At 47.9% G+C, this 71,437-nt stretch overlaps 1 protein-coding gene and 2 long non-coding RNA genes across 3 annotated transcripts in view; all 3 read left to right on the forward strand.

Moving 5' to 3' along the window:
- The window catches only part of LRRC74A (leucine rich repeat containing 74A), a gene marked incomplete at its 5' end in the record, with an annotated part of 17,031 nt that extends 10,467 nt beyond the window's left edge, over positions 1–6,564 (forward strand). Inside the window, 4 exons of the mRNA XM_083837463.1 lie at positions 1,363–1,506; positions 2,894–3,001; positions 3,637–3,722; positions 5,033–6,564. Coding sequence (XP_083693589.1) covers positions 1,363–1,506; positions 2,894–3,001; positions 3,637–3,722; positions 5,033–5,108 — 414 coding nt within the window. The 3' untranslated portion in view covers positions 5,109–6,564. The remainder of the gene's footprint in view (positions 1–1,362; positions 1,507–2,893; positions 3,002–3,636; positions 3,723–5,032) is intronic.
- Positions 6,565–40,303: 33,739 nt separating this feature from the next.
- On the forward strand, positions 40,304–57,728 carry LOC310900092. Its single transcript, XR_014584832.1, has 3 exons — positions 40,304–48,121; positions 48,215–56,678; positions 57,594–57,728. It is a non-coding gene; the product is annotated as an uncharacterized lncRNA (long non-coding RNA).
- Positions 57,729–58,346: 618 nt separating this feature from the next.
- The window catches only part of LOC310900093, a 17,042-nt gene continuing 3,951 nt past the window's right edge, over positions 58,347–71,437 (forward strand). The window contains exons 1-2 of the long non-coding RNA XR_014584833.1: positions 58,347–62,211; positions 63,212–71,437. The exon at positions 63,212–71,437 is cut by the window's right edge and continues 3,951 nt beyond it. This is a non-coding gene — a long non-coding RNA (uncharacterized lncRNA). The remainder of the gene's footprint in view (positions 62,212–63,211) is intronic.

A 71,437-nucleotide genomic window follows, 5' to 3' on the forward strand; every position in this document is an offset into this window, starting at 1 on the left:
CATGAATCAAAGCAGCTAACATTCCCGTCTTCACCATCATGGTACAAAAGAAAATGCCGTTACTTAGCAGCTGCCCATGTGTTGTTTTTTCCGAGCTGTTGGCTGACTGTGTCAAAGACGCAGAAATACACCACCCGGCTCCCTCCAGGTGACCCCAGCAAGGTTTGCCAGGCCAGGCATGCTGCTGTGATGTGCAGCTTCTGAGGTCACACTGGCGGTCTGCTGGCTTTCTGCTGGGGACGAGGCCAGGCTGGCAAGCCTCGGAGAGAGCCGGCTGCAGGCAGAGCCAGCTCGGGCTCTCCTGTGCTGGGCTCCCAGGACTGAGACGCTCTGCTAGCCTGCATTCTGCAGGGAGCTCATCAATGAGCCACTCTGCACCCATAAAAGAGTTGATTCTGAATGAAAGCTAGTAAGCCCAGCCAGACCCAGACTAGTCCAAGACTGTCCTCAAGCAATTGCAGTCAAGACCTCACTGCAGTGTAGAAATCTTCAGCTAAAAAGAAGCTGTAAGAATTCATTAGGATACTTTATAGACACGCTTTAGGGAAAAAAAATACTATGCTTGATGCCATGGGAACTTCCCACAACGACATAAAAGAGAAGCTTTCATGACTTTCCTGATACAGAACTGCCTGGAAATTTCCCACAATTAAATACGTAGCTAACATAATATATGAACATATATTTCCCTACCATCACGGATATGAACAAAATCAAAGCTACGTTTTCAAAATATCAGTAAAGATGAAAGTAAATTTGTTATAACTTAAATTTGGAAGAATCAATTATAGCGACAAGAATATTTTCATTGATAGTTTACTTTCTAACATCACAAAACCCTACAACAAGACACTGTGCTGCTGCCCATTCTATAAGTACTAAAACAGAAAACTGTGTCTGAGGTCTTATAGGCCTTGGCTGATTTTTTTTTCCTTTTTTACAGAACTCTAAGACACATTTTGGCCATTAACTAACAGTTAATGCCTTGCAGTCTGCATCTTAACTGAATGGAGAGGAGACCCATGTAGAACTGTCTCAGGGGTGAACAAGAATCACCCAACATAAGAGGTCTTCAGTGGAGATATTTATCTAATGTACATCTACCTTGCATCAAATTAATTTCTACGTAAATTAATAGATCCTTTTCTAACTCAAACATGAGAAAAGAGAAGGGAGAATAACACCCATTTAGGGTCAGGCTTCTGTGGGATTCCTCAAAGTGAAGAGTAGAGATGGGAAATGGCAGCACCCTTAGGAGAGAATGCTTACTGTTGACTGCAGATGGATTTGTTAATGAAAGCAAGTCTTTGTCACTCTCTGGGCATGCACGCTGACTGCAGTCTCCTTCCTCCTATGAACCAGAATGTGTTGGTGAATGAAAATTTCATCAAGTTGCTGGATTTTGTATGTCAAACACGTCCTGAACTAGATGTCATCTATGGTGAAGTTGAAGGCCGTATCTCCAAGATCCCCAAGCAGCATCCAAATCCTATGAAACTGATTCAGGTGAGCTACTGAACTTCGTCCACAGCTGCCCTGTACATGGTACACAAGCCCCAAGCACCTGGAGGGAGGGAGGTTGGAAGGGGTAAGCTTTCTTCCAAGTGAGAAATTCAGTCAAATTCCTTCAGAAAAGTATATTCATAATCACTACTGCGCATTCACTTCTCTTATTACATGCAGATTGACAAAGCAAATCCTTTGATTTTCAGAAGATGAATGCCTTGGGATCTGAGGGAACTGGTCTAAAAAAAAAGTGTTTTTTGATTTGCATAGTTGTGATTTAGTAATATTAATCGCATACCTTTGTATGACATCATTCATCCACATAGTTCCCTTTAAAATGCGCATCCAAATTATTTCTTGTACAGCTGAGAATACTGACAAAGAGAAGCTGTACAGTTTGACAGTTTTGAAAAAGCAATGGCAGAGATGACAATATAAGCAAACCCTAAGTGCTGTAATCACTGAACAGTGTTGTCTGCCATTTCCATCTGAATAGATGTTTGCTAGCTGCGGAAAACAAACTGATGGATTTCAGGTTTGATCCAAAGGAGCGTACATCCTGCTCACCCAGCCCACCACAACAGCTGACTCTCACAGAGCCCTTTCCTGACAGTTGTGATTTAGCATCAGAATGAATGCGCTTCATAAAAACAGGCTACGGTAATACAAACAAAAACTGTTCTAAATAGAAATGACATAGCTTTTTAAGGCCTGTAATTTTTACGGAGAGCAGCAGATGGTGCTGTCCTCCTTGCTGGAAGGCACTGGAGCACCGCTGAGTTAGGAACACTTCTGCTTTACCAGCTTCATTGTGCTTTTCTAGCTGCTGTGCAGATTTTTAACTAATTGGGTGAGATGTTGCTGTAGACATGGCTTCGGATGAAATTAAGTAAAAGTTTGGGCTGTTAGTTCACATCAAACAGTGCCTCTGTCATTCACAGCTAGCAACACACTAGTATGCTTTGCAGTTTTTAACAATAGTCATGGCACTCAGATGTGTTCTCCTTCGGGCAGACAGGAATTCAGAGAAGAGCACTAAAGTGATCAGGAAAGGACTGTCCGCAGGCTGGACAGCCTAGCCAAGCGGTGCTGGTGGGATGAGTACCAAATAAGTATGCAAAATTATCAAAAGAAACGGCTTGGATATAGGTTTACTACTGTGACCTGTTTCGAGGGAGAGGGTATAACTGAGAAGAATGGGACTAGCCTGAGTAAAAGTATTTTCTTCTGACAGTGGCTGCATAAGGAGTTAAGGACTCACATATATCAGAGATGGGCTGAGTAAAGGCAGGGTGACAGCTGGAGGAATAAGGGGAGAGCCCGTGGCAGCCATTGGCGGCTGTTTCAGCTCACGGTTGTGCCTGTGTTTTCTCTCTGCTTCTCTTAGAAATATTTGAATGAGCACAACCTGCGACTCTGGGACTTTTTTCAGAAAATTGACAAGGATGGAAACATGAAGATCCCCGTGACAGCCTTCCGGAGAGCCATGCTGCAGGTGTGCCCCAGAAACCATGGCCAGGAGGCTCTCCTGACAGGGTACTGCTCTGGGAAAACCCCTCTGCTGTACCATAGCCACCGTCAGCCCTGCTGGTGATGTTGTTGCAATTAGAAGGCTAAATTCACTCACTGCAAAAGTAGAGCCCTCAGCAAGACCCAACAGAAATCCTGTGACATCCAGTAAATACTGCAGAGGGCATCAGTGATTATGGATCAACTCTAGAATATCACAAAAGCCTTGTAAATTAGAGGCCAGTTGTTTGTATAGGATATGCCTACAGGATCTTGAAAGATAATTATGTCTTACTGCTATGGGAAAGTGAACAAGAGACACTTAAATCCTTGCCCCTACACACTGAGTAGACAATTCTCTTCCTGCCAAAACCACCATGGTGCTTGGATCAGTATTACTGGTCAGCTTTCCATGATGCTATTTTACACCCTTACCAAAAAAAAAAAAAAAAGAGGTATTTTTATTGTCTCCAACATCACTCCGGATTTTTACATCCCATTTTTTTCTATGGAGGAATCTATCTCCTCACCTATTAAAAGATGACCAGGCCCCAGTCCGATATGGAGGATTTTTCTGCTTTAAAATACCCAGGTTTGCTAGCATTTCTCTTCTTCTCTTAGCAATCAAGCATCCCACTGGATCGAGTCCAAATTAGGGAACTAGTGCACAAGCTAGACCGGAATCGGACAGGGATTGTGGACTACAGGTGAGTGAGTGACTCCACTTACTGTCCTGTCCTATGTTTCCTTTTTAATTTGGCACAATGCCAAGTAAACACATCCTTATTCACTTTAGGAGGTGAAGGGACATGTGTTTTTGGCCAGTCCTGCAACATGACCACACATCACTTACCTAAGAGGAAGGCAGATCACACAATACCTTGTACGCTTAGAAGCCCTACTGAGTCAAACTAGAAGTCAGTATTACTTTTCTGTTTTATAAACCTGCTGTGCAAGCGCACGGATCTCAGAGCTGAATGGCATTTTCATTCACGCTCATAAGCCTGTGTGAGAATCATCAGTTCAACATTGTTCTCCCCCTGAAGCTAGAGTACGATTTGCAAAGACAGCATATCTGTGCCTTCAGACCTTTTCCTCCATCCTCAGGGACTCTAATTTTTTTCTTCTCTCTGATCCTTCTTCTTAGGAGACCTAGTTTTCCCTGGAAACCCACCTTCAAACTACAGAACTTTTCAATCTCTTGAAAGTGCATCTTTCTTAGTGCCTGGAGCAATCATGTCCAAGTTCTGAGAGTCTGAGCAGTCAGCAGCAAACTCCTTGGAGGTTGTCAGTCGCTGCAGGCTAAGCCATTTGTCATTGGACCACAAATTTCCCCCTAGATTTGCAGTCAGCTCTGACATGTGACTCATCATCTGAAAGCCCTGTTAACCATGGCCAAATTTTCCCATCCCTCACTACATACTGATGGGTTTAAATGTGTGCTGCAGTCTAGTTCTAAGGCTAGAAGCAATGGGTCAGCTTTGCAAATCTTTTCACCTCTTAGCCTCCTAACGTCTTCAAAGAAGAGCTGAGAAGTGAATGACTTTGTTAGATCCAGTCTTTATTCCTTTGCGTCTGCTGGTGCTGTGCTAAAAGCATCTGTTCTCAGGCACTACATGGGCCTTAGCCTGGTTAAACTTGAAACGGAGGTTACATGGGGTTCCCAGCTACTTTAGGCACAAATTCCAGAACTGTGGCTGAGCAGCAAGCAAATCAGGAACTGTTGAAACCCAGTAGACAACAAAGACTTCATTTGGTGTCATTAATGCTGCTGAGTTGATATGTAGGGGAAAAAAAATAGATATCTACTCCTTATGTGCATTTTAGCACTGTAGCATGTGTGTTAGTGGTAATATTCACAGTGCAGACAAGAGTCAGAAGAGTTGTGACCTTTGCTGTCCTTACTGTGCCCACTTCAGACTGGTTCCTCAGGGTCCTATCAGCAGCTTAAAGACATCTGACAGGCAAGATTCACTTTACTAGATTAATACTTTTTCATCTCTTTCTTTTGAATTAGTCACCTAAAAGAGCAGAAGCCAGCACAGAAGCCTGTGGAAGGGGAAATGAAGGAAGAAGAGAAGGAAGATATGTAAAAATGAAGCAAGGAGGTATCAGACAGTGAAAGGTAGTAGGAGAAACGCTGGAAGAAAGCTAAGAGTGGCCCTGGGCTTGGGGAGGTCTGATGCTGGAGAGCTCTGATAGTGTAAGTTATTGAATGTGGAAATAAAGTTGATGTTCCAGCGCACAGCAGGTCTGGTCCTTTTGGGTAAGGGCAGAACAGACTGGCTGGTTAGCAAATCTATCTCATTCTGCATGCTGACAATGCTGAACTTATTTTCAGAAACAGAGCCCAAAAGCTGGAATGGGAAAACCTAGAAAATTCATATATTGTTATTATCCCCTTTAGAGGGAAAGCACGTGGACAAAGACTGGAGCAAGTGCCCTGCAGACAGTCCCTACCAGACGTAGCTGCTTTGATGCAGGGACCTTTGCAAGAAGAATTAAATTAACGTGAAACTACAGCTAATGCTGCTTTAAAAAGTTACGGGTAATAGGAATTTTATTAAATAGCTCCATGGGAAAAGATATGCTAGAAGGGTGGAATTCATTACTGATTTTAAATGGCTCAGATACTGAACTGCTTTTTTTAAATCAACATAAAAAACAAAGAAAGATTTCACCAATCCTTAAGAAGTAATGAAAGCCTTGCATATACAACATTTATAAATAAACGATAAAAAATATCATCAGAGAATCATGGAATGTCTTGGATTGGAAGGGACCTTAAAGTTCCTCTAACTCCAACCCCCCTGCCATAGTCAGGGATGCCACCCACCAGATCAGGTTAGCCAATATTTACATGTGCAGATGAGCAGATCCACAGGAAGTACATTTTGCCATGTGAGCAACTTCCAACATAGGCTATACCACAAAGAAACTAGGAGAATTGAGACATGTTGACCAGCGAGAGGAGTGGGGAGAAAAAAGAAGGATTCCTTTCACTACCCATTCATTACGGCCTTTTCACTCTCCATCCATTCACTAGATGATCTTTAAGGTCCCTTCCAACCATTCTATGATTCATTTTATCAATTCCCAACTGGAAAAAAATCTTCCAGTTAGAGTTCAGGTGGCTCCAGTGTCTCCTGAGAAGTCAGCCTGACTGTTGACGTGAGGGTGCTGCTATGGCTGCTCAGTAGTCATCTTCAATACACGACTGAGTGCTAGGCTTTAACTCATTACCCCAGCAAGTCTCTTGTCCTCTGACGTCTGTGACAATCCCCTAGCTACTCACAAGTCTATGGACATTTCTTGTACACACACACACACACACACACACATTTGTCTTTCTTCCAAGCTGAAGAATGCCACCCACTCTATCATTCCTCATAGGACAGACTCTGATGGTCCTTGTTTCCCTTCTCTGAATGACTCCCAGATGGAATATATGGGAATCAGAATCAGAAATGCAAAAAGCATTCAAGACACTGGGGAGTCTGCACGGACATAGCACTGTGGGGTTTATTGTTGTTGTTCTCTTTTCCTTTCCCAATCCTCAGCTGTTACTAGGCACTGAGGCGTGTTTTCACAGAACCATACACCAGACCTGCAGGATCTTACTCCTGAATACCAAGGCCCACCGTGGAGCCCACCCTTTTCTACGTGAAAAGCACGGAGAGGGGCGGCACGCCTGCCATTTTACAATCGAGAGCACTTACTTATTCCTAAGGAAGAGCTGCGAGGACACCACTCCTGCGGCAGGCACGGCCACTCCTGCTGCAGGGCTTTGCGCCTGCCCGCGCTGGCCACCAGATGTCCCCTCAGCACCAGCGCTGGAGCGGGGAGCGCGGCCCGGGGCCTCCCCTCCCTGCAGGCACCGGGCCCCGACACCCAGCGGCCGTGCCCGGAGTCCATTTTCAGCCCCCCTCCTTAAAACGGCTCCCTGGCTTCTTTCCTAAAAAAAACAATGCTAAATATCATGCCCTGGCATCTCTTGGTGCCCACATTTGGGGCGTGCACGGGGAGGCGTCCCTGCTGCAGGACGGTTTGGGGCCCTCTCGGCCCCACTGAGGTGCTGCAGGTGTCCACAGGCCCGAGGGCACTTGCCCATCGTTTCTGGAAGGGCTGCTCTTTAAAACTCACAGGTCATTTTTGAGCCCTTGTCCAGCGGCACCAAGCTTGTTCACCAGGTAGTCACAATTCACTGTCAGCGTGAAATATCTATGTGGTTCTTTCCCCCCCCAGCCCCAAGAACTCCCATTTTGAGTCTCTTTTTCAGCCTCAGAGGCATGCATTGCAAACATCAAAATGTGCAGGCTGAGAATTAAGGCTGGGGGCTATCAGCATGTTTGGGACCAGCCAACGATTTTGTATTTGTACAAAAATTAGTGGTTTTCTGGTTTTGTTTTTGTTTTTCATGACCGGCAACCACTGTTACCTCACAGAGAAGATGATTTACAAGATCCCAGATCTTCTTCCAAAATGAACCTCTTGGCTTATCAGCACGCAGATGCTGTATGAGTCAGTTAAGCTGGATCAGAGGTGAGAAGTTTCTCACCGTTTCTAGACTTGTGTGGAAAAAAAAAAGACTAAGATTGGCTTTCTGGGTACCTGACAGCAGAGAGAGAGGGCAGTGCTCCACTGTCCAGAGAGCACCGTGTTTGTTCTGCAGCTCAAGGGTGCACTTTTGATGGGGGGGGGGGGGGGGGGGGAGCACGTATACACTAGGAAATATCTTCATCTTTTATTCCTACAGCATCTTGGGTTTGTCTTGCATATGTTACACATGAATCTTTATCTCATGCACAGTGCTGTTGTGTATTAGTCATGCATTACTATTCTGCTTAGGTTTGCACAGAACTGGCTGCCCAACTAAACTGATTTGTCCAATTATCACCCTTAAGATTCTAGATTAGCTACAGCCATCAAAAACACGCTCTTCTGTAAGAAAACAGCATAATCAAATATAGATGGGTACTGGCCTGCGGCAGATGTCACTTTTATTTATTCAAGTGTCCACTTAAACTCCAGATTCAACAATGATGTGGCAGCTAGGTTGTACCTTTACACCACAGAAAACCTACACGGAGATTGGATGGTTTCTTTCATGCAGAGAGAGATGAAGAATTTGTGCCGAAATTTCTAGCTCCAGAAGGGTTTGATAAGTTAAAATTATCTACTTCACCAAATGCACAAAATCAAAAGAGAGTGAATCTCTGTGGAGGATCTAGGTGAAACCTTATGTCCTTTTGTGTGGCTTGATGCAACTAAAATAGCAAAAAAATGGAAGTGCCAGTGAAAATTTTAATTCTCCAAATTCACATGCAAGCAAGCAGTGCAGGGGAGGGATGTGGTTGCAGTTCATATTGTTGTAGAGTCTCTCTGAACACTCTCGGATCAATAAAGCTTTTTAAAGCTTGGTGGAAGCATTTGTCCCCATGCTGGCATTTCAGGGATGAACTGAGGTAGGTGCTGAGCAGGGATGGTCCAAGAGTGGAACATGAATTGCTCAGTTGATCCCACACCTGTGAAATGGTGCAGAAGGAAATGTTTTGGCTGCCATAAATTAAGGCAGCTTTGAGACTCATCTAACATACTTCAGGAATTCAGCCTGCCAGCACAAAATTGGGCAGTGTGGAAAGCTGGCAAAACAAAATCTCTGCATATTACATGGGCTGAGAGAGTGACACAGCTGAGTAACATTTTCAGATCTCTTTGATATTAGAAAGCAAATAACTACCATTAAGTAACATTTTGAAAACACAGCATGCACACCACAGTATTTAATGTGCTAGCTAGTTTAGATGAACCTCTGGATCTCACAGGGAAAATCATATTTCTGTTACAGATCTCACCTAGCAGAATGAGGCCCAATTCGGATTGATTTCCTAGTGCCGCTGAAACACCTATGACAACACAGCATTGCATTAAAAAAGACACTGCTAATAAGAATCTCTAGAAATCTCAGAGTAACTATAAAATCTAATGCTATATGCAGTTATCTCAGCTTGTTCATGTTGAAGATCTTTGATCTGTCTAGCTGAACTGGCCAAAAGGGTTTTGGCTTTACTTTCAAAGAAGAAATCTCACAGGCTGCAGAAGTGTGTACACTGATACCAGTCTTCATCTTTAAGCTTGCATCAATAGTTCTTTGTTCCAAAGGCCTCCCATCCATATAATATCAAAAGATGTTCTGCATTTATCAGTGGACATAAGCCTTGTGCAAAGGTGTGTCCTGCAGCTGTGCACAAAATCCAGCATCACGGGACTGGAAGTATGCAGTGTACACTGCAATGGGCAGTGTGGCTGAGATGCTTAAGTTCCCTGTCTACTCAAAGAGTAAATCCTCACCTGGATATATCAGCAACTTTACAAATCTGAAGAGATGATGGAGGTGGTTACATCAGGTACACATGTGCCGAGAAATACAAGCAGGGTACTGGGATCAGCTGTTTAACATCTTTGTCAGTGACACGGACAGTGGGATTGAGTGCACCCTCAGCAAGTTTGCCGATGACCCCAAGCTGTGTGGTGCAGTCGGCACGCTGGAGGGAAGGGATGCCATCCAGATGGACCTGGACAGGCTTGAGAAGTGGGCCTGTGCGAACCTCCTGAGGTTCAACAAGACAAGTGCAAGGTCCTGCTCTGAGTTGGGGCAATTCCAAGCACAAATACAAGCTGGGCAGAGAATGGATTGGGAGCAGCCCTGAGGAGAAGGACCTGGGGCTGTTGGTTGCCGAGAAGCTCGACATTAGCCGGCAACGTGCACTTGCAGCCCAGAAAGTCAACCGTATCCTGGGCTGCATGAAAAGCATGGCCTGCTGGGCAAGGGAAGTGATTCTCCCCCTCTGCTCTGCTCTTGTGAGACACCACCTGGAGCACTGCCTTCAGCTCTGGGGCCCTCAGAATAAGAAAGACATGGACCTATTAGAATGGGATCAGAGGAGGGCCATGAGGATGATCAAGGGGCTAGAGCACCTCTCCTGTGAAGACAGGCCGAGAGAGATGGAGTTGTTCAGCCTGGAGAAGCAAAGGCTTTGGGGGGACCTCATTGTGGCCTTCCAGAACGTAAAGGTGGCCTACAGGAAAGCTGTGGAGGGACTCTTTGTCAGGGAATGGAGCGATAGGACAAGGAGTGAGGGTTTTGAACTAAAAAAGGGTAGATTTAGATTGGATGTTAGGAAGAAATTCTTCACTCAGAGGGTGGTGAGGCACTGGCACAGGCTGCCCATAGAAGCTGTGGCTGTCCCATCCCTGGAGGTGCTCAAGCCCAGGCTGGATGGGGCCCTGGGCAACCTGGTCTGGTGGGAGGTGGCGGCTGGAACTGGATGATCTTTAAGGTCCCTTCCAACCCAGACCACTCCACGACTTTACGATCAGAGCCTTACCGCTGCTGTGCAGCACACGGTGTAGCCCCCAGGCCTCCCCAGGCCTCCCCAGGCCTCGGGGCTCGGCCCCGGCGGTGCCGATGCTGTGGCAGTGCAGGCGCAGGCTGCGGCCCCGCGCCGCGGGCACCTCGCCGGCTCTTCCCCCGCTTCCACCGAGCAGAGGGCGCTGCGCCCTCAGCAGTGGCTGCCCAGCACGTTCCCGGGATGGAGCCCAGCCGCTGGAAGGAAAAAAGTCCCGCACACACACCCTGAGACAAAAATAAATAAATAAATAAAACGACGAAAACAAACTGTGCGCTGAGGAAAGCTGCTCTGAACCCCTCGGAAATGCCGCCAGGCAGCAGGCTGCTGAGGGTGCCTCAGGCCCGGGGGCGGCGGCCAGGCATGGCGCAGGCTTCGAAGGCCGCTGTCCCGACTGGGCCCCTGTCCCGACAGGGCCCCCGCCCCGCCGTGGGGCCGCTGCCCGCCGCAGGCCCCCGCCGCCCCCGGCCCCCGCAGCGCGGCCCCAGCGGGGCGCAGCGCGGTGGAAAAGCCACAAGGCGAGCTGCTCTCTGGGGGGGTGGAGACAGACACAGGCGGAGTCAGATCGCAAATTCTTGAACCTTTAACATCCTTTCTGTAATTTGAAACATACTTGTTCCCATTCCAGAACCCTTTTTTTTTTTTTTAAATTCCTTCCTTGAGGCTGTGGAAATACGTTCAGGAAAAAAAAAAAAAAGAGAGAGAGAGAGAGGGAGGGTGAGGGAGAGAAAGAAAAGAAAGGAAAAAAAAAGAAAGAAAGCAAGCCCACTACTTATCGGAGGCTCCAAAACAAAACAGAAACGTGAGAGCTCAGCCCTCCCCAGCACAACTGCTGGCGGGCTCAGGTTTCCGTGGCAGGGTCACGGCTGCGGCAGCTGGTCCTGCCCGAAACAGGGCGACCAAATCCTGTCTGCTCTGCAAATGGCAGCTACCTCCTCCTGCTTCAGCAGATCTCGGTGCTGTGAGGAGAAGGAGCCATGAACTGGTGCCTGCTCACCTTCAGGGGGTGATCGCCTCCCCTGGCTTTCCTGCCCAGGCCAGCCCCTTCCAGCCACCCTCTGGTTTGCCCCAGGGAGAGGGCTCAGCACCCCTCTGCTGTGGGCTTCAAGGCCCCCAGCTACTGCGGCAGGGAGACGGTTCCCATGTTTAGGGTGGGGTGTGCACATATGGGAGAGGAAAGCTGGGCTGACGCACGCTGTGAAAGACTTTGGATGTCACTAATCTCCCCAAATGGCACGGAGCAGCGTGCGGCGCTCTTCTTGCATCAGCCGGGCCGTGGGACCCACTCCTTTCCCCCTGGGTAAACCACAGCAGGTGATCGTGCTGGTGCAGCAGGGCTTTGTGTTTGCTTTGTGTAAGGAAGCAACGATTACCAGGGACACCAAACACCACCCCAGGTCAGAAGTGTCCTGAAGCTGCTGCTGGCACGCCAGCAGTTGCAGTGCAGCTGCCGTGCCAGCGCTGGGCCGGGCGGTGCTGGAGCAGGGCTGCTAGGTGGGCAGCAGCAGCGCCTACCCTGCTCCCGTCCCACAGAAGGACCTGCATCCCTCCCTTTCAAACTAGAAAAACAAAGCAGAGGGGAGAAGCTTTCATGTTTCTTTGCCATTATCATAGGTCTTGACTGTGTTAATGCGGTATCATGTTGTTTACATGTGTATGTATATGGATGGGTGTGAGCAACCCTTAAAGAAGGCGTGAGGTTTTCCAGGAGAGAGTCAAGCGGGCACATGTGCATCACCGGAGGCAGCTGGATGGCTGCCGAGCCGGGAGTCACCTCTGTGCGTGGGGGAGAAGTCATCCAGAGGGAAGGGCAGGGACCCAGCGCAGGACACAGCCCCAACCTGCTGTACTCCTCCCTGTCACAGCCACTGCTCTGCACAGCCCAGACATTTCTGTTTCCTCAGGTGTACAGCTGGAGGAGAAGGACCAGGACTCAGTGGAAGGTGGGGATGGGGCAGATACTTTTATCTTTTTGGAAGGGACAGAGAGACACTTCAGGGTTTCCCCGTAGCCAAATTGGGCCTTTTAGCCACATGCCCCTTGTAGGACGGCTGTAGGTTATGCAAGGAAGTCGTCTCCTTAACCCAGCTCCTTGCAGTACAAGTCACTGATGCTCTGCAGATTGGCAGGAGACACCACAAAGCCCATGTGTGCTTAAATATTTCACGTCACACAGCACATGTTATTCTGGCTGCCTGCAACACTGCAGCATTTGGACTCCCTCCCTCTGAGGAGATAAAGCATCTTGATAGCTTAGCTGTGTTTATCCAGACACCCTCAGGACAGTCTTTGTCTCTGAAGCTGGAGAGTTGGAGCTCACTGCATCATCCCGTTTTTTGAACGTTGTCCCCAGAAAGGAGCCATCCTGCTCAGGGCACCCCCATTGTCTCTGTGTCCATCCTTTGCCCTCAGCCTGGATTGCTGCTTTTTTTAGCCAATACAATGTAACATGGTGTCCCCTTTATCACATCTCTATCACTTTTTGGAATATAAGCCCTTGATACAAATACAAAGGCTCTGACTTTTTCCTAGACATCTTGGATACAAACGGGGTTATTAGTGCTCTGTTCTCAGGCACCTGTTGGCAATTGCCCCCTTCTCTTTACTGTCATGCAAGCCTAGTTGGAGTTGCTGTTAATGTGAAACAAAACTTCAGTTAAACATGTATTATGCTAAGTTAATTACTTTGGGGTGACATTCTAGAGATACAGCATGTGACTCACTGAACTAGATGACAGACTAAGTAACGAGTTCTTTTTCCTGGTCAAGTTTTTAACAGCAGGTTTCTCCTGCCCTCTTTACAGTGAACCCTGTCTCACAGGTGGCACACGAGCCAAATGAAATCTGTCCCTATAAGGATTGCTCTCTCCTGCTAGTTTTTGCTCTATCCCAATCCCACACAGTTCATTCATGACCAAATAGCTGAAACAAAACTGTTCAGTCCCCCCAGCTGAAAGATTTTGGAGGACGACACCTGGACTTCTTGTGGACATTGTTAATGGACGAACTCTGTAGACAGGGCTCCTATCCCAAGCCAGATAGTGTGTTAAGAGGTGATGGCGAAATATCAGCACTTGTCAGCTCACCAGAAAAGAAAATGTCCCAGCCCATGCCCTTCCTCCCCTGCTGCTTCCCTGTACTCGTCACAACTCCTGGGCACCATCTGTGGACCTCTGCAGGGCTCATGATCTAAAGCACGCGGCATGCCAAAGGTATGTGGGCCAGAGCCAGCCTGCAGCTTGTCGCCTTCGCAATGATAGGCATCTCTAAAGGGATATTAAGTGCTTCACAAAGGTAGCTGAAAATTCCCCTTACATAGGGAAATCTCTGTAAGATGCTAAGCTAAGGGAGGCATCCTACCCATCTGGCCATGCTGCAGGGACAGGTGGCATTTGGGCCACAGGCCAAGAGCTCCTTAGCTGTTCAAACCAGGGACCTTCATGTCTTCAAGAGTAAAGGAAAGTAAGAGAAGCGTTTACCCATCTTTACCCCTGTATCAGGCCCCAGTCTCAGGGGATGTGGCTGGGAATATCAGCAGGCAGACAGAAACCTTCTGTTTTATAAATACCAGCTTGAATCCAGTTGCCCATTCCCTATTGGGCTGGTTATTCATTGCTGAGGTGAGTCTGAGGATGGGACAAAGACAGCAAGAGAAAACAGCCCACACACAGGGGCAGCAAAGAAGAAAGAACTAACAGGACTTGGAAGAAGAGAGCTGTGGCTGTCTCTGTTGACAGAATTTTGTAGGGGCTGAGAGGAGACTCTTTAAAACAGGCTGAATGGAGTCATCGCAGTGCTGGGAGATGGAGGGGTGCAAACGTGCAAACATATGCTCTCCATGACTTCACTCTCTGTGAAAAGCAGTATGAGCTGCTTCACATGAGGTGAGCACGGAGGACTGCTTTAGTAGCCTCATCTTCTCTGCTAACCTCTAGCAACTGGATCCTGTTGAAGAGATAAGAGCACATAAGCAGACCTGAAATGAGGATGAGACTCCTGAACTCAGTATGACTTCTAACTGCTTGTCCCAAACACAGCCTGTGACTCTGTTCCAGGCTCTGGAAAGCCCAGAAATGAAGATTCAGCTGTACAGGAGGTATCTTCCTGTATCCCTGCACAAAATGGAAGCAGGGTGGTCTCTGGATGACGGCAGGGTGCAGGGAGGCAGGGATTTCTGAACAGCAGCCTCCTTCTTGACACTGATTCGCAAGGAAACGTTTTGTCTAGCAAGTCTGTTTCTCCCTCTTATTCTTTCCTTGCCTTCAGAAAACGGTGCAAATAAAGCTGAGCTGCCTCGTAGCTTGCGAATGCCTGTACTATACTGTACAGCACTCCCAGGAGAGGAGTAAAAAAGGGTAAAGGACTAATATGCGTCTTTGCAAGGACTCGTGTCCATGCCAGAAAAGGGTGTGATGCAGAGTCCTGCTCCAGGTCCATTCCCCAGCCTGTTCCCATAAGCTGTGACTTTTGCTAATTCCAGTCCTGGGGCTAGAAGAAAGTAAGACCAACAGTTCAGTTCACTCTGACAGGCCTGAGCCCTGCTTAAAAATACGAGGAAACCTCCTGAGTCAGCAGCTCACTTGCTCCTACTCTTGGAATAGCTGAGATTCCCGGACACAGTAACTTGACTCTGCTCCTGGCTCAGGGCAGCCACTAGCTGAAAGGCAAAATAAAATCCCCTCCTGGCCCATTAACGAGGCCTATTCTGGGTTCAGGAGAAACCAGTCTGACTGATGAACTCCCCTGGCTCAGGGGCTCTGGCTGGGGCTGGGAGAGTTCTTCTTTCCTTATTCAGCAGACAGGAGGATGTTAATGGAGAGCATATGGGAGGGGAGGGAGCACTGTGGATATTGCTGGAGAGCAGCCAGGCTGAATCAAAGCCCCAAGCAGCCTATTCTCCATCCGGGCAATGCTAAAACAGGCCATGGAGAGACAAGAAGTCCAGCTGTGATATGGGGGAGTTGGGAAAAAAGCTCTCTGCCTTCCCCAGCCTTTTTACTCCCACTCCAAACGGGACAATGGCGTGGCATTGTCACAGTCCCATAGGCACAGTATTCACAGTGGAAGCCTTTCTGGGGAAGAGCGTGCCTCAGCCAGGCACCCCATCCTGAGAGTCCTGCTATAGATTTCGGGGAAGCAAGAATTGCCTCTGTGTTTGCAAAGTGCCACCTAATTTATGGTGCTATAGAAATGATGAATTACAGCAGTGCTACGGGCTGGAGATGGAAAAGCCCTGTTAACTCCTCCAGTCCATCTCCCGGAGCTGATGCAGGACTGCTGCCTCTCACACATTTCCTCAGTTTCTGTCTGGACATGTTTTGAACAAGCAAGCAACTGAGGTTCCCAATTTTTCCACTTCTTAATTCTGCTTTAAAAATAACGCCCGATGTGATTAATGTAGTATGGATTATCCAGCTGCTTGGATATGTCAAGCAGGATGGAACAGAGAGCATCAAAGGCAGCCCACATCTGCCTTACCTTAAAGACAAAATGGAGGACTAGCCAGTGAGGACTTGATCGCAGCTTGAACTAAGAAGCCTCGCATTAAGTAGGAGGGCAGTTAGAATCAGCTCCTGTAAAATTAGGCGTGTCCTTTTTGGCTCCTGCCGATCTGTTAACACAGCCCTGACTGAGGCAGATTTTGGGCATCCATGATGCTTGGCCTTGCATCATTCACCAGAGCTTAATTAACGAAGGAGCCTGGCTTGTTTAGCCTAGCAAAGGGGGATATAATTGCCATCTATAAATAAATACTTCAGGGGGTGAACACATGGGGAGGAGGAAAGAGCTATTTAAAGATAAAGGACAATGCTGGCATAAGAACAAATGGGTGTAAACTAGCCATGCATACATTTAGGCTGAGGATTGTCAGGTTTCTAGTGCTCAGAGCACTGAAGCTCTGTGAAGGCCTCCCAATGGGTTTAGGGAGGCCAAAAACCATGCTGACTTTAAGAAATATACACATTTACTGCAATGATTGTATGATATGGCTGCCTGGGCAAGCAAGGAGCTGGACCAGAAGCCCAGAAGGAATGCCCTGAGGTTCTGCGGGCTGCTCCAAGTACGGGAGGAGTTTTGGCTAACCAGCTGCACGGCCTGGTAGGAGCAAGGTGGGGAAGAACTGGAAGACTAATAAACCTGAGAAATTTAAACTGAATCTTCATCGTATTTTGGGCAGATTATCAATCCAGGTCAAGCTGGAACCTGAAACTAACCCCTCTCCAATGGCCGTGCTGGCTGGCTTCGCTTAGGGAGGGTTGTGGGGGCAGGAGGAGAGAGAGTATCAACAACAGTCAGGAAAAGAGTCTGTGATTAGTTTGCGTGAAGACATACACAAGGGAAAAGAAGAAAATAATTGATGATTGGTTTTGCTGCAAGCAGGTTGAGGCTGGGAAGCCCACAGTTCTCTTCTGCCATTCTCAGAGGCAAAAAGATTTCATGAGCCAGGGAAAGCAGCCATGGGAATGCCTTGTTGCATTCTCTGGTGGAATAACAGCTCAGTCTGACCTCAGGCTGAGACCAATATGTGGTGCCCTGCACACAGGAATCCTTCCCTATAAAGCCAGTGTCACACAGACAGTGGGTGTTTTCCCTGTGGCTGTCCTGCAAAACAGCCAGAATAGGAGACCCTGACCCTTGACTAAGGCATGCCAGAGAGGCGGATGTCCAAATCCTACCTGCCTTCTCCAACTGGAAACTATAACAATAAATCACATACTCCAGTTTACACCAGCAGCATAAACAAGGTAATGGACCTTATACCAGAGAAAGATGTGTTGTAATATAGCGCTTTGTTTCATCCTATTCCTGCTGGGAGACGAGGGATGAGGGACAGCCTGCAGAGACGACAGCTATACAAGTGGCGCATATCTCCCTTGTACTGGGGGAGTTTTCCTGTGGGAATCTCCTGCCTGTTTGAGTTCTCTCTATGCTCCATAAGCACTGCAAAGCAAATTTAGCAGAGACCAGAGAATCTATCTCAAAATGCCTTAGGGGGGACAGAGAATAGGGTATAAATGGAACCGCAGCGATGTCTCTTCTAATTCTTGTAATCTGTCACCCAGCTACGACAGTGATAGGTGCTTTAGAAATCCACAGACAGACTGAATATGATTTGATCACATTAGTGATGGCCCATGCATCAAGAGATTCAGAGGTTTTATTCAGAAAAGCATTAAAATAAAGGTGGTTGTACTTCCAAATCTCTTTTGTCTGGGAAGAGGATATCTCCTAAGGCTGGCTTTACTCCTGACATTTCTCATTCTTTGCTTTCCCTCACATATCAGAAATACAACACGAAATGCCATGTCTTGCTGTTTTCATAATACTGCAGTCAGCCTCAGCAGGAATCCGAGACAAAGAGGGTGGGAAGTGATGAGCTGAGTCAGGCCTGAAATATGGTTCTTTGCACTGGACGGACGTAGTCGTGGCTTCTATTTAAGTCATTGGTTCAGGTCTTCGTGACACACCGTGGCTCTTGACATCAGCTGCAGGGTTTCCATCCAGCTGCTAGCTAACTCCGGGTAGTAGCCTAGGAAGCTGAGAACTGCATGAATGAAAGCAACAACACACGGGCTGGGGAGCAGCGCACATGGGAAGCCTGTCCTGCCGCTACTTGCATTTTCCTGGCTGTGTGAAGCTTAGGCATTTTTCATCCTCCAGGTCTCAACTTCTTGGCCTGGTAAACTTCATCAAGTGAATCAACTTTAAAAAATAGGAGAGAAGATGAGGGGAAAAATGATTTTCCTTTGAGGGGGGCTTTTATTCTTTCTTCCTTCCTTCCTTCCTTCCTTCCTTCCTTCCTTCCTTCCTTCCTTCCTTCCTTCCTTCCTTCCTATCTTTTCTTTCTTTCTTCCTTTCTTTCTTTGAGATATAAACCAACAGGTTTTTTCCTTCGACCTCCCAAAACCAAAGAGAATTTATGGGTCATTTTCACATTTTTAACTGACATTCTAATTTTCTTCACAAAAGCACTTCAAACATTGAGAACCTCAATAAATCTCAAAAGCACATGGCTAAAAGTGTTCACACAGGCTGTAAAATTGTAACTCTGGATTTGTACAATTCATGCTTATGGTCAGTCATGTCAAGCTTTAAAGAATCTACCACTTCAGCCATCTCAAAAAGGCAGTAAATCTAGATTATGTATTGAAAGTGCTTAGGGAGTCTGGGTATTTGTACCAATGAAATGCCAAAATATTTTACTGACATGCTCCATTTTTTATATTCTTTTACTAGCGGTTATTTTTTTTTTATGTGTATATATATATATATTAATGCTGACAGTTAAATTTTGGCAATTTTTAGTTTTCAGCTGGCTAAGCCTCCTCCAGTCAAAACAAGAGGCTGACCAGTTTCACAGACATGGCACCCTGGGCAGAAGACAGTGGAAAACGCAGATCTGTGCATGCCCAATATAGTTCAGGATACATCTTTTGAAGCTCTGCAAATGTCACACAAAATTTCTGGCTTTTTCCACAGGAATGATTCACTGGGGGGCTGTTGCTAAAGAGTCTGTGCTAGTCCCCAGTGTCCCCACGCAGGGCTCGAGGTTGTGGCACTCTGGAAGTGAAAGGGGTGACTCAGAAGGGAATATTTCTTCTGTGTCAGAAGCACTTTAAAGCACCCTGGGGGGGTATGCAGCTAGGAGAGTAAACTGAAGCCTCTGAGGGATGTCCACCATATCGTGCAGTTAAGAGACATCTAAATCTGCCTTAGTACCCAAAGCAATATAGCTGCATCCATGTAGCTCTCTCACTGGACTACTTACACTGTCTTTTAAGCGCACGCATCTAGCATTGGTACTTTTCTTTCCTGACCCAAATCAGCTCTCCTGTCTAATTTGAATATCTCTGGATGATATTGCTTGGTGCTACCCAGGTATCACCAGTGGATCTCTCCACTGGAAGGGTGCCAGGAGTATGTTTTATGGATGGATGGCAATCACTTAGAAGAGGCTAAATTCCTTCTGGATTTACACAGAAGTTACACAAAGCTGGTGCATAAAAGATTTAAATGTAATTAACTAACTCAGACCAAACTCACTCAGCATAAAGGAAGAGTGGGAGCATTCTCAGTGAACCCAGCTCCAGTCCCAGGCACTTGACATCCCCACACCAGGCAAGGGATCCTGATGCGGTTATAAACGGCTCGTGGTGCTTTAGTCCAAACAGTCGGGGCCCTGATCCCTCACCTGGGGCTCCCCCCACCCTGCGCATGGCCCAGGACCCCATTTCGTCCCCCGGGGCCATCAGTGACTACCCCAGCAATGCCATAGGATGCTGGTCTCCAGCTCCCACGGCCTTGCCCTGCCTGCCCACCCTCAACTCGTCACCGTCCCTATCCCCGTGGAGGTGCCCAGTGCCTGGGGTTGGGCTGCTCTGGCTGACCCCAGCTGCCCTCCTCCTGGTGGGGGTGCTGGGATGGGCTCTGGCTCTTTCCTCCCCATTTGCTCACTTCAGTCCAAGTTGCTGAAATGAATCATCAGATCGAACGGTAGGTCACAACTGAGGTGCTTTCACCAAACAAAGTTGGTCCATGGCCAAGACTGCTAACCAGAGGCTGCGCTGGGCTGCAGGGGGGCTTCAGATTTGCCCTGTAGATCCTTCCATCCCATGCTGGGCTGAGGAAGATGATTTTAGCTTTGCCAGCCACATCTAGAGGGACATGCTGCTCACCTAATGTTACATATCAAAGCAGTGACACAGACAGAAGACAGTCAACCATATTCAAGGCCTCCAGTATCACAGAAATGGTTGAACAGCATCATGTGCTAGTGACCCTGAGAAATCTGCTCCAGGAGCAGGAGGAGTCTGCTCCAGGTCTCTCAGGTGCTGCAGTAACATCAACAGCAACAGACTTGGCCCGTGTAGAGGCAGCCTTTTGTGCTTCTCATGGCACTTCTGGGTACCATTAAAAATAAATCCCCAGTGTAACAGTGGTACAGAATGTAGGGTGCTTGTAAGGGATCTGTTTTTACTTTCTGGCCACAGCCATACAATCTGGGTCAGTATGGATGGCACTTATAGCCATGTGGAAGATTTCATTCCTTCCAGCTGCTCCTCATTACCATTTGCTTTCAGTAATTTCAAGGAATACTGCAGCTACCCTGTCCAAGTCTCTGTCAGGCTTTCTTCCAGACAGAGGGATTCAGGTGGCTTTAGTTGTTCCATTTTTTTTTTTCAAAGAAATCTGAGTTCTTCTAACACAGTGTAATAAGGGCACTGTGTCCCCAGGAGGGACTAATTCTCATTTCCTGGCCCAGTGCTTGAAGTAGGTAAGTTACCAAAACAATTCTGCAATCCGTGGCTACCGTTGCACACTGGAAATGGCATTCTTAGGAGCAGCTAAGCAATGAACCTCTGTTTACAAAGGAAGTTCAGTGAAGTCAGGACTGGTCTGCCCCACGTGAAGTACAGCGGGGCTCCAGCAGTCCCACTAACACAGCAGGAGTGGTGCCACGGGCTGCTACAGGAACCAGCCGCGGACATCCAGAAAAAGTGAGAGAGGCACCGGTGGTGTTGGATGCCCGGGAAGGCCAGGTGCCATCTCCTCCTGCTGACCGCTCGGGCCGCCGGCTGGGAGCGGTGCCCGGCCAGCCATCTTGCTCCAAGTCAGGCTCAGAACGCTACGTTTGCCAAGCAAGAAGGAACAAAAATGTGTTGAGCAAAAGATTTAATTTCCCAGTGTCTACAGGGAAATCAACAGACAATGGGAAGCAACATAAAAAACATATACATGAAAGACTGTTATTTAAAACCAGTTGACATAGTCATTTTCAATGGAATCTGGCCGGCTCTAGCCAGTATTTAATTCAAAAATTCCTCAGGAATGAAGGTCTTTTGCAGGCCAGCTTTATTTGGCTGAGGTTGGGCTTTGCTTTTTCCCACATCCCGCCTGCTGAAGTTAGAGGTTGATGGCATGCAGCCTGATCCCTCTGCCTCTTCCTGCGACGGACGCAGGCAGCCAGTATCACCTCTTTTTTAAATTGTCTGCTGAAATGGCTGTATGCAACAGCTGGAATGGGGCAGAGAGGAACAGCATAATCTGCTCTGCTTTCCGAGAACAGAGCCAAAAATTACCTGACAGAAGATGCCGTAAGGAAGCAAATAAGCTAAAGTAACCAAGTACAGCCCAGAATGTGTTATGTACAGCCCCATGGCAGAAACAGCTCTCCTACACGATACCTCATAAGCCCGAAGTGCTGCAACGAGAGGCTTTAGTGCTTAGTGCGCAACAGCAGCAAGGCACTTGCTGCTAGCACTAGACATTGAAAAATAAAACAGTGACGTACGTAAAGAACCTCTTCAAAGCACTGACCAGAAAAGATGAGGTGATCGCTCTGTACCCTCTCAGATGTGCAGTTGAGCTAGGGGCACACAGAAACTCTGGCTTTACAAATGAGGGATAGAAAAATTCGTCATTCAAATGTTCGCCAACGCATATAGCAGGCAGAGAAGATAGCAGGCTGATGAGGTTTAGGTATTCCCATTGTAAAACCCTTCATATGACAGTAGTAGGGCAGCCCACAGGTAAATAGCACACCCCGCAGCACTGCTCCTCTCTCCTGTCTCCTGGCCCTCAGCCTGCTGAAGCCAAGGCAGTGCCTCTTGCTGGCTCCAGCAGGCTGGGGGGGCAGTCGGATACCGCAGCTCCAGATGTGCTCTGCCTATTCTCTGCGACTGTTCACCAGAAAAACAAAAACCCTGTGTCGCTATGGAGACCGTATCTCCAGCTCCGATGGGCCCAGCGGGCGGCAGCAGCCTCTGGCTGTCGCAGTGCCGAGGCCTGGGCCTGTGCCGGCTCCTTGCTGCCGTGCAGGCCCTGAACCACGGGGCTCAGCGGGGCCAGGACGTGCCAGGACGGCCAAGGAACAAGGCAGTGGTGGACCCAAGGGTCTGGGTTCAAGATTTGGTTCCTGGAAAGGTACGGTAAAGGCAGACTGCGGTGAATTTGGAGGCGCGCAAAAGCTGCACCAAACGCCGAGAGTCTGCGTGAAGGAAGCTGGTAGCTGCTGCTGAGGTGAAAACATTTTCAGAGGAGTTAATGACTGTGGTTACAGAGCTAATACTAGGAATAGTGGAGAAACTAAGCAAGACCTTTATGCAGAAGGAGAAGTTTTTTCCAGGAAAGCAGCGGAAATGCCATCTTTTGAATCATTTAGAACTTCTAGCTTACTTTGTAAAGGAAACAATCCGCTGCCGGTCCCCAGGAGACACATGAAATGAGACCAATTAGGGCTTCTCCAGCTCTGAATACTAGGACTGTGCAAAGACATACTTTATCCTTATTATCTTTGAAAGTGAAAATGAATAGGGTGTGTCCCAGCTGAATAAAAATCAGGGCTTGCATTATGTAAAAGCTAGAGAAGATGATCTACTCTGTCCTTAAAATTTCGGAAAACATGAGCACAGGGTTACCAGATGAAGGGGAAATATCTGTCCGTGAAGTCCAGCCTTAACGGTGCCCACCTGATGAAGCCTCAGAGGCCAGGAGAATCCCAGGTAACCCACCTGGCAGGGCACACTGCAGGAATTTTCTTGAACCAGGGGAGTGACCCTAAAGCATGAAACTCCTACCTGTTTTAACTGTGCTTTGTATTCACCATATCTGACCGTCACTACTTTCCCAGGTAAATAACATTAGTGATCAGGGATCATCCAGACCATTTCACAGCTCAGACTTAATTATCAGATCCAGTTTCAATCCTGGTATAAAATGGTACATCCTAATCAAAACCACAGAAATCACCAGAATTGTAATGTTACTTCTGACTCTTTGGCTCTGCAGCGAGCGGCAGGACAGGGATTCACAAAGTGCACACAGTAACCCCACTAATAAAGGTTAGATTGTGGGGTTTCCAGAAGAGCCATATGCTGGGTTATCCCATGGAGCAGACGTAGATGCGCAACCTTCTCCAGAGCCCTGGGAAAGGTCTGGACGGTTGCCCACTCTCCTCTACATTTTTTTCCCCAAAGCAGTTTTGCTTCATTACTGCTCAAGAAACTGAGAACGGCTGTTGACAGGAAGAAGCCCTATTAGCAGAGACACCCTCCTGGAGGTGGTGAGGAACAGACATTAGGCTGCTGTCTAACTCATGCACCAGTCCAGCTGGCCGGGGCTTATTCCTCGTGACATCTGCTTTCAGAGGTACTGCCATCCATATTAGATTCCGTCAAAAGCCATTTTGCCACCAAGCTGCATCACTTCCTGGGACGTGTGTCGCTGCAGGGGGACAGACCACCATGCCCCATTCAACGTCCTGAAGAGACAACGTCCACCCCAACAACAGAGACAGGGCAGTTATAGAGCCTTTGTTCAGAAACATGAGAGGTCTCCCCCGCCACGGAGATACGCTGCATTTGGCTGGTTAAAATGAAACAAACTCATAATTTGCTGTTACTGGTGACATTTGCTCTGAAGCTGTCTAACTCCAGACAGTGTTCCCATCAGAGCTCAGACTCAGAGCTGTCTGATGGGTGGTACCTGCTCAGAGGACGGCAAGGTAAGGAGATGTTACAGGATGGAGCACTGAGAGTTCAGCAGGTGGTGGGACATGATCCCACAAGCCAGGGCTGTGTTGGGCACGTGGCTTAGCTAGAAGACTCGTCTTGTTTTAAAAATGGAAATTCCCTGCCTGGTCCTGAAAGAACGCGTGGCCCTGCTGGAGAACCGTGGTGTTAATTTATACTCCAATTTGAGCAATTTCATTTTGCTTCCTAAATTTTCCATATCATACATGGCTGGATGCAGCATCCCGCTACTTCAAATGTTGCACAGCGTTGCTATGCTCTGTTAAATAACTTCCTCCTTCCTTGCCAGAAATAGCTACTTCTCAATAGCAAGTGAAGAGATACTAGTATTTATAGTTCCTAGAGCTTGATCGCTGGGATGTATCAACATAAATCAATGGTTTGATTTTGCTGTCTGGAGAAGAAGCAGTTAATAGGGATTAGCACCCAGAACGGCCAGTTTAGCCAGTCCACCAGTACCTACCAGGAAAAGGAGATTTCTGCCCAACCACTGTCTCCTCTGCCCTTTCTGCAGGTCTTTGCATTCAGACAGCCTGCGAGACAGAATTTTGGAGGCTGAAGAAGACAAGGTACTTCTTTAGCACCGTTGTAAGCCATGTTTTAGACCCTGTGCCTGAGCACTGAGTTGTTTCAGACTTTCAGCTGGCTGCTGATGTCTCCCTTCACCTGGAGTCAACCTTCTGGACCATAAGGGAAGCGAGGAGAACAGTCAGAGCTGCTGGCAGGGCTATCGGGAGGGAATCGCTGCTGGCAGGGTGTCTGGGGAGGTGGATGCACGCGGCAAGGCGGTGAGCGTGCTCACTCGCCCTGGGGCTGATTTAGCTCAGAGGTGGTACAGGAAGCCTTGGCCCCTCTCCAGCTCCAGCCTTCCCGAATTGCATCACGGGTTAAAAGCAGGAGGACCGAGGAAAGCACAGCCTTGCTCAGCCACACATGGAAATAAAGAAACATCTACAGTAATGAGGGGAATCAAGGGAAAGGAGGTGAAAGGAAGGAGGGAGATAGGAAAAGAGGGAGGGAAGGCGAGGATGGCAGGGGATCCTTTCCAGCCCTGCTTACAAGGTGCTGGATAATTCATGGCTCTTGTTTACACTGCTCCAGACCACATCACAGACATTCCCGGCTAATGGCTTCCATCTGGAGCAGCCATGTGCTGCCCAGCCTCCCCCTCGCTGCGCTGGGGTCCCTGCCAGCAGAGGAGTGTCTCCCTCCAGACCTTCCCACCCTCCCGCCTTGCCTGCTGCTATCACTGGGAGGATTGGTGCATGCGTCCTCTCTCCCAGAGACGCTGCTGTCAAGTCTCCGTGACCCAAGAGAAGGGGGCTGGGATAGACCTCGGGGAGCGGAAAGCCCCGTTAACGTGGGGCCCGCGGGATGCATGGGGAACGCGATGCAGGGACGCCCAGCCGTTCTGCACGAGCCCAGCCCAAGTCCAGCAAGGATTATTAGCTCTGGTGCAGCATCAGCCCTGCTGGACCCGGGCTGCTTCCCAACAGGACCACTCGAGTGTCTCCACATCGCGCGTCCCAGCACTCTGGGTTTGGGGAGGTTTATTAGCTTGGGCGCCGTGCCAGACGTGAGCTGCCTTTCGTGCACCTCGATAGTGCTGGGGCTAAGAGAGCCTCACAGCACTCACAGCACAGGGGGAAGACACCTGCTTGGCTCCAAAGGAGCCCCACCAGGTCTGGCCACGTCGGTGCTAAGCTGGGCTTAATGGGCCCTGCTGGATCCAGCAGGATGTGTGCAAAAACTCTCAGGTGTCTTTGCACCATGGAAGTGGACTAGCCAGAGACAGTAGCAAGGAGGGGCTGCTGCAGAGCTAGATAAATCGCATCCAGAAAATCCAGCCCTCAGCTGGCCCAGAGGTCAGCAAACGAGGCCTGAAACCTGAATTCAGACTGTCATGACTGTGCAGAAAATTCAGTGAAGCTGGATTCAGAGCCAGGCTTCCGAGCCAGTTACAGCTAATTTATTATTGTGAGTGTCCCGCTAGGTGTTGGAGGTGTGGTCGTGGGTTACAGGGAGAGACACCGGGAGATCAGCCCCTCGCCCTGCTCTCTTTGTTTCTGCCTCTCCCTCTCAGCGAAGCAATGCATCCCCAGCATCTGTCGCGTCTGATCTGCTCAGAGCTCCAACGAGAGGCGGGCGAGGAGCTGAGACGGGAACGAAACAGATTCCCGGGCCGTGACGAGGAGCTGAGATTCCTCACTGCGCCCCGTGCGGGTTGCCCTGTCATAAATCATCGTTTGTCAAATTCAATAAGCATCTTTAACACAAAAAATGACGCTATCTCCTGGGAGCCCCAAGTGCCTGAAATTCTGCACAGATGTGGAGAAACCAAAATATGAGGGAAGCGGGGAGGACAGGGGGGGAGGAGGAAGGGGGACAGGCTTTGTGTGGCAGGAAGGAAATTTTTCCCGTGCCCTGCTCCCTCCCTGTCCCTGCACACACAGCCGTGCTGTGTGCGCTGCACCATAGAGCTGGCTCCGTCTATGCACGTACAGGTTGCGCTGCACTGTATCGGTGCCTAACACGCTGTGTATAAATAGGGATATATGCAAATACCCACGACAGCCATTTTGTGTTCCCCTCGGGACCACAGTGCCGACCTCCAAAATGTAAGATACGAGCCTCCAAAGCTGCTTGAGATGAAGGAGCACACAGAGGATTGAGCCCAGCGTGCAGAGCAGGCACCCCAAGGAGACAGCTCGTGCCACGCCGTCACATTTGCAGCGCTCTGCGCCCCAGGCTCTGCTCTGCTTGGGGGAGCTCCACCAACAGGGCCGGCACCTGGGGTGGGCAGGGATGAAGAGGGATGGCCTCCTGAGGATGCACAGCCAGGCGCTGGGGCTTCAGCAGGCTCGGTCTGGGGATGGCACAGCGCTCTGGGACCAGCAGGGTCCTGTGCGGGCTGAGCCTTTCCTTCTGCTGGCTGCACAGCCACTCACACCCCTGTTAATCACGCAGGCCGCTGCAGACACCTCTCTAGCCACCTAGCACTGTTTGTCCCTTCCGTGATATGTATGCTACAGAGCAGCCATTTTAGAAATAGTGAGAAGCTTCCCAAAGCCTCTTACAGAGGCTGTTTTGAATCCCTCTACTTGCCAAACCAGGCGGATACCCTGGTGCCACAAACCTAATTGCTCAAGCTGCAGAGGGGCGGTATGAAAATACATTAAAATTCCAAATCAGTATTTAAAAGATCTTCAGTAGATAAATATGCCTTGACTTTGAAGGTCAGAGTATTGATCCATGTGGAGGCTAGAAGCACGTACTTTGAGCTGCACTTGTGATCTCCCCTTTGCTGTTATTATCATTATTGGCATTATTGTTGCAGTAGCGACACCTCAAGGACCTATTCGCGATCCAGCTGCCATTATGCTGGGGACGCGGAATTCAAATGGGGAGACGTGTGCTGAACACCACCTAATGTGCAACAAAACCACCCCGAAATGTGACAAAACAGGCACAGCAAATCCTTGTGAGGTGAGCTCTGTGCTGCTGCAGCCGGGCTGCTTGCACGGCCTCCTGTCCCTGGGACTGCAGCTGCAGGCGAGCACGTTCCTGCGTGGCAGAAATGCAGGAGCCCTGCCGGTAACCTCGCTCACGGGTTTCTGCCAGACGGGTTTCTGCAGGGGCAGCGTGAATTCCTGGGAACTGGGTGGTTGTTCGGGCAGCTACCTATGGATCGCGTTTCTCTAGCAGCCCCGGTTAACCTGAATTCACCCAGGGAAAGCGAGCTTGGGTGTGCCCCCGTGTTCTGCAAATGCACTCCACAAATCCAGCTCGGATAGCATGGCTGGAGAAAACTGGGGAAAGGCACACTGTGGTGTTACACAGGTCACTTACTTCAGACATGGAAGTGATTACCAGAAACTGGGGTGGGGGCAAGTAATCTTAAAGAAATAAATCAACCCTCTCCCTCGCCGTAATTCCTTGGCGATAGCTTTCCAGTGGGATAAAGCTGTCGGTTTTTTACTCCGCAGGGAGATACCAGAGTCTAACACTGCATTGATTCAGGTCTGATTCTTGCCTCACTGCAGTCTTAGGCCAGGTAAATTCTGCTTGGTGAGAGATATTAATATTCTTTTCCAGACTGCTCTTCCAAGGAACGAAAGCTGAGGCGATTCTGCTACCTAGACACCTCTCCCTTGACACCTTTTTAACCCTGTGATGAGTTGCAGTCCAATTTGCAGCATTCATGAAATCTCAGGCAAAATCTCAGGTAATACATTTCATGAAAAGGAATGGCCGGATAAACTGGTGCAACCCAAATTAGTGCCTGCACGGAGGGGCAGGAGGGCAGACATCCGCAGTGTTACAGGCTGGTTGCAGGCAGCTGACCAGCCCGCCTGCACTGGTGCCCAGCCAGCACACAGGCAGCTCACATACGTGCAGTTTCCTACCCAAATGGGGTGTTACAGAGGTGTACAGGTAACAGGGCTACTGTCCAGTTTTGGGAGAAGTCTCTGGGAAATCAAGCACCACTTGCTTATGGAAGATCCTTTTGTCAGTGGCACCTTCCTGACAATTACTGCAGGAAGGGGAAGGAAAAGCTGTATGTAAATGTTTTGAGCACATGGCTCTACAGTTAATGAACACGATAGCAATATAATACACGTACCCATGTGTCTGCTCATACCTCACATTTCTGCTAACCCTCTAGGGTACCGGCAGCAGAAGTTCACAAAAACAAAGCAAAGGTCATGATGCTGACAGGGTATCTTTATTGCTAGACAACTCCCCAACCCACCCGTGATAAATTAAGGCCCTTATTCCTGCTTAACCCATAACCTTTGTAGTAGACCCTGAAGGTCATCCATTTCAAGTTTTCCAACCTGGGGCTGGGGGCAGGTAAGAGATCCTCATTCAAAGGTCCCTTTCCTTCCTGCCTGACGTACAAAGCAGTTCAGATGGCCTCAGCGGTGCATCCGTACCCCCCACAGCACAGGCACGCAGAACACTTGCACAAACGCAGGGCGGCGGAGCTAAAGCTGGTAGTTTACATGCGACACATGCCCAGACGTGTTCCCTCCCGGTGGCGCCCCCTCCCCCTTGCGCTTTACACATTATAGAAGAATTTTATTCTGTAGTATGCTCTGAGGAAGGCGGCATTTTGCCAGATTTCAAAATGGCCTCATTTATCACCTAAATCCCCTATGAAAGCTAGGGAATAAGGTTTGTAAAACAGCTCAGATTAATGAGGCTGCATCTACATCTTAATAGCTTTTGTGTGTGCACAGTACTTGTACATGCATTCGTGCGCAATGTGTATTTCTGTGCTTCATGGGCTCCACTTACTCCTCTTACCTGGTGTATCTGCATGTGCTCGTGTTTCTCTCTCCTTCTGTTTTCTGTGCGCAGCACATAAAACCTCCTTCTGTGTCTGTAACTGCTCATGCCACACACAAGTGAAATCCTCCCTGTGAGTATCTCTGGTTTTGCAAATGCATCCTGTGTACGGCATCTATGTACGCCTGAGTTTTGGTATCAGGATCGGCTGGTACGCTTGTCTGTGAGTTAAAACCACCACTTCGGTGCTGGCTCCTCAGGCAACGGAGGCCCATATTTCAGCCCTGTGCTGGGGGAATTTCATTTTGCTGCTATATATAAGAATTCTGGTGAAGTAATTAACAGGAGCCTCCAGAGGCCCGGTTATGAAAACAAGGCTCCACGTGCCTGCTTCAGAGGAGCCTTGTACTCCTTGCAAACTCCTCCAGGCAAGGAAGATATTGCAGCTGCAAAGGGAAACAACGTAGGGCAGGGAATGGCGAGCACCGAGGTCAGTTTCTCAGTCCTTGAAAACAGCTTTAGCAGAAAGCTGGAAAACGCAGCAAATTAGAAAACGAGGTTCCAGATGGGATCGCAAAAGAAAAGGGCATCAGCTCCATCTACAGTGATTAATTTTTAAATTACATGCCAAAAAACCCTCAAAAAGCATTTGACCTATATCAGTCTAGTGGCCCTGATCATCTCTTATGTGGGACATGGGGAATACTTGGAAATTCCCCTCACAGAGTTTCCCCTATGGTTCTTTCTTTGCAGCTTCTCCCTGGATTTCTTTTTTCCTTTCCGTACCGATTTCTCCTTCCATCCCTCTGACGAGGAACCGCTGCTGCTGCTCCTTCCCTCCCCTCTCCCTCCCCCTTGTCTGCTGTCAGCCATTTCACTTGGCTTTTTCTGCTCTTGCATTCACCAGAGCTGAATTCAGTGACAGCCCCTTGGCAATTTCCCTTTGCTGGTGACTCAGGTAATTGGATCTGGTGCCTTGGGGAGCTGCCAGGCATGATGTCACAGCTCTGCAGAAAAAAATACCCTATGTAATTGCTTGATACACTAGCTAATGTCTCATCCCGGTGGAGGGAGGAACTCGGAGTTTGGGGGTTGCCAAGATTTCTGAGACTCAGGGCTCTGTGGTTGAGGTGAATAAAGAATTATCTTCGTTTCTTGCTTACACAGGCTCTTGCTTGTTTACTACGTGCTCATTAACTGCCCCCTGAGCAGGGAGTCCGAGGGTTCATAACAAATACCGCAGTCCCTTTATGAAAAGGGAAGGACTGCGAACCCTTCATTAAACAAAAGAAAATGAGAATGGAACATCAATATAGCACAAGAACGAACAGCTCCACATACGATGGTGTAACCCTGCATCGGGGACTATTCTGACCTTTTAAGACATTTCCCCGCTAGCATTTGAATGCACTCGGATACCTCAGTTCTTCCAGGCCAGCAGGAAGACCTCTCTCTTATCCTAGTTGCAAGGAGCGGATCTGGAGGACAGGCATGGGATCAGAAGGGGTCAGAGTTAGTCTCAGGGTAGACATCAGAGTGTGTCTGAAATCCATTAAGTGAAGCAGCAAGATGAGAATGAGCTAATGGATGATTCTTGCTAATACACTAATAAAATGGAACTTAAGATTTCTGGCTCATCCCTGCACTGCCCCATCTTGCTTGGAAAAGAAACTCTCTGGAGTTTAGTATTCAGATGAAATTGACTGTTCCAAGTTCTGCTTTTCAGATGTTTTATGTTGATCTTCCTTCTTTTGTAGACTGAAGGGAGTCCAGCCAGGAAGGATCTGGCAGGGTGAGATGTTTGGGCCTCAGCTCTCTTCCCACAGTTCATCTGCAAAGCAAAAGGCTGAACCCGTCGCTAGAGGTACTGATTGCTTTGCCAAGAGGAGGGGATGGGACTATGAGAATTCAGAGAGGAAACCTTTGATTGTCTTCATTGCATGAAACATTTTCCCCAAGCAAAATTGGGACCTGGATGCGACAAAGTACTTGCAAATGTTTCAAAAGACCTCACAAGAAAATGGAAGCTTAGTGGCAGATCTGACCTGTTCTGGAACTCCAAGGCAAACAGATGGGTTTGCTGCAATAGCGCTTTTGTCCTCTCCACTGCTGCAGCTGAAGTGATGTTGAGTAACCTGGAAAACTCAGCAAATCCTCAGGAATAATCAATCATTTTTAGGTAGGTCACATGCTCCCGCTAGAAGAGATCAGTCCCGACTTTCCACCGTGCTCTGTCCAACTCCGCAGATGATAATAACCATACCACTGAGCTGGTTCTCACACAAGCACAAATATCACATTTCTGAGCTCTCTGTTGAAGCTGTTTGTTTAGGCAGGTCACCAAAAGCTGGGTTAGCTCTCCTGCTGTATTCTCCAACACCCTTGTGTTTCTAATCCTGTCTGCCCAGGCCATCCCCTGGCCTCCTGTGGCCTCAGTGAGGGGATGAAGTTTCCAACTTTGCTGCTTTAGTCCAACCCTCGCAGAGCGACTGTTTTAGTTTTCCCTTTAGATATTAGACCCATGCAGTACATAGGCTGTTCTGGGTGGCTTGGAAATGATTCTGACTGAGCCTGGAATAAGGGCCGGGGGGGTCAGTTCCCATTTTTTCAGACTCTTACCTCCTCACAGTCTGCCTCCCAGCATCACTGTGGTGTAAGGGAATCTAAACAGTATCACAGCTGCAGAAATCTCCCAGGATGATGGTATCATTCTGCTTCTAGAGAAAGTGTTAGGGGTCTTGCCGGGGAGAAGAGGCCAGCTATGTCGAGCCTCTCTTTAGGACCTCAGATAACCACAGTGTCTTTAGCTGGCTTGTCCCAGTGACTCCTCTGAGCCCCCAGCAGCATGGCTGGTGTCAGCAGGACGCAGGTCAGCTACCTACCGGGTTTGTTAGGTAAGAGGCTTTTCAACAGCTGAGGGACCAGCCTTAGAATGACTTTGAAAAGGAAACAAGGGGGAAAAAGGCAAATAATCTCATTCTCACTCATTCTCATTGCAGTTACTATTTTCATGACTTCTGCTGTTAGGGAAACAAGGCATAAACGGAGAAGCGATGTGCTCAGGTTCTGGGGAATATCTCTCGGTCCCTCATGTCTGCACAAGGAGCTCATGCCATTTCTGTCAACGTTTCCAGGACTGATATACAACTTTTCCTGGTTGTGCATCCAAACCCAATACACTGACATGTATGATTTATGACTCAGTTCACGAATCCATTGTTTTATCCTCTCAGATTTCTTACTTGGCTCTCCTGAGATGCTCAGGTTAGTCATTCATATTTTAAAAGATCTCTTGCTTCTGATTTTTCTTCTTTAAATCTCCAATCAACCAACAGAAGCTGTGTATGGATATAAGGCCTTCACAGCTAAAGTGACCCATGAAAAATCCATTTATTTATCACTGTAAAAAACACTGCTGTGTCATGACAGGGCAGCAGCATAGCAGAGAAATTTGGATGCCCTGTTGTGGAGTACTGAGAAGAGTGGAGCACTCAAGGGAATACAAGCTAGTTCCTATGGAAGGAGCGGATCCAAAGGCAGCCTTGCCAACTGCCCTCAGAATCATCTTAGGAGTCTCCAGTCTGCCAGTCTGAAGGCAGGGTCAGCATACAGGTGGGGGCACAGAGATCAAACCACCAGATAGCCAAAAAAACAACCTGGCTACATACTTAGCCCTAGGGCAAAGAACAATTGCAGCAGCGACTGCCTCGGCAAGCCCAGAGATCAAAGAACAAAGCATTATTAATTACTGCCATTATAATCATTAGCAAAGTACCCAGTAGTCCTGGTCATGGACCAGTACCCCACCATCTTAGCCAGTGTGCAAACACAGATGAAAAGAATGGGCCCTGCCCAGGGAATGCGGAGCTTAAATATTAAACATGAGATGGCAACAATGGGAATGGAAGGAACAAAGAAGCAAGAGTGTCACAGGCAAAGGAATCCAGACCAATTGCTGTGTATCACCAGGGCAGCTACTGAATTATCTGGCAACAGCCAGGGTTGCCTAAATATCTTTACTGAGGTGGTTCATACAAGTGCTACATATCCGCGGGCTGTCTTTTGAAGCATACCAGCCAAAGACACATTTAAGTTATTCAAAGAGAGTTCTCCACCTGGAAAAAGGGCTAGTTAATGTCTGGACAGTGCAGGCACCCTGCAATGCCCTTGCCACAGCTCCCAGCAAGTTTCCTGCTCTAACGCTGCCCAGGCCAGCAGAGGCTACACACAATTCCTCCCCGCTGACTGGGGTGAAACACGTTATTTGCTCTCAGAGTAGCCCCCATCGTTCCCATGTTCCAAAAGTCACACCATACCTGGCACTACTTGCTCTCCAAGGAGCGACTGAAGACTGAATAAACTAGAAATCAGACATTTGAAATTAAAATAATTCAGTTGGAAGGGACCTCCAAAGATCATCCACTCCAGCTGCCTGACCACATCAGGGCTGACCAGAAGTTAAAGCAGATTACTGAGGGCATTCTCCAAATGAACACTGACGGGTGTGGAGCATCAACCACCTCTAGGCAGCCTGTCCCAGTGTTTGAACACCCTCATGGTAAATAAATGTTTCCCGATGTCCAGTCTGAAGCTCCTCTGGCACAGCTGGGTGCTTTTCTGTTTGTTCTGTTGGTGGCCAGGGAGAACTCTACAGCCTCCGATGGCCCCAGAACTGGTCTGAGGCTGTATCACCAGTGGAGAGGGTGATGCCTCAAACACAGTGAGACTTACCCCAAGCCACACAGCCAGCAGTGGCACTGGAACTTGAAATCAAAAACGACACAACCCAACAACGTTGGGTCTTCTGGCACTGGGCAGAGTTCTCCTGCTCTCATGTGATTCCCTTCTAACCACATCTGTGCAGAAGTCCTGCTTAAAGCTTCCTTTTAATCCTTCTGATCTCTCAATATTCTTATCTTGTATGGCAAATTTATATTTTGCTCACTTTCCCAGTGCTCTAACAACCTCCTCCCTCAGACAGTGATTTCTTTCGTCTTTAAGAAGAGGCTCCAGCCACTTCTTGGAAATCTCTTTATCTTATATATCTCTGTATCAGGTCATTGGAGAAAGTCTATTCCTCAGTATCTGAACACCTCTTAATCTTTAAAGTACTTATGATGACGATACTCTATGAAGTATGCAAATTTTACACTCCCCATTTTACAGCCAGAAAGTGGAAACACAGAGGGACTGACCATAATGTTGCCTTAGCTGAGCATTCATGCTCCAAAAGTTAAGGATTGAAATAATGAGACATTTTTAAACACTAACATTGCTGTTGGTTTTCTCAGTTGGGTTTCTGAAATTGTTTGGGGGTCAGGTTTTTTCCCCAGCTTTTATCTGCTGTCATGAGGATATAAGTGTGTTCATTTAATGAATCCTGAAAGTCTCACGACTCCAGGATCAATGGCTTGAAGACCTGCACAAAAAAGAGACTATACTGTGCCTTCCAACATGACCGCAAGGAGATATCCCAACAGCAGTGAGGAGTGCTACCGTCTTGGTAGCTCCCTCCACACAGTGGCCCAAAAGGAACCAGATTTATTTAATAAGAGAAATGCTGATTTGCATGATACTGCTTTTTTTTTTTTTTTAATCAAATGCTCATGTGCTCTCCCTAAATACAATCTCCACTTGGCACTGCTAGAAGCAGAATAATTAAGTTAGCTAGACCATTGGTCTGACCCAGTAGGACACTGCCTATACTCTTATATAGTTTGGGAAACCAGTAAAATCCCTTATATGTATTAAATCCATTGCTACTGGATTTGTTTAACACAGGGAACTTCAAATCCAGATGAAAGGATACGTCATTTTTGGTCATAACACAGGCACTGCATGGTGTGTAATGAATACAGACCACAAGTCTGCAGCCAGTCTCCATCTGAATGGTCCCAAATGAAGGGCCATATGATTTCCCTCTCTTAGTCAAAGGCTGCAGGCTCTGTCCCTAAGTGATTAACTGTCATGCCTGGACACCAAACTACCTCAGCAGTAGTGTGTAGATCTCTGTATCTGAGTCAGTTTATGGGATAAAAATCAAAGCTGGATGCCTAGATAAAGAAGTATTTAGAGCCCACATGGTCATATGAGTTCAAATGATTGTGCATCTCTGGGAACAAGACTATTAAAAAAAGGAATGAGGAACTTTCTGAGGCTGGCAAGCACCTCAGCTGACTAACATCAAAAGATGAAATAAACTGCTCACCTAAAGCACTTCAGAGTCAAAGAAACAGAATGGCACCCCGAAGGACATTTCATCCCAAGGCATTTCACCCCACCTATCTCAGAAAGTAGCTTAGAAACAGGCAAACTGCCCTCAGCACACACTACAGAAGATGCCTAGGTGACAAATTTACATAAGGTCCTAGGGTTAGGAAAGCTGATGCCAGGTGAGGTGTATGCCACTCTGAATTTTTAATTTTGATTTCTGTTTAATAAACTTCAAAATACCACAAAAGTCCAGCACACAGGAGAAAATAACCCTGTGTGGGCGAATGTTTACAAGGCTAGATGGCGTGCTATGTGGCTGCTTAGCCTCACGTTAGTTCTGGGCAAACTGGGAATCAGTCAGTGAAATATGAAAAGATGGTGGCACGATTGATACCAAACAACACGACATTGTGGAATGTCTCATCTAAGAACCTTAACATTGTTCTTGATGAGCTTACAGATATGGTTGATAAAGTAACTGGTACTGATATTACATACTTTGGTCTCTGTAAGGTAGCTGACTTTGTCCTTTCTGGCATAAGATAAAAAATAGCACTACACAAATCAATGTTGCCCTCACCAAACAAATTCCCACTCAACTGATATAACATTAAAAAAGTAATGGTTAATACAGAATCAACATCTTATGTAAGTTATCCGACTGAGCACCTAAGAAATCTGTTTTGGGCATAATACTACTCAATATCTCTATCAATTAACTAAAAGAAAAACAGAGAATCAATGTGTGTGACAGAAGAATCGGCAGAGAAGTAAATAACAATGGGACATGGTAGCTCCATCTGGAGAGCTTGGTAAGGTGGGCTTCTCTGAGTAGGTGTCTGGCTACAGTCATGTGCAAAGTCATCTATCTAGCACAAGAACTTCCAGAATGGGACAGTCTCCAGGAATGCAGGGACCTGGAAAAATATTTAGAGATTACGAGAGGTAACCAAATACACACATTTCAGGAAGGATGTTGATCAGCTGGAAAGATTTCTGAAGCATAACACAGGAATGACGTGAGAGCTGTAAAACACATTCCTCTAGGACAGATTGGGATGGTTAATGTATTTATTTGGGGTAACTTGATTGCAGTCTCTAAGGGGGCATATAGGAAAGTTTTGATGGTACTTGACTATATCATTTGTAAGAAAAAGGCATAACAATATTTGGAGTTTTGAATCAGGCACTAGGCAGGTTTAGATAAAAACACAAAAAGACTTTTAACAACAGTGAGATCAATTTTCTTGTCTAGGCTGCAGCAGATTTTCTGCCGTCCTTTAACTCGAGAGAACTTAAAAATAAGCTTTCCCTCAACCCTGGATTATCTGTTGCATGACTGACCCGGGAACACCTGGTGAGGATCAATGGTTTGTGATACACACAGCACAAAATGTCCTCTGAAATCTTCATTTTCTTCAGCTGGCCAGTAGTGGGACAGTAGTTAGTGCTACAGGACTTGGGGAACATGTGTCCTCATGCTGCCAACTCACTAAACTAGGAGTAAACAGACTAGGAGTAAAACAGTCAGAAAACAGACTGATTTCCCCTTCCCTTCTTGGGCTTCACCACACAGCCTCTGCCAAGCCTGATGAAGCGCTACCTATCTTGAACCACAACCCCAACCCAGCTGCCATGGACGTGATGGGCGTACACAGCAGAGCAACACCCAGCCCATTCCCTTCCCTGCGCTGGCTGGTCGGAGCTGGCAGTTATGTGCATCAGGAAAGTCACTCAGACCAACTCCGTGTTCAGCAGAGAGAAAAAAAATTAAGAATGTTTCTGCGTCTTTCAACGAGAGTTTCTGGGGTAAGCAAATAATGACCCATATCTTAGGGCTGAGCATTACCCTTTCATAGCCATGCCCCACACCAAAGGCACCTTACATCTTTGTCCAGAGGTGCAGACGTGCTTTAGGATCCTTTAGATCACAGATATTGACCATAGTCATCTGAGATATGGCGTTCTACTTTAATACATCAACAGCTACTTTGGTAGCAAGAGGCACAGCTCCCATCTACCTCAAGCACCCGTGCCAGAAGCAGGCCCCGCATGCCCCTCACTGCCCCGTTTGGCCAGGGAGCAGGGTGCCAGAAGTGCAAAGGCTTGGGGCTTTCTCACAGCCACGACTTGTGCCCTTCCCTTACTTGTTGGGATGATAACACAGTGACAGCTGCCCCATGGAGTCACAGAGAAGCTATTTAGGAGGGAAAACAATAAAATCGCTATATAGGAATGCATCGAGCACTTGAAAGTAACTCTGCATGTTTGTGTGTCTACTTGCTTTTAAGGGTGTTAGCATTTCTTTCCTTGTGTCCAGGGGAAAATATTTGCATATACTTGTGTATCTCTCTTTTCTCTCTGCATACCCAATGAGCACATGACATGAAGTGTGTGCGTGTGTGTGTATGCAGGGATTTCTTCTGCTCCTTTTATATTTTATAGAAGCTGACTGTGACAGCTGTGACTGCTGATTTGAAATGACCCCAAGTCAGGCACCGAGCAGCCCTTTGAAATAAATTCATCGTTGCATTATTCTGATTCTGGGATTTGATATGGGTTGCTTTTTTTTAAGTTGTTATTGCTGTCGATGTCGCAAGCTCCAGCACACACACTTCAGTTTAGTCTCCGCTGTCAGTGTGACACATGCCACTCAAAATGATAAGTTTGTGGCTACACGTTTTGCCAACAAGAACTGGAACACACACCAAGGCAAGAATCAATCTTTCATCCCTAAGACTGGCTGCAGCAGAAAACCTGATAGCTGCTGCTTCAAGAGTGCTTAATCCCTTTTCCCCTGAAAACTTTCTTGACCCATCTTCCCTTCAGCTGCGCAGACTCCTGTCTTATCTTTGTGTCTCCTGATATGCACAAAGGTCAGATTAAAAATCTGGTGCCACAGACAACAATATATTTCCTCCTCCAGAAATATTATATTTGCATATCAGTTCCTACATATAATGTATTAAACATTTTCTTGAACATCTTTCTTTCCACAGTGTTGGAAAGGCAAAGCTTGATGCACAAATCTCAGCACAGTAGCTGCACAAAAGTGGGCAGCTCAGGAATTTGGAAGCCCAAGCAGGGCTCCGTCCTGACCCCATCCACATGAAAGTAGGAGAAAGTCACCTCTGGTCAGTGGAGGAGAGGGGCTACATCGTCTTGAGAGACAAATCAACTGCCCCAGCTTAACCTGTTCATGTATACCTGCACTAAGATAGTAAGAAATGTTATGTAGGGCTATTGAAAAGAAAACAGCCTTACAGAACTGCTGCTTAATAAGAACATCAAGCAGAAAAATCTCATCTCGGTCAAATAGTTAAGTAAATAGAAGGTAAAGATTGTAGGGCTGGAAGGACTCTAAGAAATTGCTCTTGTTCTAAAGCAGTATATCTTAACAAATATAGAGCTCTGTCTGATCTATGCTGAAAAAAAAAAGAAAGAAAGAAAAGGATGCTGCTTGCCTTTACTGACTCAGTTTTTGGCCATTTCTCTGTTAATCAGAACCTTCCAAATTCTCGTCTTTGAATAGGACCAGCACAGACCTGCATGGAGGCTCCTTTTGAAATGCTAGCCACCCATCCGACAGCAAACTGCTTACTGAGAACTCCTCCTTAAAAATGTATTTTCCACAAATTATGCTCCTATTTCATAATGATTTAATTTACATTGCTTTCCTGCCATATGCCTAGACGAAGGTCAGATGAGACATTGTTGAAATCCTACAGAAATCCAGACATAAACACCTATTATTTTGCCATTCACTGTTAGGCAGTTACATTGTCATAAAAGGATTTAAATTGCTTTGACATTATTTGTTCTTAACAAATGAACTCAGGCTGTCCTAGATTACCTTGATACCCTCTAGGTGCTCATGAATTGATTATTTGATAATTTATTCTGGTATTCTTTCAGATACTCAAGCTCTCTGACTTGCTTACAATGTCAAAGGCAGCTTTTGCCCCTTTTTAAGCTGGGTGCTTCCCTGCCCTCTATTAATTCTCTTTAACCTCTTCACGCATGTATATACCGAGCAAGTGATTAAGCACTTTGCTCAGCAGTGATGCTGCGATCAACCAGTATCTCATACTCCACTCTGAGGCATCCCTTGTCAATTCACTCCTGACGTAGAGGCCTTTTGTGTATTACTGAGTGCCGTGAATTGCCATGCCTTCTGAAACAGCTTTTGCTCATTTATTTCAGAACAATAGTTAAGATTTAGTTTCTTATTTCACTTCTTCAGAGCATACAGCTTACAGACTCGATTTCACTACTTCAAAGTGCTCTCTAAGTGTAGTGCAATATAGCCTGTGAAACTAGATCTTGCTAACATGAAAATTCACCAAAGCATTTTTTCAGTCGAATCCCTGACGAGGAATGGGGACGCACCACGATTCTGCAAATCTTCATCAGACTTCATGTACGGAACAGGGGAAGAAGTTTGAGGTGGATTCTAACACGGTATAGCAAAAATAAAAACAGGTGGTCCTACCATAGTTGAAACAAAATCCACTAATAGTTTATGCAAAGAAAATTTAGAGAAGTATTTTGTCCATTGATAAGTCTAAAGTGCTGCAAACGGCACTGCCTGGCTGGCACTGTGTTGGAAGAAAGCTGGGCAAGAAGGCTGAGCAGTCACTGAGCTACTGTTTAATGGCCTGCACTGTAAAATGCTGGTTGCAATGTATGCTTTATTTAGATTTTTATGTCTTAATTTTAATCTACAGTGTTTTCTAGTATCATGAACCAATTAATGATTAACTACCCTTTTAGAAACCTTTATGACACTGACACTAAAGCAGTGCCATGACACTTCCAAGAATTACAATCCTATTACAATCCTATTAAGCCTCTTGGACAAAAGGTTTGTGGGGCTTCAAAAGGTTGTGCAAGGGAGCGGAGATATTGCTTTCCTTGCCAGACCCCCTGCTCTGCCATTAAATATAGGCTCGCAGTGGACGTGGGATCTGCCCGGGATCTGCAGATACCGGCACTGTTCCTGCTGGTACCCTGTGAGCTGTGAGCCCTTGGAATGAGAACACCACTGCAGTGCACCAGAGAAAACATCCTTTTAAAGTTGCCAGATGGAAACATGAGAAAGGCTAAAGATTACATGACATAAAAGTCTCGTGATTTGGGGTGTGATGCCACATGGATCACTGCTGCCATCAAGTCAAATGCTCTTTTGAATGCCATTAGAAAACAGCTGTGAACCCTGCAGCACAGGGCTTTATTTTGCTTATATATTGGGTGGGAAGCCTGCACAGAGCTAGATGGGCTGAAGCTGTATAAGCAGGGACATTGCCTATATAAGCATCTCTGGTTGTACTGCACTGCTATTCCTTTTTCCGTGCGCTCATAAACTCTCCCAGCAGAGTATCTGAGAGCAGAGTGATGTATCGCAGCCTGATTTTATTTCCCATGTCTCAGGAAAGGTAAATTTTTTTTCTTCATAACAACTGATTTAATTGTCATTTTCAAGCTGTTTCTTTCCTCACTCCCTCTCTCTCACTGCTTTAGCTCTTTTCACTCGTGCTTTCTTTTTATCTTTTTTTTTTTTCTTTTCACCTTCTTGGTTTTTCTTTGCTGTTTTCAGATCTGTCTTCAGAAAAGCCGGAGAAAGGAGATTTGTATCTTCAAGCAGAGTGATCTGTAAAGCCATGACCCTGCAGCGGAGAATGCCTTGTCTTTCATTATCCCAGGGTTCAGAGGAACAGTGCTATCAACATGCAAAGAAAGAGGCTTTTCTAAGATATTCTTGGACAGTTTCACAGGAGGCCTTGAAAATAAATGTCAAGACCTAGAATTGATGTAGACAGTACTGGGGGGAAGGCTGAAGCCTTTTGGGCCTCTTCAGATGACTTCTTTGAAGGCTGAGGAAGCAGCAATCCTTGACCGTTTCATGTGAACAAACATTTTACCAACAGAAAAGATCCATTTCAAAGGCTCTCTGAATATCACTGGTGTCTGAGCTAAGAAAGTTACGCTGAGGCGAGTTGTAGCAAACACTGTAGACAGATCCAGAAGGATGAACACAGAAGTCCTCTCCCTGTCTGCGGGTTTGGAGGAGGCCGTGTGTCTGTGCTGCCAGCACCTCCATCCAACAACCACGCCTGAGATCTCAGTGATGGGTAGGTGCAGGAGAAGCGGTTCTTTGTGGGCCACTCTGCTACCTTGTTTGTGTACGGGAGGTTTGACAGCAAGTAGCAGCTTGGAAGGTCTGGTCGCTCCAGAGGTGGTATCGGTCGGACTGGCTGAACAACAGCACTGCTCAGAGCAGAGCAGAGCCTGACCTCTTCAAACACACTGCTAACATCTCTGGTCAGCTGCAGCCGCTACCAGGCTTTCCTTACCAGCCAGCCCAGCCATAGCACACGTGGGCCTGACTTACAGGTGCTTTACAACATGTCTAAGGAGTCCCGTGATACCAAAATGCCTTAAATTGGAGAGTGGGGGGATGCTGCACAGCATCTTTAGTTCAGGGTGTACTTTCTTCAGTTTTGTCAATGTTGAACTTTTGCTAGAAATACCCAATGCATTTCCACACAATATGAAGAACGACACACTCTAGGGGCATAAAAATACTCTTGATTAACCAAAAAGCATGATTCAGATGTTGTAACTCAGTATTTTTAAGGACAGCATGCCTGTAGCTGAAAGTAATGGATGGAATCATCCATCACCATACACGGCTTTCACCATCCATGCAGGCACACTGTCAGAGCACTATAATGCCTTGCTGCAAGCCAAACGCAGCTTCCAAGTCTGCATATGCAAGTAATTAGGAAACTTCATGTGTGCAGTGCTTTTTTCCCTCTGTTTTCTACAGTACCTAAAACATTATAAATTAAAGTTAGAAAAATTTTACTTGATCCCACTTAAATCTGTCCCTTTACAGCCAGTACAGAGTGGCTTCTTGCAGCGAAGCCTCCAAGCACTTCTCCAGTAGCACGTTCGTTGTGTCCTTCAAGCTTTGCTTACACGTGGTGTAATGGAGAATAACCCCATCCACTCTGGGCAATTTAAAATTTACTTATTTCTCCATTGGTGCACATGGGGTTTCTTATCAGCTTTCTCAAAACACTTAACATGTGTTTATCCATATCTGTATTTGACTATACATCCGTTTGTCTACGCCTACATCTGTCTACATGAACGGACTTCATATGCTGAGAGAATGTTTCTGTGCTCACTTGGACAGAATCGGATTTAAATCTGCTACTGACCTTACACTGCTTATGACTCTGGGGAAATGGTCTCTCCCTGGAAAAGGTCTTACTGAGTTGAAAACTGCTTTTTTTTTGAGGATATCAGAGAATCCCTCCTTCCTGACCTGAATCTGCCCTAAAAATTCCATGAGGTTGCTTGTTTGTGAAGACCACCTTCTGCCACGCTGGCCAAAACCACTTCACTGCCTGCTGGGCCTCCTCTATCTCTGCCCATTGCTTGCCTCTTCTCTTAGAGTTAGACCACGAGCACTTTGGGTCAGAAACCCTTTTTCAGTACCACGGTATTCTGTGCTCCTAGTCCCTGGTTAGGACTCTGAGGTGCTACTAGGAAACAAGTCATGGTGATGCTCAAGTGCTCTGAAACCTCATTTGGCAATTTGTAACTCCAAGTTTTGCATCCCAGCAGACACCAAAGAAAGAGGAGTAGGGACACTGGACTCTGGACTTACTGATTTCATTATTAAATGCTATTATGACTAGTTATTCCTTTAAACTAGTTATTCCATTAAACACAGAGATGTGTTTAATGTAGGAGAGAGAAGAAGACAGGTCCCATACCCTAAGGCTCTAACAACCTAGATCTGAGCAGAGAGATCTGAAAGCCTGAGTACATCTAGTTTGTTAAGTGTCAAACAAGGAGCAGGAAACAAGGGTAACTGCAGCATCTGTGGGAGGCGAGTACCTAAGGCAGATAAAAGGCAGGAGAATAAAAAGATTTAAGAGATAAAAATTGGGCGAAGGAAAACACAGGATGCACACGAAGCAGCAGTCCCTCCCTCTGCAGTCTGGCAGGCTGCAGAACAGTCTCAGACGTGACGGGGCCTAATTAGAAATGTCCTTAATTTCAGGTAATCCTGGGCCTCAGAAATGGAAATTGCTCGAGAGTGCTGTTTGAGCACATTTATTTACTGTTTGAAGGGCACGATCCAAGACTAGCCCTGCAAGGAATGCAACAGATAGATTTCAAGCATGCTCCGACTTCCTAAAGTCTCTCTGATTGGAAAAAAAATGGGATGAAATGTGCAAGCACAACCAGAAAACCTTGTATGCAACCACCAGCGGGGCTCGCTGTAAGCAACACCTCCATGAGTGGGTGACGGAGCAGCTTCCCGGCAGCAAGGTGGCTTTAGCCCTGCAAACGCAGAGACGCGGAGAGCAGCTCCTGCTGGAGCTCGTCCCATGGGACCGGGCGCTTCGGCCGCCCCGTGCGCGGCACAGCCGAACAGTCTGGCTGCTCGCGGCCAGCAGGCTGTGTTCTTGGTCTGAGCTGGACCAGCCGCTGTTCCCCGCTCCTTTGACGTGTGCGTGTGTGTTACATGACTATAGAAGGAGCAATCAGTCAGCTCCCAGGAATCTTAGCAACAGCCGCGTCCCCAGAAAAGGCTTGCAGCAGCTGGAGCGCTGATGACTCAGCAGCATGGGCTCTCTGGCCTCTCGCTGATCCCTGGCAAGGCCGGCAGCCCCGAGCCCTGGCTCCCTTGTTTGGGTCAGTGCTTTCTCGCTGGCACCAGCAGATGAATTCCTGGATCCTGCTGGCCTTGGCGTTAGAAAGCAACCAAAAATGAGCCGAGAGCTGCAGCCAAAAAAAAAAAAAAAAAAAGTTTTTGTTCTCTTTTTTTCCTCTAACGACAAATTTAAAAAAAAAAAGTACAAACCCCACAGAATCCTGCTAGTAAGTTATAACGGAGGAGGCAAATGGCAGAGCTTAGCTGTGTAGGGGAAGATGGCCACAAGCCAGGAGACCCGCAACCCTGCCGCCCCTCACAGAACAACACGGAGGGGTGGGCTTGGGGCTGGGCTACAGACTGCCCCGAGCATCACTAGAAGGCTTGTTTTTTTATGTAACGAGAGTTTGGGAATGCGAGGTTGAGTAACTCCGCTGACATTTCACCTAGTTTCAGCCACTAGTGCGACGAATCCATTTGGCCTCGAGTTGTTTTTGCCTCCGAGGAAAATAGGTTTGCACGGCGCAGCCTCCCCACCCTCCTGCCGTAACTCCCCGGGGCGGACATGGAGGGAGATGGGGATTAAAGAGTCGTGGGTCGGGAACACAGCGTGTCTGTGAGCGGCGGGAGGAACATGGCGAGGGGACGGCGAGGGGACAGTGAGGGGACAGCGAGGGGACTGTGAGGGGACGGCGAGGGGCTGGCGAGGGGCTGTGGGCCGCGGTGCCGGCGGGCATGAGGCCCCTGCCCGAGTTCTGGGGGGAGAGGGCGGGCAAGGAGGGGCGGCGGGAGCAGGGGCTGCATGTCTGGGTTTTTTTGGCAAAGGGCTGCCGGGAAGCTTGCTGGTCCGCTGCCAGGCTCCGGCGAGCTCTGCTGGTCCCTCCCTTTCACGAGCACTAAAAATTCGCCCTGAAACAAAAACATGCATGTGTGTGTAACAATCTGCCTTCTCAGCAGCACCGCCACCACCCCGGCATCGCTGGCCTCATTACTCGGAGCAGGAAATGAGTAAAACATAAATGGCTTGGAAGGAGCCAGGAGGGGCCGCTTCTCTCCCCCGCTCCCTGGCAATGGCTGCCTATCGTTACAGTTTAATCTTGGAAATGCCAGACAGCTGTTGGAGTTGCTAGGAGACTGGCACACATTATGCAGATGTCGGGGACCTCAAATGTCTGCCGGAAATTACAGCTCATGTTGTGCGAGAGGAGACGTGCGTTTCCCTGTCTGGGGAGCCCAGCGGGAGCCCTGGGCCCCCCCCGCGCTCCCCACCCCTGAGCTGGGGCTGGCAGCCCGAGGCTTGACAAAACCCAGCGAGGACACCGGCTCCAGAGGGGGAACACAGATCACAGGCGCAGGAAAATACCACAGGAGGGGAAAGACGGCCAGCGGGAGGGGGGCCACGAGCGGGCCTGGACGCAGCGCGGCTCCCCGCGCAGGCCCCCACAGCTGTCCGGGCAAGGCCCTCTCCTTGCAGCAAATTGCCCCGAGTGTTTTTAAAATAAATGCCACGCGGCACATTTATTGCACCAGGTGGGGGGCGAGGGAGGGTCCCGCCAAGCACCCGTGGAGGCTTGGAGCTGTCGCAGCAGCCTGCTCGTGGTGGTGGTGCAAAGTCGGTGTGGTCAGGGCCTCCTGCCGCCTAAAAATCCACGCTCTTCTGAGCAGGGAGCCTCAGCAAAATGCTGGGAATGTGGGAAAGCGATCCGGGTGCCCAGCAAAACAGGTTACAGGAGGGTATTTTAAGTGTAGGAGAGCGTACGAGCGTTCAGATGCCCTGGGGAATGTCTGCCTGAATATCCGAGCAGCACCTAAACCGCCTCGCGCAGCAAGGAGCGCCGTGCCACATGGTGCGATTCCAGCATTACTCACCCCCAGGACTCAGCCGCTTCCCCACCCTGTTACATATGACCAGGAAATTATAGCCTGTGCGGCTCTGAGCCTGGCTGAACGGCTGCCATATCATATGATACACAACAGTGGTGTGACTGATGAAACAACAGAGCAATGTGTTTTTACTGAAACTCTGATGCTTCACAGAATAGACGGGCTTGGCTGGGTCAGACTGTCATTTGGTGTCTTGAATGCATGCTCCCTCTTGCACTTCTTGCCATTAATTAAAAATTCTGGATAAAAGTGAAATCTTAATCTTCCTTTATGCTCGTTTCTCACTGCCCTCCTTTTTCTTACAGCAGACTCCGTGGCCAGCCTGTGTGTGGCTCAGACACTACAGTTCCTCAGTCTTTCTTACTCCATCCATCCCACCTGTGGACAGGTTTTAATTTTTCTTCACACTCAGCAGTCACAAGATCTTTCTCCTACAGCCATCCTATCCATGGCCTCTGCATCTCTCATCTCTAGTACTGTAACATTCACTTCCCAGGTCTGCTGCACACCACTCCTCCCTGCCAGGACACACAGCGCATGCAGCCGCAAAGGTCATCGCTGCAGCATACCATATCGTCTCATTCCTCTCTTGAATTTATCCACTACTTCCTTCTTAACTTTGAGCTTAAGGAACTCGTTATTTCAAAGGTCACCTGTGCAAGACTGCTCATCCATCTTTTCCAGTATGTTTCTGCCTGTCTCCTCCGCTAACAAGATAAGTCCTTGCCTGCCCTGTCAGTCTCCTCACACTCTTTCATGCCACCTCCCCACTACATACCTCCTTTTGCTCCTCTTTTTGCAGCAACATCTCTACCAGGGTCAGCTCTCTGCAACTACGGTAGTCCGATTTCCTACAGGTTTGTGCTTCACTGAATCTAAGCACCCCTGAAAGCCTTTTCTTCCTGCTGGGTATTTTTAAGAGATGCAGCCCATGCAAATTCTCTGAAGTCTGAGAATATATGAGCTTCTCCTACTGCAACCTTCTCCTGAGCTGAAGAAAAGGGTTTTCTTTTCATTTGGCTTCATATTTTAACAAAATTATTTCTGAGACAGCTTGAATTTGCTTGAAGTTGAAAATTACACATGCATCAGACAGACATATGTTATCATACACACATGCTCCCCCATACACAAAGATCTTGTAATCACATAAGCCTTCTTTCTTTCCAAAACCAGACATAAATTGTAGCTGCAAAGCCCTGTGCTTCTCATTACACCCCTTGTGCTCTGTGTTAATTGTGTTTCTTCCACTGTTCCTCCATGTTTGCCTTTTTAGACCTTCTACTCCTAAGGGCAGGGACTGGTCTCTCCTCTGTGCCTGGAAAGTGTTAAGTGCCTTACGGGCATTACAACAATTTAATTAGTTAATAAGTACTAACAATTTGCATTAGTATCATGCTTCCTGCCATGTCACATCAGACTACTGCTCCAGCCAGTCAAACACTTCCCCCTTTCTCTTGGTGCCCTGACTTAATTGTCACTGCAGGGAGGCCAAGGCCTGGTGTCTGGTAGTGGTCAGCCCCACCGTCCCAGTCTCATTTCGCACAATCTGTCTAAGATTTTCTCCTTCTAAATTCATCCTCTACAGTATCTGAGCTCTTACTGTACTGGCTAATGCAGCCCAGTAACACACGCGATGAAGTGAGACTCAGCAAGGGATGAGGGCTCTGCAATACTCCCAGCATCGCACTATTCTGGGACAGGCAAAATAGAAGGATGAAGCAAGAACCCGCACTGGCCCCAGTCCTCACGGGCCTCACAGCACATCACACAGGAAACTTTCCTGCAGTGGTTACAATTCCTAGTACCTTTATCTTTCTTACAGAATCTGTTTCTTCTTCAAAATATAATAGTTTCTTCAATAATACTGTGCAGTAGCAAATTCCACAATTTATCCTGCAGCTTGCTGCTTCAAGGAGAGAGAATCTGTAGTGGATAACATCAAGTGATCTTTCACATCCTGTATCAATCATATTGAATTGCAAGGAAAACTAGGAGCCTCCTGGAAGGGTTTGACGGCTTTGCTGTGGAAAGAATTAGGAATGTGAGACTTGGGTGAAGAATTTCAATTAAAAGGAAGCCAGGAAGACCTTTGAGACAAGGTGGACACCTGCATTATATTTTAAGAGATATCTTTTATTTATGTATCTTATACCCCATATCCCTGCACAAACCCTTTATGTCTTATATTTCAGCAGAGAATCCTACACTGAGAAGCTGCAGATGGATGATTTGGTACAACAAATGAACCATTCAGGAGGGAAGAGATGGGCTTCTCCTTAAACGTTGTTCATATATCTACTGCCTGGTCTTGGAAGCCCGCCTGTCATCCTGCTGAGGAACAGGAAGGCAATTTCAGACAATGGAAGCAGCACGAGGAAAGAGATGGGACATGAATGCATCGGCATGTGGGAGGGTTGCTGGGAAAATGGAAAGCTCGCCATAGCTGGGCGAAGCCAGGAACCGCTCAGGATATGCAGCTGGAGGCCGTGGTGAACATACTGCAAAGGCCTTCTACCGGGAGGTGGCACCGGGCCTGCCCCGCTGCTCCTGTCACAGCAGCTGGCCCCCCTTGGGCACTGCGACCCCAATAGAAGTTACGAGGGACTGAAGACCCCAGAGAAAGTCCAGTCCACCGTACGTGCTGCCTCAGGGGCTGTGTGAAATTAACAGCTGGGAAATGATGTCAGGGCTGCCATCGGTTCTATATCACCGCTCTAGGGCAATATATAAGAAGAACGTGGGTCTTGCTACAGGCACGCTTAGGCCATAGGCAGGAGACCTGTCTTTTGGGACGGCGGGTCCTGCTGGAGCACGGCCCGGTCAGTGCCCGAGCTATCTGTTGTTTACAGGCACCGGCTCCTCGCAAACAAATCAACTAAGTGAGCCGAGTGGGTGATAAAGCAGAGCGGAGAACTGCATTGTCCTCCTCAGAGTCATAAAAACTCATCTCTTTTACAACTGCTGAGTGCTTTGCCAATATCATGCCAAGGTGAGAGCGGCGGGGGGAAGGGAAAGATATTGAAAAGGAAAATAAATGGGCCAGGTAAACAGCGCTGCCGCCGCCGCTGCAGCCGGGTTGTCATGGCGACCGGGGTGAAGAAGAGGAGGAGGAGGAGGAGGGATGCGGGCTGATCGATAGGCCTGCGCTGGCTCATCTGGCTTCCATCCACGTGCAGCTACAGAGGGGGAGAAAATCAAAGAGCCACACACGGGGCAGACAGGGCCGCGGATTCGATACCCGGCAGCAGCCCGATCGATAGCTTGTTGGAAGGCGGGTAATTGACTCCCGTTCTGCCGGCAGAAAGCGACGCGGAGACAGAGGTGTGTTCGTTAGCTACTGACTCGCAGCTCTACTTTATCGGCCGGTTTGTTCATTTAGTTGATTTGTTTGTTTGCTCGAGATCCCCTCTTCAGTCGGATTTCTCACTGTACCTGTCAAAGGCAAGCACAGCTGGACCGGAGCCAGCACCGCCCTCCAGTTTCTCAGTCACTTTCCCTCTCCCGTCCTTCCTTTGGTCCTGTTGGTTTTCTAATTGCACGCTGACAGAGATTTTGACGGGGGAAGCTGGAAACAAGGACAATCTTTTCTTTCAGGATTTCTAGAGCTCCCTTTTCTGCCTGGGTCTGGGAGCACGTAAGTACAGCTCCTCCAGGGATGGTCTACCTGAGCTCTAGAAGCACAGTAGCCCCCAAAGAAATTAAATCGTTCTATTTCTGCACTTCGCAGACCAGGTGAAGCACAGGCAGAGATATGCTACTGTCAGTCTTGTAAGTCTGCCATTGTCCAGAGGAGTTAGCTGCTGAGGGTGACCAGGTGATGCTATCAAAGACGAAAAAAAAAAGCAAACAACATCGGAGAGAGGTGTATCGGAGGAAGGGGAGGGAAATCAGGGCATGTTGCGAGGAAAAAATAACAAAAATTAAAATAATTTTTAAGAAACACATACAAAAAAAACAAACAGGAGGATGCAGAAAAAGAGATCTCCAAGAGAAAAGCATGTACTCGTGAGGCACTGAGGTAACGTAGGCTGATTCTCCCCTTCTATCTAGAGCTGGGCATGGAGCCCTGGCACAAAGCACCCGCCTGACCTTCAGGCAGGCAGTGCTGCATTTATAAACAAGCCCGTACAATAAACCAAGCTCACCCTCATGCTGATTAAGCTTCTGCAGGCATTTCCCAGCAAAACATAGTGGAATTTGGGTGGTAAAAACAGGACTTGTGTTTTCTATCTTCTATCAAAACAAGCAGCCCAAGACTCCCTGTCACCTCCCCGGGGCACTAGGAACCTAATTGACTTAAGCAGGAACAAAGCGCTGCCCCTCTGTGTGGTGCGACGCCCGTCGGCACAGAGCGCTCCATCTCCACTCCGAGATGCTCTGGGTGGCAGGGACCATCTGTTTGTTCTATGCTCGTCTATTGTCCAGCTTGCTGGAGTCCCCGTCTACAATGAGCATTCAGGCACTATGGTAATAATAAGAGTAGTAGCAGACATTGCTGGATAATTGGTACTGCTTTGTGGAGCAATGAGCCCCTTAGGGTACTGCTAAGAAGAGGCACACCAGAAGTATCACTTCCTTCAGTTCTCTAGATTTTTCTTGGAGCTATCCCATCCAAATGCTCTGCAAATGCAATTTTATTTAGCTTCTGAATTAAAAATGAAAACTCATTTGCTTGGAATTCGGCATCTCTTAAGCTAGCTGGCAGCAGTCCAGCTCTCAGGGCTTGTGCTTTTCGGGTCTGATCCAAATCCCAGAGAAGTCACTGAAAATCTCTCCACCGATTTTAGTGAGTCAAACTACTGCATGAGGAGTAAACTGCCATCTCTCGATGCTTTTCTTTTTATTATTATTTCCTTTTCATGCTTTGAAGCACTAGCAGGTGTACCTCACAGAAGCTGGATGTAAATCACAGTGGGAAGAGGGGGGCTGCGTGCGCACAACTGCTCCCCATTGCATAACCTGCAAGATGCAGGCTACGTCAGGCGATGCTAACAGGGTAGGGACTGCAGCTCTTTTCATTCCCCAGTACGTCTGCCACTGGAAATATTTACAAACCACCCAAAGATGCCTCTGTGCCCTGTAGAATATTTTCCTTCAGTTCCTTTGTGAGTGGGAAGATAAGAGCTTCCTAACCTCTGGGCATAATTTATGGCAGAAATAAATAGCAAGATGATAGAACAGCTCTAAAGTACATTATTGAAAACGTTCACCTCCAGAGAGAGCAGGCAGGTGGGTGAGCCAGAATCAAGTCAGACTAAAAGCCTTAGAGGAATAGTAGTATCTTCTAGTCATAAAGGAACAAAAAGTGTTTGCTGCACCTGCAGACTGTTTCCTCTCAAGAAGGAAGCCGGAAGGTTGCACAAAATATTAAACAAGCAATGAAACAGCCTGTCGTCAAATTTGTGCTCAGGCAAAATAAATAAAAGGACATATATTATTCTACGTTGCTATCAAGCTAAATGCCTGGGCTACCTGCCAACAAGAACAACTATTTGCTGAACCCCTCTGCACAACACGGATGAGCAAAGAAAGGGGGAAGACACGGGAAGAGCAGGATGGGTCTTTTACGCGTCAGTACGATCCCAGAGAGTCAGCGCGGCGAGTCTGGCTGGCTAGAGAGCAAATTCAGGGGCCTGACCACTGAAACATAGTCTACGTTCTGGCAAGAATGAGGTAATCCAAACATGCTGGAAGCATATATTCGCAAGGGGAATGATGCAATGCACAAACAGCCCATGTCTTTCTTGAAAGGGACCTTGAAGGTCTCTCGGGCTAGGTGGGAGCTGTAGGAGGGCATCTCACCTGCCTCTGCGCTGGTGCACTTTCACAGCTGTATACACAGGCCTCAAAAACAGGGTCCCTTTAAATTTCTGGTCGCCTACCAAAATGCCACTTTCTAGGAATTTGCCCAGAAGCATTCCTGGCAGGGAACTGACGCCTTCGGAAAGCAAGAGCAGTAGGGTTAACTCAATCTCTATCAATAGTAAAGCACAAGATTTTGATAACACAAGGGCTCCTGAATCCTAAAAAGCAAGAAAAACAACTGCAGTCCTACACTAGGAATGGCATCGATGCTTCAGTTCTGCGCTGCATACCGTAATGCTTACCTAAGGCCTCAAAACAGGGGTCATGAAGCAAATCTGGGAGTGTTTAACTGAGTTGTCTGACGGGCAATCTGTGGGCTGGGACCACACTGACAATTTCCTTTGAACACCATCTTTGCAACACAGGAGCTGAGGAAAGGTGATTCAGGAAGCCCTTGAAGGCCATTTGTTAGTGCATTTCTCTAGCCACAGGCTCTGCAATTGCTTTCGTGTCCAGTGAGGAGGTGGGAGGACAGACTGGAAGCTTGCTTCTGCCTGTGCCTGCTGGTCATCTCAGCATCCACAGGGCAGGCCACCACTGTACCAACAGTAGGTCCTTTAGTACTGGAAAAACTGGATACCTTAATAACCTGAGAAACTTTTCTAGGGAAAACACAGAACGAAGAGCGCAGAGGAAGATCTGCTTCTGCAAGAGCAGCCAGTGGGCAGGCGAGACTGAGATTCTGGGCTTTGCAAAGACCTGCTAGAATTCATACAAATCAGGACGCTTGGGAGGGTCACTGCCACTCCCAAAATCAAAATCAAATCTAGGAATTGTGACAGTGGCTTAATTCAGCCCCAGGGGTGACCTGTGAGTACTCAGCACGCCCAGCAGAAGGTCTGTTCCAGTGCCAGAACACGCAGCCGCCTCATCCTGGGAGTCCTCCTTTACAACAAAACGCGCACACAGCCTCCAGTCACCGACTTGACCTTAGAGCACCTTCAACCTGAGAACCCAGGCCAATGCCTATCGGCAATATAATTTAAATCCTAAACTCTGGTGCTGCAATGATGCATTGTTTTATGATTAATGAATGCCATTAAACCAGAAAGCCTCTTCAACCAGCAGTGAAAACTCAGGAGAAATACCAGAGTCAGCCACAGTCAAGGGGGCTCAACCAAGAAGAGAAATAAATGCTTGTGGTTTAAGAAATCTGACTTTCAGTCTCCTTTCTAGATTGCTCCATCCTAAATTGTTAATCCACATTGATCTGCTTTCAGAAAGTTCGCAGGGCTGCCTCGTTCCCGTGCAGCTCCCCAAGCAGGAGGAGCCGAGCAGGGACAGGGCACCACTGGAGTCTCTGGTCCCCAACACCGGTGCTAACCTGCCTCCTGTTCCTGGCAGGAAAGCAAAGCCTGGACATTTTGCTGACACTGCCTCAGGTTCATTTAGATACAACTGACCAAACAGACAGGTTAATATAAGGAAAGGGAAGGTAGCATGCAGCCAGCGGTAAATCCAGCTTAGCCACGTATTAGTGTACTTGCTCCACTGTCGATGTAATCCCACACATGCAAGGCTTTGTGCTGAGCTAAGCAAAGTTAGCTGCTTGTAATCAAAGTGCACTTCAGTTAGCTCACCTGCAGTGAATGCTGGTGATTATTTGGGGCTTTACAGCGCAGATAACCTCATCAGTGGTCACAGATGGTTGAGTCGAGACTATACTTGAATATAGACAGGAACTGCTATATAGGCTTTGGGGGAATAGCAGAGCAGAAAGTGAAAAATGTGCTGATTAAACAATTAGGTTTCCAGTCACTTGTGAATTTGGACCTTTTTTTTTCCAGGTTAGTGACAAGGATGATTTCTCATGCTGTGTGAGAGGCCAACTGCTCACACTATCAACATGGCAGGCAGAAGAGCCTGGGGAGAAGACAAAGAAAAGCAGCTCAAAGCACGAGGAGGCTGGGGAAAAGCAGGAGCCAGGCAGCAGAAGCCTGTGGGGAGGGTACACCCCTAAGCAGTGAGGACTGCAGCTGCCTCAATGCCCGTGGTGCCACAGGGATGGCTTTAAAGCAGCTCCAGTTCCCATAGCAGCAGCACCTGGCAGAGCCGAGGGTCGGGATGCAGCTCCCGTGGAGGAGAGGAGCCAAGCTGGCTGCCTGCCCCAGCCCTGCCAGCGGCAGCACAAAGCCCCTGTCCCAGGGCAGCTGTGCAGCCCCCAGCCTGGGCTCCCTCCTTAAGCAGGAAGGCAGAGATCCCTTCACCTCAGCCCCCCCTATGAAAGACAGATCAGCTGAGAAGGCAGAGATCCCTTCACCTCAGCCCCCGCTATGAAAGACAGATCAGCTGAGAAGCAGCTCCTGCTTTGCAGCAGCGCCCCAGTCAATTTTTGGATTCCCAAGAGAAGAAGAGAGGCTGAGCTAAACCTCAGTGTCTGGCAGGACAGGTGAAAGGGCCAGCGAACATCCTCAGCAGAAGGGTGCAGAGGGATCCTCAGTCTGACATATTACCAAACAAGTGCTTTTCCTTCCCCTCGCACCTGCTTTCTGGCTCGTCTTTTTACCTACTACAGCTTCTCTGCTGCTGATTTTTGTTCTCACCCTCCTTTCTGTGCTCTAGCAAAATCTTCTGCTTTGTAGGCATGACGCCAGTTCAGGCTGATGTTTACCAGCTCTAGTAGGGTTCACTTTCTCACTTGCACAATTCACACCTTCTCCCAGAGAGAAAGAAGTGAGAGGCTGCCATTAGCAGGATTGAATGTCAGACACCTGAGAAAGCTGACACTGAAGAAGTGATGGAGGCAGTTCCTAGCAAACAGGTGGCTACATCATAAAACCTCTTACACTTGATGCTAACCAGCCCCAGCCTGGCAGCCTTGGTGGAAAGGCCAGGGGCCAAATGGGTCACAGAGAGTGAAGTCTCTGATGTCCCGAGGGGTTCTTCTACGGCTGGGCTGAAGCGTGCTGCAGTGACTGAGTGCACGCCCTCACCTGTGCCTGCTTCTACTCCTTCTCTATCATCCTCTTATCGGGGCTGAGAATCTCACATCTTTCAGCAGAATTCATTTGACATTGAATGCAAGGAAAAAAAAATACAGGGAAATTGTTAGGCTCAGAGAAATAAACATTTTCAGGAACAATTTCATCTTGCTGACTGTGGTAATGTGTGACAGATCTGAGCTCAGGCAAATCAAGCGGACCACTATCCATATTTCATTCCGATATTGTGAGAGAAAGCAGCAGCAGCCAGAGAAATGGAAAGATCGACAGTTAATTGGAAATGTTACATCTGCTGTTTATGCAAAAGGCATAAATATTTATATCCTGAAGGCTGACTTTTGGGTTCGCTCCTCAGCAGGAAGAGATTTACATTTTGAATAAAGACTTTTTCTTTCCCCTTCTCAGTAAACGTGAGCAGTTTATTATTCCTTTAAACAGGAATCTTTAGCCGAGTTCTCCAGTCCCGTTAGTTACATGCAGATTCCCTGGGCTTCGACAGAAATTACAGGTGTGTGCAGCCTGCAGCATCAGCCTCCCTGCTTTTAGACAGAAAGAGAGGGGTGAGGCCGAGACAAAAGGGCAGGAAAGGAGATCACAAAATGAGAAGGCAGAAGATACGGTGACAATTCAAAGGCACCTGAGATGCTGAACTGTTTTTCTAAATCTGCTTTTAGTAAGAAAATAATGAAGGTCTGTACCTTGAAAGCATAGAAAAATTGGACAACGTTAGCTGTTGATACAGAGGAAAGAAATACTAGGACAATTTAATACATTGATATATTGGAGTAAGCAGCCCTCACAACAGTGTGATGAGTGAACGAGCTAACAAAGTCATTTACGCATGCAGTGATCCTCGAAAAGTCAGGGAAATGTGCTGAAATACGGCAATATTACAAACAATGACAAAAAGTATGTTGTTCTACAAAGCATCGTGTACCTTATCTGGCCTTCAGACCTGCTGCTTCTCTGTGACCCTCCTTGCCCTGTACTTGGTGAGCCAGGCTTTGTACCCCTCCCTGTACCATCCCATGCTGCTGTGCCCTCGTCTCCCATGGTCTGCCACCCTGCTCCCATTTCTCCTCTCATTTCTGCCTGCTTCCATCCTTGGCCTCTGCTTCAGGCTTTGCCTGCTTTCCTGCCTGCCTTCTCACTGCTTTTCATTTCACCACACACACTAGGCTCCAGCATCCACCCTTTTCCCTACCATTTCCCAATTTGAGGCTTCCGCTATTACTCCAACTATTCCCATCAGCTTCTGCCTCCATCTGCTCTCTTCTCTTCCCCCACTCCCAACCTCAAACTTCATGTTTGACTTCGTGCATTCTCAAGAGACCCCCAAATCTTTCCATCTCTGTGCAGATGCTGAAGCTATTTGCCTCCCTCCCTTCTACAGCATCGCTTCTTTCTCTATTTTAATCGTCCTCTCTGTTTATCTGTAGAGTTAAAGCTAAGAAAAGAGTTACAGAAAACACTAACAAAACACCCAGATGAGATTCAGGATGCTGTGGGTTCCTCTCCTTGGCACATACCAAACAGACTGGCCCCTGCCTGCAGACCAGAGCGCCGGCAGCAATGCTGCCAGGCAGCCAGCAGTTGCTTGAGCTCCAGCCCTGGACATCTCAAACAGTGCCTCTTGTCCCCTGCTTAATAATAAAAACTGCACCTCTTGCAGGGACTGAGGAGTCTCCAAAGCTATAATCTCATTATCTGAAAGCACTTGTATGGGGAACGGGTGTGTGGAGCCTGCTGCGGACGAGAGGGCTACCTGACTCGAGTACTGATTTGTGCCTTCCTGGCACAGAGTTATCAGCGCAGAGCATTCCCGCAGGGCCAGCGGACCAAGCCAAAGGTATCGTGGAGTTTACTTTCGCCCCTTTTCTAGCCATCACTGGATTACTTCCAACTCCTTCTCCTTTGTCTCCCAAAAAAAATGTAAGGAAGGAAAGCACCAGGACCGTGAGAGGCTGTTTGTATTCTCCCCCTGCTTTGCCCCTTGTTTCTGAAGCCCTAGAATTTCAAAGCAAGATTTGATTTCAGTTTAAGGGAATTTTTGTGTGTGTGTGTTAAAATGGTTTGTCCTCTGGGACTATTTTTCCTGGCTCCCATCGTTTCTGTTGCCAAGGCAACTACAGCTGGCTCAGATGTGCTGCTGCCATGGCAACTGTCTGGTCCTCCTGTCAAAGGATGCAGCGAGACAGGAATGATATTTGCATCCCCAATGCTGCACAGAACAAATCTCTTTCACCACTCCTGGGGAAGACATAAGACAACTGTATATAATCAGCACAAAATCCAATCTAAATCCTCTCGGAGAGGGTTTTAGACAGCTGGTGATGTGAGAGAGCTGCAAAGAAATTGGGCTTGGGGGTGGACTGGCACTTGACTGGCATTTTCAGAGGCTGTTCTGAGCAAAGCAGTACGCTTGGAAATACCCCTTAGAAATCACCCGTGTGGGAAGAACTCGAGATTTGCCAGGAACAGCTAATTCATGTAAAAACTAACACATTTTCTGTAAGATCTTTGGGGAAATTGTTATCTGTTAAGAAATGCACGGTAAGATACACCTTGGTATTTCATCCTGGAGAATAGATCAGAGCTTGCGCTACGCGTGGTTGTGTGCTGGGATATGGCCAGCACAAGTTGCCTGCGTCCCTCTTAGACAAATACTGCTGCAGACTCACAGAAGGATCAATATTCCTTGTAACTGTTTGATCTTCCACGCTGTCTGTCTCCCACCACCCTGTCCACACACGTACCCACCCAGCTGAGGAGGACGAGGAGGAGAAGGAAGAGGAAGAGGAGGAGGAGGAGGTGCAGTGCCAGGCCCTGGCACAACAAAGCAGCTCAGCCACAAGCCTCAAGAAGCCCTGACTCAGCCCGCGTGTCACACAGCGTGGTACCAGAGGGGTATTCCTTTGCAGTGGCACCGGGCAGTCGTGTGATTTGTTTTGTGGGATGTCTAACGCCTTTATTCTTGAATTTAACTTCCTTGTGTCATCTACATGTGCCAGGCTGCGCTTTGTTCTTTGTCTTCTTGTTTGTTTCTCTTTCTTTGGTCTTGTTGCTACTGCTGGGACGGGTGGGAAAGGAAGACACAGAGAGGTTTCTGTGCGAGGCTAGCCCCATCCTCTGCAGTTGTCTTCAGCAGCTTCCCCAAGGACTGTGGCGTTCACAACAGATACCAAAAGACAACAACTGTGCAGCGGAGTACTGTGGAGAAATGAGAGTATTTCCTTGGGGAAACAAGGAGTCATCCCCTGTATTTCACATCACCAGCAGCCAGCCCTGCCCTGTCCTGTTTTTTATCATTGTGCTGGGCTGGATGTGATCTGCTAGAGGGGTGCAGCAGAGCCTGGCTGTTTTGCCCTGCAGACGTGCGCCATCCCTGCTGCCTTCCTTTAAAACAGTCGCTACCTGAACCACTGAATTCCTGAACCACTGCATGGCTCTGAGGTGAGGCACCTTTGGTATCTTTCCCATCAGCAAAGACCAATTAAAAGCAGTGCTGTTAGTAGAGAGGAGTAGGAAGGAGCAGGAATAATTAAGAGCAAAGATCACCGCAGGCTCCAGGCAGCTACTGCTAATTATTTATCTGCAGTGTGTAGGCCTAGCCTCTCCTATGTCACAGGGCACGGACAGCGCACCTTATTTTTGAACCATTTTGCCCTATAGCGCTCCATCCACTTCCACTGCTGTCTCCAGGACTTATTTGGTCCCATTAGCAAAGAGAACATTGTAGACAGGCACGAATAAATCTATTCTACCACCTAATGTCACAGGAAGATCATTATCCTTACTGCGGAGAAGAGGCATGTGAAGGATAGGGAACTTGCCTAAATGCAAGTTGTCCACACAAACGCAAGCGCTGGAATTAGGAAGCCTTCTGCTTAGCCATCGCGTCCCTTCACAGAAACCCTGGTGTCTCATCACTTCATCTTGTGCCCAGAGCTTTCAAGCAGTAAAACACCTCTGTCATCCAACTGCAGTGAAAGCCTCAATGTATAACTAACAGATCTTGAGAAATTTCTGGATAAGGTACTAAGTTCTGTGTGGCTAACCCTCAGATATTTTGGGGATATTCAACAAAACTAACCTTTCACTTCAGAATGATGAAATCAATATGCTTTGCCATCAGTTATGTTGGAAGGAGGACCATAATACAGCTCTCCTTCAATTACAGGAGATGGAATCAATACATTTCACCTCCATTTATGTGGTTAAGGTCTAAGTCAGCATGGCCCACCTTTTATTTATGGGGGCGGCCTCAATACAGTTCGCTTTCATTTAATGGGGAGGAACTAATATGTCTTGCTTTCACTTATGGGGGGTGGGAAGGAGAGAATCGATACAGCCACCATCGTTTATTGGGAGGAATCCACAGATCTCACCTTGATTTACTGGGGAGATCAATACCTCAGCCTTCATTAAAATGGGTGGTGTGTTGGACTGAATAAGGCTCACCTTCTGGAAGAGCAGACTGACTGAACCTGGCTCGCCGTGCACGTGGAGGTGATTCAGTGACGGCCTTCATGTGTATGAGGGCTGGACACCGTGTGGCTCGCCAGCTAATACAGGTTTGTACACAATTCTTCTCACTGTTAGGCCTGGAAAGTCAGGGGCAGGTTCGATACAGTGGGGACCCTGCGTGGCAGGCCTTCCTGCCCCAGAAGTCTGGCTGTGCTTTCCCATGCATGAGAGGGGCAGGATCGATACAATTTGACTCTATTAAAGCATGTGGGAGCCTGGATTCGGTGTAATATATCTTCCTTTACAGGAGACGGTCTCAAGATAGTTCTTCATTTACGCAGAGGTAGATTCAGTGATGTTCTTCATTTTCAAAAGCCGGATTCACTGTTCCTCATCTTCTTTTATAGGTAGCTAATATGAACTGTAAATTAATTGTAGGAGTAGAGAAATGGCCATGATGTATTCCAGGCCCACATTATGGCAGTCTAACTCAATGTCGGGGAAGGAAGTGCTTCTCTATAGCTCCTCAGAGCGCAGTGAAGCAGAGGAATTGAGTATATAGGTATGAAGAAAGGGGAAGATGGCAAGAGGATCCTAAGTAACTTTTACACAAAGACTGCTGCTGGCATGATTTGTCTTTGCAGCATCGCACGGTCTCTGTGGAAGTAGCTGATCTCACTGCATTTTAGAGCTGCTAATTCAGGCCTAAATCTTGCTGTCTTTCTCTCCAGAAGACACTAATCGCCATTTTTTCCTACCGTCCTCCCTCAAAAGAGCTCAAAGCCCAGCTGAAAAGAGCGTGGCCTGTTCTCCCATCACCTGCTACACACCCACCTCCCCAGGCCTGTCGGGAGTGCTGAGCAGGCCACGGCGGGGAGCCTTTCTCATTTCGGCTCCTGATTTGTTTGCAGCTCAGATTATCAGTGACCAGAAGTAAATGCTACTTGATGCAGCCAGGGGGGTTGCATGATACGTGTTAGGGGGCACCGGTACGTTTCCTTGGGGGAGATATGTCAGAACAACTTAGGGAAAAATGTCAGCCCAACTGCCCACCTTGCTGGGTTTCTCAGCAGGGAGCCCGTGGACTGAAAGGACCCCAGAGACTGAACCGCCCTGTCACTTCTCATCATGTGCAGCAGCTGCACAGCACACAGCACCTGCAGCTCCCATTTCAAGGTGAAAAGACAAAAAGCAAATGGAGGACGCTTTAATAACACCACCGAAACACACTGTGTTGAAAATATGGCAGTCCCTGCTGCCCTCTCCTTTTCCTGCACACCCAGGGGAAATGGGTAAGGGTGAGGTGAGGAACCAAAAGCAGACAGGTTTTGACTCAGACCCGCTGCTTCTTTTGGCTGATGAAAGCCTGCACCAGATTTGTAGGAGGCAGAAGGTGGAATGTGCATTTTCCATCCCTGAAGTTGCAGGCACATTTATTTTCATCACTGCAGCGTATCTGCATCGCTGCTTCTCCACGCTGGCTGCTTGTAGCGCTGTACTTAGAACTGTGCGTGTCTCTGTGTCAAGTAGGGCTTTTCACAGGCTCTCCTTTTATATCGTACTGGGTCAGCTAGATAGATAGGCTGAATACGAGAATGCCTATTTGCACGCAGAGTATTTCTCTGACAAATAGGTTAATTCCACAAAGAGTTTCATTCTGTTCCAAGCCCTCTCATGTCTCTTACATTCTTGTCCTCAAATACCCTGCCTCTTCCCTCTTCTTTTTTTTTTTTTTAATTCTAATTTTAACGTTAGGCTTTCTGAATTTCCCTTTCTTTTTTCCCCAGTGCCCAGGCTTTGCCGCCTATCTCCTTTCTATCTCTCCCCAGATTCCTTCTTTACAATGCCCTTCCTTAGACCTCCAGGTAAGCTTCTGTCTTTTGTCCAAAAATCTGAACATCTTCCAAGCTCAGCCACCTCCACAGACCCATGTAATGCCGTATTATATCTCTTGCTAGTCTAATAGAGCAATAAATTAGAGAAAGAGTCATTCAGTAGGTCAGCCTTCTTCCTTAAAGCTTTCTGGGAAACCTTCAGCAGCTATGGGTGACTGCGTGAGTTGTGCTGCTACTGAATTCTTGAGGCCCACGGCACGGCCAGAATCTCCCATCGCCACTTAGATGAACTCACGGACTATGATTTGGACAAGCACCAAGCACACGGAGGAGATCCAACAGGCTACCTCGGAAATTATTGCAAATTCCATCCAGAAGTGGTCTAAAGCATGGGAAGGAATAAGAATGCCCTCCTTAGGGCAGAAGTGTGCCTTAATTACAGAATGCAAGAGACCACACGGTATGATGATGGGCTTCTTAGAGTAATCAGTATTAATATCCAGCTCTTACATGCTGCTTTTTGTTAGATTTCAAAATGCTTCACCAGTGGCACAAAAATGACGATGCTTGGCCAAAGCCAGCCAGTGGCAGGACCACAAATGGAAACCAGCTGTCCCCAGCGTCCCAGGAGAACACGCTAGTTTCTAGCCATGCTTCCTCCCATAAAAGGCATAAGAAATGAGTCCTGCTCCTCGCACCAACTGCACTGCGTAAAGGAGCGGGAGGGCAGGTACGAATTGTTGCAGGGCTCCCCCTCATTAAGTATATATATATATATATTTATCTGTTTTCTCTCGTTTTGGCAACCCTTCTCCCAGGCAGAGCTGCTCGGGGTACGATCTCCCCCTGCGGCCCGTGATTCTCCATCAGCCTACGGCAGCAGCCACCGCAGCCCGGGCAGGAGGAGAGGAGCCCAACCTGCGCAGGGAACAAAGCCAACTGCCACTCGCTCCTGACTTAAAGGAACGCCGGCTCCTCTCCTTTGTCTCTCCTTTGTGAGCAGAGGAGTGAATTTGGTGCAGTGATTGAAAGGTGCTACGTCGTGATCTGCAATGTATTTTAACACCTTTTCAACGTGAGGTGACCATGCAGGCTTTTTGCACTCTTTCCATATCTATTTGATTGTGCTTTCAGAAGCTGTAAACAGGGACACAATAACAGTCTTCCGTCTGCACAGAGCCTTGCTCTGCATTATTCATACATTTCCTTCCCATTTCACACACTTATGTCAGTCCTCATTCAGGCAAAATTCATGTTAAATGATTCACGCTCTCTTTCTCTATATGTGTCTTTCTCTTTTTCTCTGTCTTTGAAATACGAATGAGAGAAAAATGCAAAAAAAGAACCTGTGATTAGACTCCTCTCTCTCTTTTTCCTTTCCCCTCCTCAGTCAGACCCCAATTCTCAACAAGATCTATATCTGCTCTCTTGACTTCACTGTCTGATGCAGAGGAAAATGAAGCAGAGGAGATGTCACTGTTAAAAAGTCCCATCAGTATCATCCAGTTATGCGCTGATTAATCCTAATTTCTGAAATTAAAGAAAGAAATTCCCATCTATGTATCCTCTTTGCCCCTGTCAGAGATATGTACTATCTCCTTTTTCCCTTGCCTCGCCTCGCCTCGCCTCGCCTTCCCTTCCCTTCCCTTCCCTTCCCTTCCCTTCCCTTCCCTTCCCTTCCCTTCCCTTCCCTTCCCTTCCCTTCCCTTCCCTTCCCTTCCCTTCCCTTCCCTTCCCTTCCCTTCCCTTCCCTTCCCTTCCCTTCCCTTCCCTTCCCTTCCCTTCCCTTCCCTTCCCTTCCCTTCCCTTCCCTTCCGTCAGGATTTTTGCCCTGAGAAGCCTCCCCACACATCCTAGGAGCATCCTAGAGATCTTAGTGGCAATTGCTCCGGGGCTTTTCACTTGCTGGGTGCTGTGAAGTTCTGCCTTGCCACTTTCATTACTTGATATTCATATGGGATTAATAGAAGGACGAGCAAGAAGGCATGGCTTGCGGCATTTGTTATACAGGGATGAATCCCAGCTTTGTGGTTTATCTTTTTTTGACTTGCATGATGCAGCTGAATGCCTTAACCCACAGTTGCCCGCCTGTGACTCTCCAGCACTGCATCAAGAGAAGACCGAGGTGCTGACGATGGGTTGAAGGGAGAGACCTGGGAGAATGGCAGGCCTGACAGAAGTCTCCCTGATGGCTGGGACCTGTTTTCACTGGCACATCAGTATGCACCACAGGGAAGCTGTCAAAGCCCAGGATGACTTCAGATTACCGTGGCATGACAGTGTCCAGGAATGCATTTTTCTATCTTAACGTGGCTGAAAGGTTGCAACCATCCCTCTCAGAGCAGCAAGCCCTGCTGTCATCCGTGCATTGTGCCGTGCTCTGCTCACCCCAAAGCTCTGCACCAGGGGCCGTGCTCTGAGTGCACGAGGAAGCCGAAAGCAGTGCAGAATGCAGATGACTGCCAGTGAAAGAGACTTTCTCACTGGAACCACCAGTGCCAGCCAAACTGCAGTGGGTGGCCACTGCTTTTCTTGGGGAACGCGAAATGCTCCTTTGGTTCGACAGAGCCCTGAGTGAGGCTTGTGAAACTGAGACACCCACCTCCCACCGAGACCATGCAGCACCAGCCCCGGCGGAGGCGTTGCCACCGCGCCTCCCTGCCCGAGCGAGGGGACACAGAGCTCCTGGCAGGGCATCCCCAGAAAATGAGCCCTAGTGTAGGGATTTGTTTTTCTCCTTCTGGTTCTGAAATAACATTTGTATTTTACTTTTCATCTGCTACCTTTCTCTGGAATTGGCTCCAGTTGGATGCTTACGGGGAAGGTGGACGCAGCACTGAAGACAGATGGGTTGAGTATGAGAGTGCTTTTTGTAATATAGCTTTCAAGTACAGAATTTTCCTTTGTAATGTTGCTGAGGAATTCTCCTTTGTAAGGATTTTCAGTGTGCGTACTTGTTATCCAGAAATGGAACAAGCGTGGCCTTTTGCATTGAGAAAAATGAAATAAAACAAGCAAAAAAAGACTGACATTAATATTTCTTCTGATTTTGATAGTAAATGTTCTTTCATCTTTCTCATATTTGTCCTGGTTAGACCCTCTGAAGCAATCTGAACACTTCCCTGTGGTGCTTATGGCTTAGACACCTCTAGGCGCATCACGGTGCCTTTCCCCATTAGCCAATTTTTCTAGCAGCACGAGCCAAAGGAAGCTGTCTGGTGCAAAGGAAGCTGTGTAATTGTGAAACTGTGCAGCAAGACAGGCCAGGAGGAATGGGAATCATTTTATCCCTCCCCAACTCTGCCCCTCTCTGTGCAACTTCATTTTCAGAGCGATGATTACCCTGACAGCTGGGTAACCTCACTGGGCTTGCCCTTGCTGGACTGTGTCAATTAGAGCCAACATCACTGCTCGTGACGCACGTTTCGGAGCGGCTTCTTGGCTCAGTTCAGGTGTGGGATCCACTTCCACGGGATTGCACCAGCTTCATGCCTCCAGCCTCCAGCACAGGGCAGGGCAGCTTCCTGGCCCTCCTTCTGTTCCTTTTTGGAGAGGGGGAATGCTGACATCCTCCACGCTTCGCCTTCTTTCCCCCTCTCCCTTTTTTTGCATCCGAAAGCCCTCGAGGGACTCAAATCCATCTTCCACACTCAGCAGCAGTGCTGGGGAAGGGAAGGAAGGGGGAGGGCGGGCAGCAGCCTGATTTCCAGGGGGACTGCACTGCTCATCAAAGGGACTGTATCCAGGCAACCCGCTTCCCCTGCCTGAGACGGGCACCCGCAGCTGGGGCTTCGGAAAGCTGAGAAGGAGCTACTGTAAAGAGCAGCTACGGGGAGGAGGTGGGGACGGCGCGGAGAGGGAGCCGTGTTATTTTGGGCAGGTTATTTCTGCCCTGGCTGAAAGCATCCAGGCTGCTACAGTAACCAACGGAGCACCCAAATGCTCCTCTGCGGGTCCCCCCCGAGGGAAGGGAAGCGCGAGCAGGTTCCTCACCCCATGGAAGGGCAATGGGGAAAGGCTCGCCGTGCCTCGCACAGGAGCAGGTCGGTTCCCCAGCTGGGAAGGAGGAGGACGGTGAGGCGCAACCCCTCCTCCTGGGGGCACAGTGAGGATATGTTCTGTATAGCCTGGAAAGCTCAAATCCAGCACGTGAAACTGCCAAACCTACAAATGCACAGGCAGACACACTGCCACGTGCAGGCAGAGATGACACGGGCCCTCGGGGTCCCCCGTACTCAGGCCCTCAGCAGCTGAGCACCTCAGCAGTTGTTACTCTACTTACTGCCTGAGTGATAGCCGCAGCGCTTTCTACCAGTGCGGGGTACGGGTGAGTTTTAGATCCTAAGCTCCTGTTTTGGCCATATTCCTAGGGTTTGGTCCCAGCTTAAGACCTCACCTGATTCTCTCCCAGGCAGGAGCCAGCACAGGTTGTGCACAGCTCCCCAGGAAAGCCTCTCCACGCTGGCTGCCTTGATTCTCTTTCTGCAACTGAGAGCTGCCTTTCTCCAAGAAGCATCCTCCTCCTTTCATGTGAATCACAGGATAGCTGGGGTTGGAAGGGGCCTCCAGAGATATCTAATCCAACCCCCTGCTCAAGCAGGGTCACCTGGAGCGTGTTACAGAGGGGAGCTCCCACCCCGGTGAGAAGGCAGTAGGTAGTTGTGGCCCTGCCCCTGGCAAGGAGGCAGCCCCGCGGGTGAGGAAGCCCACAGCCCTCTGGTGAGAGATGCCCAGATTCACAGTGTGAGGGAAGTACAAAACGCTCTCCGTTCCTCTTCCCTCTTTTTCTCAGCCATGCTCCAGCAGCGCACATCCCCCTTCACCTCACTTAGCTCCTTTGGTATACCACAACATCTCTTCTTATCCTTTCTCCCCATCGCTTTTCCTGCTCTTCCTTTACCCTGTCCTCTTTCCTCCTGTGCCGCCTCCAAGCGCTCTCCCAGCCCCGAGCCCCACCACCCAGCCGCACGGAGGGGCTCCTACCCCCGTCCCAGGCATTTCCTGACCTCTCAAGTGCCTCTCTCCTAGGAGTACCTGCTCTGGCTGCCCTTTGACTCTTTTTTCAGCGCTTTCTAACCTGTGGCTGAGTAGCTCACAAAGCGCCATTTGCTAGGCGGAGAGAAATAAGCTCCGGGGGGCTTCGAAAGAGCATTAAGGAGCTAAAAATAACCTTGGGTCAACACTGAATGAGCCGGAGGCACTTCTGCCCCGGCCCCAGCTGGTGCGCAGCCGGAGAGGACGCACAGCCAGATGAATCCTCTCTGGCCTCTGCAGCCGCTCCTCTCCCTGCCCTCGGGGCATCGCCGCTGCCAGGACCGGGATTGCCACACTGCTATAGAAAGAGGAAAACAAAACAAATGAAAAGGAATCTGCCCCAGAATAACCCCTCCGCCTCCTGGCACCGCATCCGCCACAGAAAGTTTTGTGAATCAGAGACGTTAGGCAGGAAAAGGCCTATTAGTTCCCATGGCTGTCCAAGCAGGGGGATGGGAGAAGGAGAGGTTAGTGCCCGATTATCCCCTCCAGCCTGCTTCGGTCAAGCATCTTCAGACGGGGAATCCTCCTTGGGCCCCACAGACAGACCCAGCTCTCTCGGAACAGCTCTGACACAGCAGCAGGGCTCGGGCAGCCCCTCGGGGCTCCATCTGCGTCTGAGCACATGCAGGGATGAAGCGAGGAAGATCACAGAGCACCATGACATCACATCTGACGTTTGATAAGATCTAACTTTAGAAAGGAAAATAAAGACTCGATATACTTTGATTGCCCCAACCGCTCACTCAGGTGAGTAAGAGTTTCACCAGCTCGCGCTGGGCAACACAAAGCAGAGGCAGGTGTTCCTAACACGGCTGGGGAAACGACAGCAACATCGCTAATTCCAGCACCTCTTATAAACAGCATTTTAAAAACCTGCATTTAAGTATAAATATTGCAGAGGCCAGCACTCCAAACTAAAGATGTGAGGAATGCAGCAACACAATGCTTCACTCTCATTCCCCCCTCAGCCCCCTGCTACTCCGGTGCACTGAGCGGTGCTCAGTGAATGAGGACAGCATCGGCCTTTCTTTCAGCCTGACTTGAACCCAAACCCAGACTTCACCCCCTACCTTCCCTCTCCAGTCTTCCTTAGCCTAAGCTTACGGACAAGGGGTTTAGCACCGTTAGAAGGCTCGATGTTTTTTCAGATGCTTGTAGTGCTGAAGACAAACAGTGACGTACACCTTGCCAATGGATTTCACAGCTGTAAGCTGACAGCTGAGAAATGTCGGTATGCAGAAATAATTATTCTGATCCAGATTCCGTAGGAGAGTGCTTCTGTGACTGCATGTGCTTTTCCCAGCTTCATCAGTGTCCCTACAATCCTTTTGCTGTCAATCAGCTGCTTCCCCGTCCCTGCTGCCCCCTCTTCTTGCCTGTCCCTGCCATCCAGCTCCAGCTCCTCTCGTGCTCTGAAAGTTTGCAGCCAGGAACCCAGGTGGGGAGGATCGAAGCGAAAGCGATGAGTAGCACGATCAGCGATGCTGCTACACGCTGTGATTCATTTCAAGGTTTGGGGAGCTTTAGCTCTGTAACTATTTATATGATGAGGAGAAAATAGATTAGTAGATAGCAGCTCTGCAGTGGGCAGTGAGAAGGGGGTGAGATCCTCACAAGTTTTGTGTATTCCCATCCCCTCGACAGTAAAACGAGAAAGAATAAAAGTGCCTACAGAATCGATTACTTTCTGTGCGCTGGCTGCCTGCTGAGCACTGCGCCATCATGCAGGAAAACATCTGCACAGGGAGTCGGTACAAACTGAGGAGGCTGCCCAGCCCCCAGAGCGAGGACTTTGCCACTGTGGCCTTGCTAACGGCTGTGCATACCCACTAATATGATATAAAGCTGTGGCAAGCTGGACCAAGCCCACGCGGGGACCTGTGGACACCTTTCAGGTAGGGCTAGCTCATACAGAGCACAGAGGTGGGACATGATGGCCCAACATCGTGGCTGGGGGGGCGATAGCTGTTTTGATGAAGAGGAAAAGAAGGATGTGGAGTCTCTCATCAGAAAGCCTCAGGAACATTTCAGCTAGCATCTGCCGGGAATGCTGTCCTCTCTGGGAACAAGGGATGAACTGGATGATCTTCCAATCCTGTCTTCACCCTAACTAAAGTCAGGCACCAGTTTAAAAGGTGATCTGCATGATACTCTTACAAGATGCTTGCTGAATTTACCTTTTGCTGTGTACAAAGGGAGCCTTCTAGCCTTCACAAAGTACTGTTTGACATGGCCGGGAAGCACAGGGCTGAAGCCAAGTCTGTGAGCAAAACCCTACTCAGCAGCAACAGGATTTTAAACTCCCAGCACCTGAGCCTGGAAGGCTGCCATTCTCCTCTAATCCCAGAGCACAAACCACGCCAGCCTTTTCCCACTGCAAACTGCATTAAGAGCCCACCCTTTCCTTTTTTCTCCAAGGCGACCTGAACTGTCTCAATGAGCAGCCTGGTGTCCAGCAGGGAAGTGTGACTCATGCTTTCTTTGTCACAGGCACAAAAGCCGCGATCGGACACGTTTCCCCTGATGGCAGGGGACAGGAGAGGATGACCCTGAAGGTCATCCTATATAAGCCTTTCTTCCAGCCCTGTGTTCCTTGTCCAGTGAAACAGAGAGGAGCACTGTTTCCAGTGTGGAGAGACAGGATCAAGAGACTTGAATTTGTCCCTAAGTTGCCACTGACTGTGTACAGTTGAATTTATCCCTTTTGTTACGTTACCTGTAACATGCAGACAGTAAAATGCATTAAACACAAAGAAACCGTAGGATTCGAAGAATGATAATTGTGTATCTCAGGAACAGAGCGTACATTTCTAATTAACTGAAAGGATCATTCTTTATTACCACCAGCCTTTGTAAAGTACTTTGCTCTGGAAGAAGCATGTGATACACAGTTAGCAGTACACGTTATTCAATTATTAATTCATCCTATTATTCTATATGCCAGTATATTTATAACGTGCCAGTTGCTTTGGTTTCTACGTGAGGAATGCACAGTATTGAACTCTAATTAATGAAATCAAATACTTTCCACTACATACTTCTAATTAGAAATGCTACAGATGATTTCCAAAACGATATTGTTAACAAAACAACATATGGCTTGCCTTGCTCACAAGCTTTTCAATGCTGCAGTTGGTGATATAGTTTGGGATCCCCAAGACAAAAGATGTTACATAAATATCAATTCAAAAGTATTTCAACAGTTTCCTTTGCCAACAAAAGCCCCAAGGCTTGCTGCATACTGAGCATAGCTCTTTATTTATTACTTTTACTATTTTTATTGTTACTGTTTCTAAAAAGTCAAATAATACAACATATTAATTATGATTAAAGATTATTTGATAATTTCCATTAAAATTGGAAATGAATCCCAATGAATGACTTCCAGTTTGGATAGCTAATTTCTATTTTCTTCAGTTTCCTGTCCAGTTTCAGCTGGATATAATCTGATTCCTCCCTTCCTTAAAAGAGGGTGCAAGTGCTGCCCTGTGCTGTTAAACATTTGTCCTACTCAACTCTAAGAATGACTGGATTTCAGCAACGGGAGAAGCAATTTCTGTCTTTTCTTCATAAACACTTGGCATATTTCAAATTAAAATGCTCACCCAAATATTTACTTTTCAAATATTTGCACTGAGTGATCCTTATCCCTTCTCTTTCCATTTCTTCCTAGCCCAGATCCCCCAGTCAAACTGGGGGTGGGGGGAGGCTGTGGAAGCCAAAAGTGGCTTTAAGCGTCTTTAACACTTCAGTGGTTCTGGGGCTCGGGTCAGTTCGGCTGCTGGGCGTCGTGCCAGGGTCACAGCCCACCCAGCACAGGGCACAGCGAGGAGATGGGACCTGCAGATCTGAGCCTGCACAGGCCAGAGGAAGAGAAATCATCCAGCAAACTAAGCCTGGGAAGCACACTTGTGGGATGAAAGGGCAGCAGTTGTAAGAAAGGAAGATTTCTGGAGGCAGTTTTTAACTGCTGGTTAGAGAATCAGTTGTGATTTCAACAGCCACATCTACCAAACTGGACTGAACCACCTCCAGCACAGAAAAAGCCTCAGGGAGGAGACGAAAAGTGTAATTAATTAATGCTTGTTAAAATGCTTTGAGACCCTCAGATGGAACACACTAGAGAAGCAGAAAGACTTAATTATTTTTACCATTGATATTAGGGGGGTTAACTGCTTCTCATTGAGATACTGCAGTCCTTGTGTTCTTTTTGAGTTGGATCTGCTCTGCGTATGGCATCCGAGACCAAAAAACAGCTGGACAAAAATGGTGAAATGATAATCTCAACAATTTGGATTGTAAAAACATATTTTTCAGGGACATGTTTGTTTGACGCGGTCAGACAACCTTATGTCAGACCTGACATTAAAGAGCCGGGCTATGGAACGAGCACACCTTAAAACAGACAGAGCTGTGCCTTTGGCTCCTGGCACGGCAGCTTTCTCCCCTTATTTCTCTTTACATGATTTTGCAACAGGAAATGTAGCTATTAGCTAAACGGCAGCAAAATATTCATACTGACATTATCAGAGCTAACCCCCCGACGAAGCACAAGGAGATATTGGCTAGCTTAGCAGGACAGGAAAACAGACTCCAGATCCTTTCACCTCCGTGTCACCAGGTCCAGCCCAGTCTAGATTGATAGTTACAAAAATGCCGTTTGACAGCTTTCTGGCACTCTGGACAAAATGAACTGGGCAAGGGAAGGATGGAAAATTCTCAGCCTGAGTCCCACTGGGACAAGTATCAACACTACGAATGGCACCGCTTGCCAGCGCCGAAAAGAGGCCATTGCATTCCTCAGACACATTACTTCCAGGAGGGCAGGAGGAATAATGTCAGGGCTATGTTAAAGCAACTTGCCCTGTCCTGCATGTACCTTTTAGACTCCAAAATTAACTTAGTGCCTTCCATCAGAAAACTATTCACTTTGAAGAGCAGAGGAGAGAGAGTGGGTACCAGCCAGACAGGGAGAGTGTTATTTGTAGGCCATTTCCTGAAAGCAGCTGCCTTTAGGAGCATGCCTCAGGACAGCAATGTGAATTACTGCTAGTAAAAATCTGTCATAACTCAGCATTACTAAAATTATTCTGTACCCTGGCACTGTACCCATCCTTAGCTTGTTCCCTGCATGAAGCATAGCTCATTTGGAATAAAACACAGCCAGACAGAGGCAGCAGAACTCCCAAAGTTATAGTATCTTAGATACCCTTGTCCTCCTTATGACACCTGAGCACTGCCTGGTCTTTGATGTATTTTTCCTTATGAT

The sequence above is a fragment of the Anser anser genome (genome assembly GCF_964211835.1).
Source record: "Anser anser genome assembly, chromosome: 5".
NCBI lineage: Eukaryota > Metazoa > Chordata > Aves > Anseriformes > Anatidae > Anser > Anser anser.